Source organism: Pituophis catenifer, unplaced genomic scaffold (genome assembly GCF_029215685.1).
Source record: "Pituophis catenifer annectens isolate HBS135680 unplaced genomic scaffold, rPitCat1.0.hap2 SCAF_5, whole genome shotgun sequence".
In the NCBI taxonomy this organism is placed as follows: Eukaryota; Metazoa; Chordata; class Lepidosauria; order Squamata; family Colubridae; genus Pituophis; species Pituophis catenifer.
Window position 1 is genome coordinate 89,334,126 of NW_027256885.1, and position 72,089 is coordinate 89,406,214.

At 44.6% G+C, this 72,089-nt stretch overlaps 1 protein-coding gene across 2 annotated transcripts; it reads left to right on the forward strand.

Annotated features, from left to right (window-relative positions):
* Positions 1-24,653: 24,653 nt before the first annotated feature.
* On the forward strand, positions 24,654-40,283 carry BMI1 (BMI1 proto-oncogene, polycomb ring finger). 2 transcript variants are annotated; one of them, XM_070944447.1, is made up of 10 exons: positions 24,654-24,671; positions 35,186-35,317; positions 35,503-35,599; positions 36,234-36,289; positions 36,370-36,420; positions 36,591-36,699; positions 36,781-36,826; positions 37,425-37,523; positions 38,108-38,188; positions 38,301-40,283. In XM_070944447.1, the coding sequence occupies exons 2-10, from the start codon at positions 35,206-35,208 to the stop codon at positions 38,631-38,633; spliced, it is 984 nt and encodes a 327-aa protein (XP_070800548.1). In that variant the 5' UTR covers positions 24,654-24,671; positions 35,186-35,205; the 3' UTR covers positions 38,634-40,283. The 2 variants fall into 2 exon arrangements, with proteins under 2 accessions (XP_070800548.1, XP_070800547.1); XM_070944446.1 differs by lacking the exon at positions 24,654-24,671 and adding an exon at positions 25,013-25,554.
* The last annotated feature ends 31,806 nt before the right edge of the window (positions 40,284-72,089 follow it).

The following is a 72,089-nucleotide window of genomic DNA, read 5'->3' on the forward strand; positions in this document are numbered from 1 at the left end:
TCCCATTGGCCATCATACAGATCCATCTCTACATCCCGGCACGTTCTTTTCACAGGAATGTAGCCCCCATCCTCGTCTCCCAGGAAACACTATCTGTAACATACAAAACTAGGTAAAAGTTCATCTTGTTATGTCAGCGCTGGAAGAAAGCCTAATTTGGAACGCTGACAGTCCCTTTCTGGATCGGGACTCCTTACGCACAGTCACTCAGGCACTCGTCACTTCCCGCCTGGACTACTGCAATGCTCTTGTCAGGTATGCTTCCTTCAGTATCCAGGAAAGAAAACCCCAAACTCAAGCATTTTGAAGAATTTAGTACTTTTACTGAATATGAAATGATAGCAACCCAGGTAAAGCTGGAAGTGAGCAAAACGCGCGAAATAGCATCTACTAAGCTTCTTCCCCCCCCCCCCCCCGTGTCCATTGGTCATCAGCCAATCCAAAGGTCTCCCAAAGGTCAGGTGGCATCACGTCTGGCAGCGTCATTCATCAGGAATGTAGGGCAGTTGGTCAGCCGTTCCCTTTGAAGATCCACTTTCGATTCCTCGGAAGACACGTCCTACAGTGGAAAGAAAAAAACCACCTCTTGCATCTTCCCCCTCCCTTCGCCCCATAACTAATCCCTCCCCCGTTTCTTATGGCAGCTGAAGCAGGCAAAGCTGAGGCTGACATTCGGCCCCTCTTGCAGAAGAGACGTTATTCCTAAATAAGAGGAAAGAAAGGAGAGAGAAATAGAATATATACAATAATTAAGGTTTATCTGGGTATTTGGTATAGAATTGCTGTACTTTCTTGGGAGCTCGGACATCCCGTTTATTCACCCATTCAGCTTGAGACAAAGGGAAATGTTTCCAGGCAATCAGATATTGGACTTTACCATGGTGTTTTCTAGAGTCCAAGATTTCTTTAACTTCAAAATGTTGCTCCCCCTCTATGAGAATGGGAATGGGAGGGGTGCTTTGGTCAGCCCTTAGGGGAGACGAGTGTTCAGGTTTCAATAAACTAACATGAAATACAGGATGTATACGTCTCAATGTTTTTGGTAATTCCAATTCAACTGTTACTGGATTAATCAGTCTAATCACACGGAATGGTCCTACATACTTAGGCCCCAGCTTTTTGGACTTCTGGGTGGTCTGTAAGTATTTGGTAGACAAATAGACTTTGTCCCCCACTTTATAAATGTGAGCTGGGGACCTTTTCTTATCGGCTTGCGCCTTATGAGCCCGGTGTGCCTCATCTAATGCCTTCCGAGTCACTGCCCATGTGCTCTTTAATTGTTCAATCTAATCCATCAAGGAGGGATTTTGGGGATCATCTTGTGGTAGCTCGGGAATGGGTACAAAATCCTGGCCCGATGCAACCTTAAAAGGGGTGAATCCGGTGCTACTGTGTACAGAATTGTTATATGCCACTTCTGCAAATGGCAACAAGTCTACCCAATTGTCTTGCTGGTAATTTACGTAACACCTAAGGTATTGTTCGAGCACCCCATTGGTTCTTTCACAGGCCCCATTTGTCTGAGGGTGGTGACTGGAACTTAGCCCCTGTGCGGAGCCTATCAATTTCAAAAACTCCTTCCAGAAACTGGAAGTAAATTGCACACCCCTGTCAGAAATTATTCTTTTCGGAGACCCATGTAGTCGGTAAATCTGCCGAATAAACAGTTTTGCGAGGGTTTTTGCTGAAGGGATCTTTGAGCAAGGGATGAAATGTACTTGTTTGGAAAACAAATCAGTTACTACCCAAATGACAGTGCAGCCCTCACTGTCTGGTAAGTCCACAATAAAATCCATAGATATTTCCTTCCATGGGGCGTTCGGTCTAGCCATACTTTGCAGTAATCCAGGGGATTTTCCTGGAGGTCTTTTAGCCGAGGCACATACTGGACAGCTAGCCACATATGCTTCTATGTCCTTTTTAAGTGCAGGCCACCAAAATTGTCTCTTAACAAGATGTAGAGTCTTGACAAACGCAAAGTGTCCTGCGGCCTTGGCATCATGACCATATTTCAATACGGTTGTTCTTAATGTGGCTGGAACATACAATTTCGATCCAACCCAAGCTAGTCCGTCGCGAAGTGTGCATTCATTCAAGTGGGCCTTAAACCACTCGTCAGTTTTTAGCGCTTCTCGTAATTTTTTGAGCAAATCCCCAGAGAGTTCTGGTTCGGTTTTACTCTGCGCTCTGGTAGTGACAGGTGTTGCCAACTGCGTTAAGGGGATCATTGGTTGAACCACTTCCTTTTTTATGCTGTTGTACTGTGGCAATCTGGAAAGTGCGTCCACCATGAAATTTTTTCCACCAGGAAGGTAACGTAAAGTGAAATTGAAACGCTTGAAGTGTTGGGCCCAGCGTGCCTGTTTTGGTGATAGTTTGCGTGGTGTTTTTAATGCTTCTAGATTCTTATGATCAGTCCACACCTCAAAAGGGTGTTTTGCCCCTTCTAAAAATTGTCTCCATGTTAACAGCGCCCATCTAACTGCAAACGCTTCTTTCTCCCATATGGCCCATCTCCTTTCCGTGTCTGATAGTTTACGGGACGTGTAAGCACAGGGTTGTAATATCCCGTTCTCATTCTTTTGCAAGAGTATTGCTCCTACAGCGACGTCGCTAGCATCAGCTTGTACTACAAAAGGTTGTTCCATGTCGGGGTGTTTGAGCACAGGTTCAGCTGCAAACAGTCGTTTCAGTTTTTCGAAAGCAGCTTGACAGTCCATAGTCCATTCTAGTGGTTTCGAGGGTTTGGGTTTTACTTCCCCTTTAGTTTTTAGCAAGTCTGTAATTGGCAGCGCGATTTTCGCGAAAGAGGGGATAAATTGTCTATAAAAATTTGCGAACCCTAAGAAACTCTGTAACTGTTTACGGGTGCGTGGTGCGGCCCATTCCATCACTGCCCGGACCTTTTCCGGGTCCATCTCTATTCCCTCATGCGATATACGATATCCAAGATAGTCGATTTTGTCTTGGTGGAATTCACATTTAGAAAGTTTGGCATAGAGTTCAGCTGCTCTGAGTTTATTCAAGACCGCTCGAACCAGTCTTACATGGTCGGCCATGTTGTCAGAATAGATCAGAGTGTCATCCAAGTAGACCAACACCCCCTTATACAGGTGCTCATGCAGCACTTCGTTGATCAACTGCATGAATACAGCCGGGGCTCCCTGTAGTCTGAAAGGGAGTACTCTAAACTGGAAACATCCCAGTGGGCAATTAAATGCTGTCTTCCATTCATCTCCCTCTTTTATTCTCACTCGGTAGTATGCCTCTCTTAAATCAAGTTTGGTAAAAAAAATTTCCCTTCCCTAAATGGGCTAACATGTCCTTCATGAGTGGGAGGGGATAGACATTTTCTACGCAAATGGCGTTCATGTTTCTATAATCAACTACTAATCTGAAGGATCCATCTTTCTTTTCGCGGAACATTACTGGCGCTGCCACCTTGGGTTTGGCTCGTTCGATGAATCCCCGTTCTAAGTTTTTGTCAATAAAATTTTGCAATTCCCCCAATTCTCGAGGTGTCATGGGGTAAATTTTTGGTTTGGGAAGCTTCACCCCAGGGAGTATTTCAATGGTGCAGTCAGTGGCCCTGTGGGGAGGCAGAGCATCCGATGCTTTTTCGCTAAACACTTCCTTGAGGTCCCAATATTCCCTTGGAATTTTCTCTTCTCCCTCAATATGGTTAATGGCTACGGCCGCCCTTTCTGGTTTTATGTCGTCCCTCAGGGGGGGCCCTTCCTTTCCCGGAGTTGGTTCTGCCGTGCGGATGCGTAGGACCCCCGTTTTCCAATTTACTCGTGGGTTCCATTTGCGAAGCCAGGGCAGTCCTAGAATGAGGGGTCTTTCCATACCAGGGGCTACAATAAATCTGAGATTCTCTACATGATTCCCCAACTGCAGTTCAATGGGTTCAGTCATAAAGCTAGCTGGGCCCCCTCCTGCAATCGACCCGTCTAATTGACAAAATGCAATGGGTCTTTTTAAAGTTTTTAGTCTCAGTCCCATTTCCTCCACTACTTTGGGGCTAATTATGCACCTAGTGCACCCTGAGTCCAACAGGGCTAACAATTGCGCGTGAGCCCCTGTGGAGGGCACCCTTATTTCTACGGGGATGAGTAAGGGTTCTTCCGTGTGACTCACCCGATCGTCGGTGTCGGAGTCGGAGTCCGTCTCGCTGTCGTCATCGTTGGTCGGAGTTCCCAACTCACCCTGGTTTCGGGGAGTGAACTCAACGACTTCTCCTTTCAGGGCGGTGCCGCGGGTTTTGGCGGGTATTTTGTCGCCTTTCTTTTGGCCGGCCCCGGAACTTTTTGGCGGTGGCTTGGAGAAACATTCGGCAGCCCGGTGACCCTCTTTCCCACATTTGAAACAGGTGAAGGGCTTTGACTTGGGTTTGAATTCGGTCTTCCCGCCAGCCATCTTGGGTGCCCCCTTACAGTGGAAAGAGGATGACTGGTCCCCCATCCGCCTTCCTCGGAGTTCGCTCCGTCTCAGCTCGATCTCTACGTCCTCAGCTACTATGTACCATCTATCCAAATCATCGGGGACCCCCATGCTTCTGCAGTCTCGATATATCTCTTCATTCAATCCATCCTTGAAACTCTCCAAAAGAGCCATTTCTGACCAGCCTGTCATATAGGGTGCCAGTTCACGAAACTCTTGGATATACTCTGCTACCGGTCTCCGGCCCTGCTGAATGCTCTTCATTCTGAGTCTCGCCTTTCGTTCAGCTAAATGGTCTTCAAAACGCCTCCTAAGGGCCCTCATGAACTGGTTGTAATTTCTCAGCAAGAGGGAGTTGTTATTGTGGAGAACCACCATCCACTCAGCAGCTACTCCCTCTAGGGCATTCGCGACGCTTCTGACTTTAGCCGCCTCTGTTTCGTAGTCCTCCCCCCAATCCTGCATGTGGTTCCACACTTGGGTCAGGAAAAATCCCAAGGCTTTAGGATTCCCATCAAATTTCCCAGGAAGGGGGGGGATTTTTGGCTTTTTACGTCTGCGGGGGGGGGCTGCAAGGCTGGGGTTCTCTGGCCGGCTGCATCTCTTCCTCGAGCTGCCGAAGCCTGGGATGTTCCCTCCTCAAACTCTTCTTCTCCCCCGCAGGCTGTCTCTTCTGGCTCCCCCCTGGGGCCTGCTTCCCCCTTCTCCACAGGAATTCCAAAAGACTCACGTTTTTTTCTGCTTTCTTCTACATCACGGATAAGCTGCAAGGCTTGGTCTATCATGAGACGTTCCTTCTGCTGTTGCATCCACACTGCCTCCTTTTTACGGGGTCTGGAAGTCGTCACTCCCCGGGGGTCCTCCCCCCAGTCCGGCAGTCTCCCCACTCCTTTGGACCATCTAGCTTCCTCCGGATCCAAACGGAGTCTTTCCAACCATTCTGCAGTTTCTCTTTCCGACTGGAGGGCGGTTGAACTCGCTGCCCCCATCTTCTCTTCTCCATCACTCCCTCGATCTGACATATTTTGGATTTACAGTCCCCTCGGTTTTTGTCCGGGATGACTGGTTGTGTCTTCCAGCTTAATGTCAGGTATGCTTCCTTCAGTATCCAGGAAAGAAAACCCCAAACTCAAGCATTTTGAAGAATTTAGTACTTTTACTGAATATGAAATGATAGCAACCCAGGTAAAGCTGAAAGTGAGCAAAACACGCGAAATAGCATCTACTAAGCTTCTTCCCCCCCCCCCCCGTGTCCATTGGTCATCAGCCAATCCAAAGGTCTCCCAAAGGTCAGGTGGCATCACGTCTGGCAGCGTCATTCATCAGGAATGTAGGGCAGTTGGTCAGCCGTTCCCTTTGAAGATCCACTTTCGATTCCTCGGAAGACACGTCCTACAGTGGAAAGAAAAAAACCACCTCTTGCATCTTCCCCCTCCCTTCGCCCCATAACTAATCCCTCCCTCGTTTCTTATGGCAGCTGAAGCAGGCAAAGCTGGCTACCACCTTTAAAGCGCTCCATGGCATAGGACCTGGGTATTTGCAGGACCACCTTCTGCCGCCGATAGCCTCCCACCGACCAGTACGCGCCCACAGAGAGGGACTCCTCAGGGTGCCGTCAGCCAGGCAATGTCGGCTGGTGACCCCCAGGGGGAGGGCCTTCTCTGTGGCAGCTCCTGCCCTCTGGAACGATTTGCCCCCGGAGATACGAAGGATATCGGATCTCCGGGTCTTTCGCCGTGCCCTGAAAACTTTTCTTTTCCATCAAGCAGGGCTGGTGTGAACCCCCTCCCCCTTTTTTAGTTTTTTAGTTTTTTAGTTTTAAATTGTCATTGGGTTTTAATTGAATTGTTTTATATTGGGCCAGTTATGTAATTCTTTTAACAATTTTAAATTTTGTATTGGCATGTGTTTTAGTTCTGGCTGTTCACTGCCCTGAGTCCACTAGGAGAAGGGCGGTATACAAATTGAAATAAATAAATAAATAAATATGGATGAAACTTGCAGAGGAGGGTGTAAAAAGACCCCTTTCATTAGAGTTTATTTTGTGTGGGTTGGTGGGTGGGTGGAGAGGACACTTTTAATATCAATAAAAAGTTGATAGCAGGGAGGACTTCCGGCGGTGACGTCAGCGTGTAAGGAACGAGGGGAACGAGGCTCCGTCCCCGAAGTTCCAAATTTCTTGATTGGAAGCCGTTTTTGGCACTATCGACCACGGAGAGGTTGATAGAAAAAGGAGGATTCTCTAGGACCTCGGTGTGACAGCAATCACCCCGAAGGTTCAGAGAAAAACCCCCTAACTCCAGCCGGGAAAAAACCAGCCATCTTGGCTGGCCGGAGCACTGTCAACCGACAAGTGTGGAAGCGAAGATTATAAAGAGAAACATCGGTAATGGACTAAGTTAATCGAAATACGAAGGTATAATCATAAGGATCTAAAGACATTGGCGAGAATAGGACTCCAAAAAGCGGCGGCAAGATCGTCAGGCAAGCGGCGAGAGACAGTGATCGGAGCGAAGCTTAATATCCACAGTGACAACGCAGATTTGATTGGCGAAAGGAACGAGCGACAGAAGAAAAAGGATTACTAGTAAGCGGTGGATTACAATTTTACAATAATACATCTTGATTTAACAAAGGAAAAAAAGATTAATTAAGAGAGTGACTGTAGAAAGTGAAACTCAAAGAACTGAGACTATTTAAGACTTGTGGGCGGAAGGAAATCAGCTGAACGGTAGCGAATGGCGGATTGAGGATTCGGAGAAGGAAACTTTTACTTTGTATCCAGCGGCAACAACAAACTCAAACCACAGACACGGGATTTGTAACGAGACATTAGACACATTGACGCTGTTGGTAAAGGAGATATAACTTGCTACACAGGAAAATCGGAACAATTGACTCACGGATTTAATAGAAGCTATTGCAATAGAACTGTGAAAGCTGGGTGAAAAGAAGGCGAACTGAAGAACGAAGGAAGAAGGAGAAGGAAGTAATCCTAATTGGTCTGAAAGTGATATAGTGGAGAACTTTGAACATTAAATTATTAAAATATAGTTATTTCATTTACTTTATAAAATCCAAACTTAAAACTTACTTAACTCTGCTTAAAGAATACTAATATTAAAATTTGAAGTTATTATAATATATACCAGGTCTGTAGTAAATAAAGCCCCCCTCATCTGTGATCTTGTTTACGAGGGGGGAGCGGACCTGGCGGGTATTACGGAGACCTGGTTGGGCCCAGAGGGAGGGGTCCCTCTGGTAGAAATGTGCCCACCAGGTTTCCACGCATTCCATCAGCCAAGGTCACAGGGGAGGGGCGGGGGAGTAGCGGTTATTATTAAAGAAGGTCTTAGGCCGAGGGAGACCACTGTACCTCAGACAGCTGGTTGTGAGTCCCTCCTTGTGAAGTGGGGCCACGGGGTTCAGATGGGTTTGCTGATCACGTACCTGGCTCCCTGCCACGTGGCGGCAGCCCTGCCCGAGCTACTCAACGTTATTGCCGCGGTGGCGGTTGATACCCCCAGACTTATGGTCATGGGGGATTTCAACCTGCCATCCGTGGGTGAGGCGTCTGAGGTGGCTCGGGAGTTCATGGCTTCCATGACGGCCATGGACCTGACCCAACTAATTCATGGTCCTACGCACACTGGGGGAAACACACTGGACTTGGTTTTTGTCTCTGGACAGTGGTTGAGTGATCTCGAGATAGGGGATATAGTCATCGAGCCCTTGTCATGGTCAGATCACTCGCTCCTTCGCCTTGACCTTTGAACCGCAGCACCCCGCCGCAGGGAGGCGGAACTGGTAAGATGGTACCGCCCCAGGCGCCTGATGGAACCTGATAGGTTCCAGATGGAGCTTGGGCCAATCCCGGAGGTTCTGGCTCACGCCTCATCTGGGGACCTAGTGGCCGCCTGGGATAGGGCGGCGGCTGGAGCCCTGGATCGAGTCGTGCCTTTGCGGCCTCTGACCCGGCGCCGATCTCGTCTGGCTCCTTGGTTCACCGAGGAGCTGAGGGAGATGAAGCGCCGGAAAAGACGCCTAGAGAGCTGTTGGAGGGCTAGTCTTTCTGAATCTGACCGAACACTGGTAAGATCTCATATTAGGAGTTACCTAGTGGCGATAAAAGCAGCAAAATGTACTCATTTTACTGCTCTTATTGCGTCATCAGATAATCGCCCGGCCACCCTGTTTAGGGTGACCCGCTCCCTGCTCCACCAGGAAGCGCGGGAGGACCCCTTGGAGGGAACAGCCGAGGATTTTGTTCAGTATCTGTATGACAAAATCACTCCGTCGCACGCTTAAGACGTTTCTATTCCAGCAAGCCGGCCTGACTTAAACTTCTCCGTTTTTAAATGGGAATTTTAAATTCGGTTTTAAATTATTGGGGTTTTAAATATGGTTCAGCCAAATTTATTTAATTTGTTTTATCTCTATTTTAAATTTTGTATTTATATGTTTTATTTTTATGGCTGTTCACCGCCCTGAGTCCTTCGGGAGTAGGGCGGTATACAAATTCAATAAAAACAAAAAACAAAAACAAAACAAACTCAGATTCGGGCAGGTCTGGACTCTGACGGGATAGATCCAGCGAGGGTGACGGAGACAGGTCTTGAGACTGTTATCTGGGATGAGTTTGATCCTGTGACCCCAGATGACGTGGACAGGATTCTGGGTAGATTGAACGCGACCACATGTTTGTTGGACCCGTGTCCCTCCTGGTTAGTGCTGGCTTCCCGGGAGGTGACGCGAGGCTGGCTCCAGGGGATTATAAATGCTTCGTTGGGTGAGGGTGTCTTTCCCGCCGCCTTGAAAGAGGCGGTGGTAAGGCCTCTCCTCAAGAAGCCTTCCCTGGACCCGGCAGTATTGGCTAATTATCGTCCAGTCTCCAACCTTTGCTTCGTTGCGAAGGTTGTTGAGAGTGTGGTTGCGCGACAGCTACCCCAGTACCTGGATGAAGCGTCGTATCTAGATCCGTTCCAGTCGGGCTTCAGGCCTGGGTACAGCACGGAAACGGCATTGGTCGTGTTGGTTGATGATCTCTGGAGGGCTCGGGATAGGGGTTACTCCTCTATCCTGGTCCTGTTAGATCTCTCAGCGGCTTTTGATACCATCGACCATGGTATCATGCTGCACCAGCTGGAAGGGTTGGGGGTGGGAGGCACCGTTTTACGGTGGTTCTCCTCCTTTCTCTCTGACCGGTCGCAGTCTGTGTTGACAGGGGGGCAGAGATCGACCCCGAGGCCCCTTATATGTGGGGTGCCGCAGGGATCGGTTCTCTCGCCCCTTCTGTTCAACATTTATGTAAAGCCGCTGGGCGAGATCATCCGTGGTTTCGGGGTGAAGTACCATCTGTACGCTGATGACACCCAGCTGTACATCTCCACCCCGGACCACCCCAACGATGCCCTTGAAGTGATGTCCCAGTGCCTGGAGGCCGTACGGATCTGGATGGGGAGCTCAGGCTCAACCCATCCAAGACCGAGTGGCTGTGGTTTCCGACGTCCCGATATAGTCAGCTGGCGCCATCGCTGGCTATTGGGGGCGAATCATTGGCCCCCACGGAAAGGGTTCGTAACTTGGGCGTCCTCCTGGACTCACGGCTGTCTTTAGAAGAGCACTTGACGGCCGTGACCGGGAGGATTTTTCATCAGGTTCGCCTGATTCGCCAGTTGCGTCCCTTTCTAGATCGGGACTCGTTACGCACAGTCACTCATGCCCTCGTCACCTCTCGTCTGGACTATTGTAATGCTCTCTACATGGGGCTCCCCTTGAGGTGCACCCGGAGGCTCCAACTGGCGCAGAGTGCGGCCGCGCGGGTGGTTATGGGAGCAACATGGAGCTCCCATGTAACACCTCTCCTGCGCGAGCTGCACTGGCTCCCGGTGGTCTTCCGGCTTCAAGGTTCTGGTTACCACCTTTAAAGCGCTCCATGGCTTGGGACCTGGTTACTTACGGGACCGCCTACTACCATCATCAGCCTCCCACCGACCAGTACGCTCCCACAGAGAGGGGCTCCTCCAGGTGCCGTCGGCCAAACAATGTCAGCTGTCGGCCCCTAGGGGGAGAGCCTTCTCTGTGGGGGCACCGACGATCTGGAATGAGCTCCCCCCAGAGATACGGAGGATTCCGGATCTGCGCACCTTCCGCCGCGAGTTGAAGACGCTTTTATTTCATCAAGCTGGCCTCGCCTAAATCTTCTCCCTTTTAAGTGTAAATTCTAAATTTTAATGGATTTTAAAATATGGGTATTTTAAATTATGGGTATTAATTCAGCCAAATTTATTTAATCCATTTTATTCGATTTTAAATTTTGTATATCTATGTGTTTTATTTCATGGCTGTGCACCGCCCTGAGTCCTTCGGGAGTAGGGCGGTATAGAAATTCAATAATAAATAAATAAATAAAAAAATACCAAAGAACTGATTTAATATTATCTTTCCTTTTATTGTTTTATGGTTTCCCACCCCATTGAAATAAGTATATAGATTTTACAGTAATATATTGATTAAGGGGAATTATATTGTGTATTGATTAGAAAGTTAGAAATTAACATAGACATTGCAAAGAGACTGTTATAGATATTATTAAGGAATAATAACTGTGATAATTAATACAAGCAGCATATACTGGTAATTGTGATATAACTTAATAGAATATCTTAGATGATTTATAGAGAATCTTAAATCCCATTGATTTATTACATAAAGGTTATATAGAAATTGCTTAGTGTTAAAGTGAACTCAAGTACTGTGAAACCAGAAAAGTAAGAATATAAACGTGATTTATCATTAATATAACTTGGTATTTAAATATTAATTATATTATATTGTATAGGAACAAGAATAGAAGAATGAATTGTTAAAACACTGTATTTTCCCCCTAACCCCTCTGAATTAATTAACCTGATTCTTATATAACGATATTTCATCTACCCCCAACCAAATCAGTGTATGAAAATTTGGGAAAAAATAACACAAAAAACGATGGCAACATCCTCAATAACAATAACTAAAACAGGGAAAAAATTAACAACAAACCCAACACCTACACAATCTTCACCTGCACAACAAAAAACCATAGACACGATGCTAACTACAGACAAGGAAAAAGCTGCCACTGCACACAACATACAGAATATACAGTCTATACTAGCCATGATTCAGGAGGGGATGAACAAGACCCAAGAAACAATAGCGAATAATCATGAAGAAACAAAAAAAAACCACGAGGAACTGAAATCAGAAGTAGGACAAATAAATGATAATATTAAAAAAATGAACGACAAGATTGAGAGAATACAACAAAACATAGTTAAAAACGAAGAACGAATTCAAAACATGGAAGCTAAAATGGTCTTAACTGAGAAAAAGATGGATAACATCGAACAAAACCAAATGGAGTTAAATAGAGAACTCGAAGAGTCAAATTACCCATCTAGAATTAGAAAAGGCATCATTCTTTTTACGGTTTCAAAATATTGCAGAAACAAAAGGAGAAGATCTAAGGGACCTGATGACAGATATATTAGTAGAGGCTACCCAGAAGGAAAAAAACGATATTAGTAGGGAAACTGACGAAATTTATAGAGTTCATACGAACTACGCTCGTAGGAACAAACTACCTAAAGAAATACATGTTAGATTCGCACATAAATCTATTGTTGAGATAGTTGTTGAGAGTGTGGTGGCGCGACAGCTTCCACAGTACCTGGATGAAGCTGTCTATTTGGATCCGCTCCAGTCCGGTTTCAGACCTGGGTACAGCACGGAAACGGCATTGGTCGCGTTGGTGGATGATCTCTGGAGGGCTCGGGATAGGGGTTACTCCTCTATCCTGGTCCTGTTAGACCTCTCAGCGGCTTTTGATACCATCGACCATGGTATCATGTTGCGCCGGCTGGAGGGACTGGGAGTGGGGGGCACCGTTTTGCGGTGGTTCTCCTCCTATCTCTCCGACCGGTCGCAATCCGTGTTGACAGGGGGGCAGCGGTCGACCCCGAGGCGCCTTGTTTGTGGGGTGCCACAAGGGTCGGTCCTCTCGCCCCTCCTGTTCAACATTTATGTGAAGCCGCTGGGTGAGATCATCCGTGGTTTTGGGGTGGAGTTCCATCAGTACGCTGATGATACTCAGCTGTACATCTCCACCCCAGACCATCCCAACGATGCCTTGGAAGTGATGTCCCAGTGCCTGGAGGCCGTGCGGGTCTGGATGGGGAGAAACAGGCTTCGACTCAACCCTTCCAAGACCGAGTGGCTGTGGCTGCCGGCGTCCCGGTATAGCCAGCTGACGCCATCGCTGGTTATTGGGGGTGAATCATTGGCCCCCACGGAAAGGGCCCGCAACTTGGGCGTCCTCCTGGATGCACGGCTGTCCTTAGAAGGGCATATGACGGCCGTGGCCAGGGGGGCTTTTTATCAGGTTCGCCTGATACGCCAGTTGCGCCCCTTTCTGGATCGGGACTCCCTACGCACAGTCACTCAAGCACTCGTCACTTCTCGTCTGGACTATTGTAACGCTCTCTACATGGGGCTCCCCTTGGGGTACACCCGGAGGCTCCAACTGGTGCAGAATGCGGCCGCGCGGGGGATTATGGGAGCGACTGGGCGCTCCCATGTGACTCCTCTCCTGCGCGAGCTGCATTGGCTTCCGGTGGACTTCCGGGTGCGCTTCAAGGTGTTGGTGATCACCTTTAAAGCGCTCCATGGCTTAGGGCCAGGGTACTTACAGGACCGCCTTCTGCCACCAATAGCCTCCCACCGGCCAGTTCGCTCCCACAGAGAGGGCCTCCTCAGGGTGCCCTCGGCTAGACAATGCTGGCTGGCGACCCCCAGGAGGAGAGCCTTCTCTGTGGTGGCACCTACCCTTTGGAACAATCTACCCCCAGAGATATGAGTGATCTCCGACCTCCGGACCTTTCGTCGGGCCCTAAAATCTCATCTCTTTCAGTTAGCCGGTCTCTCTTGATTTTATGATTTTATGGTTGGTTTTAAATTTTGATATGGATTTTAAATTGATAAATTTTAAACTATGGGCCAAATTTAATTATTTTAAATCTATTTTTAATCGTATTTATGTATAAATGTTTTTATTGTGGCTGTTCACCGCCCTGAGTCCGAAAGGAGAAGGGCGGTATAGAAATTCGAATAATAAAATAAAATAAATAAAATAAATAAAACTGTAAAAAAAGAGATCTACACATTAATGAGAGGGAAAACCCTGTTATAAAGGAAAAGAAATAATAACCCTAAAACAAGTTCCAAGAAGAATAAGAGAATACAGAAAAAATTACAATTTCTTGACAACCCTACTGAATCAACATAAAATAATGTTCCGCTGGCTGGTGCCAGAGGGAATTTTAATATCTTGGGACGACAAAAAATATAAAATCGACACGATAGAGAAAGCACAAGAATTTCTTGACACTCACTTTATAATAGAAGAAGAATAGGAAACTAGACGTGATTCGGAAAATACAAACCAGGAACACTCCACGGGGGAAACAAAAAAAGAAAAGGAAGAGAAGGAGTCTAGGGAAAGGGAGAAGATGGAGAGAGAAGGGGCTAGGGGGAAAACACAAATGGTAACAAGAAACACAAGTAGACTTAGACTAACAAAGAAAAACTAAGGGACGAGAATTGAAATTAATTTCAATCAATATAAACGGCCTTAATCTACCAACCAAAAGAACACATACTTTCAAAAAACTACAAAAATTAGACATAGACATTATCAATTTACAAGAAGTACATATCAAAAAACAACATCAACAGTTACTAGAAAATAGAAGACTTGGAACATTATTTACCTCACTATCAGATCAAAAAAAAAGAGGCATTGCAATATACATTAAAAGCCATATTCAGGCAAAACAAATCTACACAGATGGAGATGGCAGGATACTAATGATAGACATTAAGATGGAGGCCCGAAATATGCTACTGATATTTATTTATTTATTTATTTATTTTTGAATTTGTATACCGCCCTTCTCCCTGAGGACTCAGGGCGGTGAACAGCCAGATAAAAACATCAGATACAAATATTAAAACACATTTAAAAATATATATAGATTTGGCCCCATTAATTAAAACGATAAGCAAAACAAAACAATTAAAAAAACCCTTAAAAAGAAATTAAGCCAGCCCGGCTTGTTGAAAAAAGAAAGTTTTAAGGGCACGGCGGAAGGCACTGAGGTCATGGATTCTCCTTATCTCAGGGGGCAACTGATTCCAGAGGGTAGGTGCCCCCACAGAGAAGGCCCTCCCCCTGGGGGTCACCAGCCTGCATTGTTTGGCTGATGGCACCCCGAGGAGGCCCTCTCTGTGGGAGCGCACGGGTCGGTGGGAGGTCGTCGGTGGCAGTAGACGGTCTCGAAGATAGCTAGGCCCTATGCCATGGAGCGCTTTAAAGGTGATAACCAACACCTTGAAGCGCACCCGGAAGACCACCGGGAGCCAGTGCAGTTCACGCAGGAGCGGTGTTACATGGGAGCGCCACGCTGCTCCCATCACTACCCGCGCTGCTGCGTTCTGGACCAGTTGGAGCCTCCGGGTGCTCCTCAAGGGGAGCCCCATGTAGAGAGCATTGCAGTAATCAAGGCGAGAGGTTACGAGGGCATGAGTGACTGTGCACAAGGAATCCCGATCAAGAAAGGGCCGCAACTGGCGAATCAGGCGAACCTGATAAAAGGTCCCCCTGGTTACAGCCGTCAGATGTTCCTCCAAGGACAGCTGCGTATCCAGGAGGACTCCCAGATTGCGAGCCCTCTCTGTGGGGGCCAAAGACTCGCCCCCAATGGTCAGTGATGGAGTCAACTGACCATATCGGGATGCCGGGAACCACAGCCACTCAGTCTTGGAAGGGTTGAGCCTGAGCCTGTTCCTCCCCATCCAGATCCGTACAGCCTCCAGGCACTGGGACATCACTTCAAGGGCATCGTTGGGGTGGCCTGGGGTGGAGATGTACAGCTGAGTATCATCAGCGTACTGATGGTATCTCACCCCAAAGCCACGGATGATCTCGCCCAGCGGCTTCACATAAATGTTGAACAGGAGGGGCGAGAGGACCGACCCCTGAGGCACTCCACATATAAGAGGCCTCGAGGTCGACCTCTGCCCCCCTGCCAACACGAACTGCGACCGGTCGGAGAGAAAGGAGGAGAACCACCGTAACACGGTGCCCCCCATCCCCAACTCTTCCAACCGGTGCAGCATGATACCATGGTCGATGGTATCAAAAGCCGCTGAGAGGTCTAACAGGACCAGAACAGAGGAGCAACCCCTGTCCCGAGCCCTCCAGAGATCATCAACCAACGCGACCAATGCCGTTTCCGTGCTGTGCCCAGGCCTGAAACCAGACTGGAACGGATCCAGATAGGATGTTTCCTCCAGGAATTGCGGGAACTGTCGCGCGACCACACTCTCAACAACCTTCGCCAGGAAGCAAAGGTTGGAGACAGGACGGTAGTTGGCCAATATTGCTGGATCCAGGGACGGCTTCTTGAGGAGAGGCCTCACCACCGCCTCCTTCAAGGCCGCGGGGAAGTAACCCTCACTCAACGAAGCGTTGATAACACCCTGGAGCCAGCCTCGTGTAACCTCCCGGGAGGCCAGTACCAACCAGGAGGGACACGGGTCCAGTAAACATGTGGCCGCACTAAGTCTCCCCAAAATCCTGTCCACATCATCGGGAGTCACAGCATCAAACTCCTCCCAGATAACATTCTCAAGACTATTCCTCGTCACCCTGCCCTGATCTACCCAGTCAGAGTCCAAGTCCCCCCGGATCTGAGCGATTTTGTCATGCAGGTATTGTCCGAAATCCTCTGCCCTGCCTTCCAAGGGATCCTCCCGCGCTCCCAGGTGGAGCAGGGAGCGGGTTACCCTGAACAGGGCGGCCGGACGATTCCCTGATGACGCAATAGAGGCGGAAAAGTAATTGAACTTTGCCGTCTTTATCGCCACTAGGTAGGTCTTAATATGCGACCTTACCAGTGTTCGGTCAGATTCAGCGCGACTGGCCCTCCAACCGCTCTCTAGGCGTCTTTTCCGGCGTTTCATCTCCCTCAGTTCCTCGGTAAACCAAGGAGCCGCGAGGGATCGACACCGGGTCAGAGGCCGCAAAGGCACGACTCGATCCAAGGCCCCACCAGCCGCCCGGTCCCAGGCAGCTACTAGGTCCTCGGCCGAGTCGTGTGCCAGATCATCAGGAATTGGCCCAAGCTCCGTCTGGAACCTATCAGGATCCATCAGGCGCCTGGGGCGGACCCATCTAATTGGGTCCGCCTCCCTGCGGCGGGGTGTAGCGGTACGAAGGTCCAGACGAAGGAGTGAGTGATCTGACCATGACAAGGGTTCCATATCTATATCCCCTATAACAAGATCACTCAACCACTGGCCAGAGACAAAAATCAAGTCTAGGGTGTGTCCCCCCCCCGTGAGTGGGGCCATGAACTAAGATTGTCTTAGTTTCAATATATAGATATCAATATATGCTCCGAACGGGAACCAAAAAGAATACTTCAAAAAAATACATAATAAAATTAAAGAATTAGATTACGAACATACATGCATAATAGGGGACTATAATGCAATCGTGGATATGGAGTATGACTACCAAAGTAATAAAAAAAATAAATCTAGGAAAAAGACACTACCCGACACCTTTAAGGATATGATTCAAGAGTTACAACTGAAAGATGCCTGGAGAGAATTGAATAAAACTAAAAAACAATATACATATTACTCAAATCCCCATCAGTCCTGGTCCAGGCTAGACATGGCCTGGATGACTGCAGAACTAAGAGAAAACATAAAAGAAATCGAAATTACACCGAATGTATGGGCAGACCATAGTCCTATAACAATAGTCTGGAAAGGCCAGCAAAAAAGAGAAGATGGATGATGGACAGAGAGATCATCAAAGATAAAGAATACATAGAGATGATAAAGAGATGGAGATATTCTTCCAAATCAACAAGAGGGAACAAACATCATTGCAAGTCCTATGGGATACCACAAAAGCATATATAAGAGGACTAACAATTTCATTCAAGGCGAAGAAAAATAGAGAGAAACAGCAAAGAAGAAACAATTTATTGATTGACCTTGCAAAACAGGAAGCAGAATTACAGAACAGACCTGACAGGAAAGAGATCAAGGAAAAAATAAACCTTATTAAACATGAAATAAATTTAATAACAACAACAGAAATAGCAAGGAAAATCAAAATGGCAAAACAAAACCAATTCGAATTCGCAAATAAAACAGGACGTTGGTTGGCCTATAAATTAAAGAAAGAAAAGGACAAAAGACTAATACATCAACTACAAGATGAACAAGGGCAATTGCAGCATACGGATGAGGAAAAAAAGCGAATCGTAAGAAACTTCTATCAGGAACTATATGCACAAGAAGAAATCCAATTGGAAAAAGTTAAAGAGTATATAAATAAAACCAATATTCAAGAAATAAAGGAAACTCAAAGAGAACTCTTGAACAGACCAATATCGGTGTCAGAATTAATTGAAGCAAAGAAGAAGCAGAACAACAATAAAACACCAGGTCCAGATGGCATCCCGGTGGAATTTTACAAAATTGAGCACCAGCCAATAGATGATGTTTTATTACAAGTCCTGAATGAAGCAATTCTAGAAGCCAAAACTACCAAATCATGGATAGAGACAATTATTACATTGATACCTAAAGAAGACTCAGATCTCACCCAAACTAAAAACTACAGACCCATATCGCTTCTAAACGCAGACTACAAATTATTTACATCAATTATGGCCCAGAGAATGAAGAAAATTATCGTGGATTATATCCATCCAGATCAAAATGGATTTATTCCAAATAGGCAAATCAATAAGAACACAAGAACAATAATCAATATCCTGGAATACTATGAGCAAAAATCGGATGAAAAAATGGCCTTACTTTTCCTTGACGCACAGAAGGCGTTCGACAACCTTAATTGGGGATTCTTAACATTACAATTAGAAAAAATGGGAACCGGCGATAAATTCCTAAATATGATCAAAACAATATACTCCGACCAAACCGCAAAGATATGGATAAACGGAGAGACAACAGACCAATTTAAAATATCCAAGGGGGTGAGACAAGGATGTCCCCTTTCTCCTATATTATATATATTAGCATTGGAACCACTGTTGAACGAAATTAGGAATGACAATGAAATAAAAGGATTAAGAACAAAAAACCAGGAGTATAAACTACAAGCATTCGCAGACGATGTAGTATTTATTTTAGAAAGACCAAAACAATCAGGAATGGAATTATTGAAGAAGATAGAACAATATGGTGAAGTGGCAGGATTGAAAATTAATAGACAAAAAACAAAACTACTAACTAAAAATTTGACAAAAAAACAGGAGAAAGAATTGGAGGAGACGCTAGGAATACAAACAACAACAAAAATAAAATACCTAGGAATTTGGCTTACCAATAAGGTATCATCTCTTAAAGAAGACAATTATAATAAATTGGCCAAACAAATCCAAAAGGACTTAGAGGCATGGAGTAAATTGAGACTATCGCTATTAGGCAAAATTGCTTCAATCAAAATGACAATTTTACCGAAATTATTATACCTATTTAGAACAATACCGATAAATCCAGGGAAATCATATTTCAAAGATCTTGATAAAATGACTTTAAAGTATATATGGCAAGGGAAAAGAGCCAGGATTAAACTGAAGCACCTACAGGACACTAGAGAAAAGGGTGGCCTGGGACTCCCAGATTGGCAATCTTACTACACTGCAACAGCTTTAACTTGGATCAAAGATTGGATGACACTCGAAGATAAACGAACGTTAGCATTAGAAGGATTTGACCTGTCGAAAGGCTGGCACGCATTCTTATGGGAGGAAAAACCCAGGCGACATGAGCACTTCAGGAGACACTATATCAGAGGAGCATTGGCAAAAATTTGGACCGAAATAAGGAGAAAACACTACGATAAAATCCCAAGATGGTTATCAACCATGGAGGCCCAAATCTATCCGAACACAATGGATATAGACAAGATGAAAACCTATGACGAATTGTTGAACACAGAGGGAGAAATGAAAACAAGAGACGAATTGAGACAACAGGGCACGGACATTGATTGGTGGCCGTATTTACAGATAAAATCAAGATATAAAATGGACATGAAAAAATTTGGAATCCAAAAAGAAAGAAATGAATTAGATAAAATTATAATGCAATCAGACAATAAATTAATAACTAAAATATATAATTATCTATTAAAATACAAATTGGAAGAAGTGGTGAAGGAAAATATGATTATTTGGGCTAAAAATTTTGGATATAATATTAACCTAGAAAATTGGGAGAAAATGTGGAAAGTAAATACTAAGCTGACAATGTCTGTGCCCTACAAAGAAAATACATACAAGATGTTTTATAGGTGGCATCTCCCCCCCGCACGTCTGGCAAGGATGTTCCCCAATGCGAATCAGAACTGTTGGAAGTGCAAAACACAGAAGGGGACCTACTACCATATGTGGTGGTCATGCCCAAAGGCCAAAAAATTTTGGAAAACAATTCAAAATCAGCTGGAAGAAATCACCACCCAAAAAGTGCCCCTCAGACCGGAAACATATCTATTAGGAATATTGACAAAGGACTATAAAAAAGAGACACAATACTTGATAATACATATCCTGACCACAGCCAGAATCACTTTCGCACAAATGTGGAAACTAGAGGACACGCCATCAGAGGAAAAAATAATACAAAAAACAATGGAATGTGCGGAAATGGACAAACTTACCAAAGAGATACAGGGAAAAGAAGATTCAGATTATTACTTAATCTGGCAGAAATGGTACAACTGGTTAGATAAAAAGAACACGAAATAAGGGAATACCACCCAATGATACAAAAATAAGGAAATAAAATGAAATATCGTTGTATAAACATTGATACATGATGAAAGATAAATATACATAGATATATGGATATATAATTACCGAAGTAGCTCTATTTTTAAAGTTCAAGCTGTAAGACTTGACCTCTCTGTATAGTTAGTTTATGTATAGTTTGTTTAAATGTCTACGTCTGTATATGTATGTTTGTTTATTAAATAAAAAATAAAAAAATAAATAAAAAAAAGTTGATAGCAGGATGGTGGTGTTTGCCATGCACAAGGAACAATGCAGGTGATTATCTTCAAAGTCAATGTGATAGCAAATCTCACAGAAAAGTATATTAAACTCAGGGTCTTTCTTTTTAAAGGGTCGTTTTCTGATGCCAGCTCCCTTCCTACAGTAACATTCCACTCTCTGTCTGCCCAGGGACCAACATATAAGCATCCCATGAAGACCTGCCAAGATGGAAGAAAATGCTAAGTCAGTCTGGCGCCTCAACCAGTTCCAATGGTGGCACCCTAGAATTGTCGAGGCAAAGGGTTGCCCGAAATGAAGGAAAGACTGTCTTCTTAGGAAAGGGAATGCCTAGCATAGGGTTGTCTGCTTCTCAAAAAGTGGTCGAGGAAAGACTCTGAGGACATTCCGAAACAAGCTAGCTAGCTAGCTTCAAGTTGACTCTTGTGGACACAAAAGGAAAAAAAAGAATAGGTAGACTATGCTGCCACTAAACACCCAGAAAACGGGTGCCTCTACTTGGGATTCTGCCATTGTGCAAATAGAGAAAAGGAAATGTAAGAGCATGAAAAAACTGGGTGATAAACGCATGTCAGACAGCGAGGGACCGGGGGGCTGGGGCTCTGTGAAGTGGGAGAATTATGTGAGATGAAGTAGAGAAGATGTGTAATGAGAGGTGAGGAATCTGGAAGACCACCCTCACTTAAGCCTACTAGAATCAGCTGTGGTGAGACGGGAGGGGGCAGAGCTCCTGTGGTGAACTGAATTTATACACCAAAGGCGGGAAGTGAGAAGGCGTGTCCAAATACAGGAAGAATTTGACCGAGAAAATTCATGGCAGGGCACCTTCGGGGGCCTGGAGAGGGCTTGTGGGAGAGGATATTGAGGGGGGGGGGTTGAGGTGTTCTGTGCGAGGGGTTTCAACACAACAAAGATAACAAAAAAAAAAAATGAGGTGGTGAAATAAAACGCAAGACCTTATAGAATTGTTCTGCCCCAGCTCCGGATCCCCAAGGAGTGTGACACACACCAAGCTCCAAAAACTCCGTTTATTATAAACAGACCCCTTTCAAAATGTAGGCTTTCAGTGCAAATGTCCTTATCAGCCTGCTATAAAGTACAAAGAATAAATAAAGTCCGACAAAGGTTGGCAACCAGCCCAGAAACCAAGATGGGATGATAAACTCACTCTCTAAAATGCTCTGTGTAGAAATTAAATTTGTTTCCAGCAGCGTGTGCTATCTGTGAGTGAACCTAAATAGGCTAAGGGAGTGGCCAATTAGCCCCAAGCCTTACTCTCAAGGAGACCTCCTCCTCCTCCTGAGTAGCCACTCCTACATTTTGGAGCATTGAGGAGAGGCTCCTTCACTTCACTCTCTGCACTTGAAGGAGCCTCTGGAGGTTCTGAAGGCCCTGGCTGAGTCTCTGCCTCTGGCACCACATCCTCTTCAGCCTCCTCGCTGTCCGACGCGAGCGCTGGCTGCACAGGCTGCTGGCGCGACACCACACCAGCCTCCTCGTCGTCGGGATCAGCCACAAGCCGCGCAGGCTGCTGGTGGGCCACAACAACAATATAATTTTTTATTGGCCAAGTTTGATTGGACACATAAGGAATTTGTCTTGGTGCATATGCTCTCAGTGTACATAAAAGAAAAGATACGTTCATCAAGAATCATAAGGTGCAACACTTAATGATAGTCATAGGGTACAAATAAGCAATCAGGAAACAATATCAATATAAATCGTAAGGATCCAAGCAACAAAGTTAGTGTTATACAGTCATAAGTGGAAGGAGATGGGTGGTGGGAACGATGAGAAGATTAATAGTAGTGCAGACTTTAGTTTGACAGTGTTGAGGGAATTATTTGTTTAGCAGAGTGATGGCATTTGGGAAAAAACTGTTCTTGTGTCTAGTTGTTCTGGTGTGCAGTGCTCTATAGCGTCGTTTTGAGGGTAGGAGTTGAAACAGTTTATGTCCAGGATGCGAGGGGTCTGTAAATATTTTCACAGCCCTCTTTTTGACTTGTGCAGTATACAGGTCCTCAATGGAAGGCAGATTGGTAACAATTGTTTTTTCTGCAATTCTAATTATCCTCTGAAGTCTGTGTCTGTCTTGTTGGGTTGCAGAACCAAACCAGACAGTTATAGAGGTGCAGATGACAGACTCAATAATTCCTCTGTAGAACTGTATCAGCAGCTCCTTGGGCAGTTTGAGCTTTCTGAGTTGGCGCAGAAAGAACATTCTTTGTTGTGCTTTTTTGATGACGTTTTTGATGTTAGCTGTCCATTTTAGATCTTGCGATATGGTAGAACCTAGAAATTTGAAGGTCTCTACTGTTGATACTGTGTTGTCTAGTATTGTGAGAGGTGGAAGTATGGAAGGGTTTCTCCTAAAGTCTACCACCATTTCTACGGTTTTGAGTGTATTGTGTTCAGTTCCAGATTGTTCTGGTCGCACCATGAGGCTAGTTGTTCAACCTCCCGTCTGTATGCGGATTCATCATTGTCTCGAATGAGACCGATCACTGTTGTGTCATCTGCGAACTTCAGTAGTTTAACAGATGGATCGTTAGAGATGCAGTCATTGGTATACAGAGAGAAGTAGGGAGAGCACACAGCCTTGGGGGGGGGGCTGTGCTAATTGTACAGGTATCTGATGTGATTCTGCTTAGCTTCACCTGCTGCTTCCTGTTTGTTAGGAAGCTTATGATCCACTTACAAGTGTGTTCAGGTACCTGTAGCTGGTTTAGCTTAGTTAGAAGAGTGTCTGGAATGATGGTATTGAATGCTGAACTAAAGTCTACAAAGAGGACCCTTGCATAGGTCTTTGGAGATTCAAGATGTTGTAGGATGTAGCGCAGAGCCATATTAACAGCATCATCTGTTGATCTATTTGCTTGGTATGCAAATTGCAAGGGGTCTAACAGAGGATCCGTGATGGTTTTCAAGTGGGACAGCACTAGCCTTTCAAAGGTTTTCATGACTACAGATGTTAGAGCAACTGGTCTGTAGTCATTCAGTTCCTTATTGGGGTGAAAAACCTGGAACAGTCATCGGGGCATTTTGAGAAAGGGCAAACAATGGGGGAGGGGAAGTAAAAGTAGGTGATGTGCAACATGTGAGGGAAGGTGAAATAGGTACCTAAGTGAAGACGAGAATGGGCTCGGACTTTGGGGGTAGGTGAGGGGGGCAGCACCAGAAGATAATTATATGGGGAAGGGATTGTTTAGTTTTGCCAGAGCAGCGCAAATCCCCTTCACATGAGAGAACTGTGATTCAGTGGGGGGGAGGGGGGGGAAGGTCTGGGACATCTTGGCCTAAGTAAAGGACGTGCTGAGCCGGGCCAGAAGGCAGTGGGATCTACGCTGGGGCTGAAGTCGCGCATGCCTGGGAAGCAGCGGGTCGGATGCCAAGGCGGGAAAATCCGCTCTAACGGAAAGGAGTGAAGGTAGAAGTGCCGAGATGATGCTCGGGGCTGATGGTTTCAGCTGCCATTTCCAGCCTCAACTTTCATAGTACCATTTGGACCGCTTTTCTAAGATTTCTGAGGTATCCTAACACTGAGGTGCCCAGGAGGACGTGAAGGAAGAATGTTAGATCTAGGTCGGTGTTGTGGGAGAAGAATCCTAGAGTCCTAGGGCGGAAGCCAACCATAGGTCTGGGGGCAAAGGAGGTCTGGGGAGAAATGCTGAGGTGGAAACTAGGGTGATGCACAACACTGCTAAAATGGTGGGCAACCTTTCTGAGTGTGTGTGGCACGCAGGGGAGGCAGGCAGTAAGAGAAAGGAGCAGAGAAGCTTCAGTACCAGAGGCTCGGAGTGGAGAGACTGAAGCCAAAGGTCTGTCTGCAGTTTCCGTCAGTTTATTGCGCCTTGAAAAGGGGGTGGGTAGCGTTTTTGTGTGAAAGGGTAGATTTTAGCCAATAAAAGGCAAGGAGCGGGGACACAGGGAGAGCTTTGTGAGTCCTTAAGCGAAAAAGGGATTGCTCGCTTGAGGTGACGCGGCGTGTAAAATCGGGAGAGGAATGGGAGCCGTGTGCAGAGCGGGGTAGGTGTGAAAGGTGGAAGGGACAAGGAAGGGAATACGGTATTGTAAGCGCGTGAGTGAGTGCGCGAGCGGGGAAGAAGAGCGGGAGGTGCCGCTGATTAAAGAACTAGCGAAGTGTGAGCGTGCAACTGAAGGGGAGAAGCGGAAGAGCAGGCGGAGGAAAGGGGAGGGCAGCGCACGAGGACGGAGGGGGGCGTCTGAGTCGCGGGATTAAGTCACAGGGAGGCTGACGCCTCTGACTACACACACGCCAATTCCCAGGCCACCCTTAAGAAATGAGAAAGTCCCACGTGATGCTGGCGGGGCGGGCGAACTCTGAGCCATTTGGGGGACGGCGTCAGTTTCCCCTGTGCGCCTTCACTGCTCCGCTCCCTCCATCTCCAGCACCACACGTCTCTCCACTACCTCCCCGCTTGCTCCTTCCACAACAGCAACTCTGATCTATTGCAAATATTTGCAATTATTTTTACAGAGAGGAAATTGGGGAAAGAAAGAGCTCTCTCGAAGGCAGGAGAGGGAAAAAGCAAGACCGGGGCTGGGGGAGCCGATAGACATAGCCGGAAGGAGAGCTTGGGACACGGAAAGACAATGGGCTGGTGGAAGAGGAAGAGTGGCATTCCAAACGGGCTGGGAAGGTTTTAGGAGCCCAACACTGGAGCTAAGTATTTTAAAGAGCGAGCGAGGTTGGGAAAGAGAAAGAAGAGAGAAAAGGAGACACCGAAAGGAAGAGGAGGGGAAAGGCAATCAGACTTGGAGTGAGCCCGAAGGAGAGTCGGCCGACTGTTTGGAGAACTAAAAGGAATTCGGCGCGGTGGCGGCAGCAATACGCTGATTGCAACTGACAGCCCCTATAGTTCGTTTCAAGATGGCCGCTTGCCTCACATTCATTTTCTGCTGAACGACTTTTAACTTTCATTCGCGGGTAGGTGTGCAGGGGCGCGATGTCTAGTTGAGGCCGAAGGACGATGGGGATTTCGCGGAGGGTTGGAAGGCTGCGAGGAAAAGCTTCGGTGTCCCCGAACTGTCCATATGGGGAAAGTGCCGACAGTCTCGGCTTCAGCCACAAGCACATTTTGCTCCTAGCGCGCGCGCCCAGAGACCGGCGGCTGCAACAGTAGCAGCCCAGGCACTTGCTTTACCTTAGTTCCACAACCAACTTTTGCAAATTTTCGTTCCTTTTCCCCCTGCCCTCGGTCGTAGAGCCCCTCCTGGATGCACGGCCCCGGAGCAGGATATTTGTATTTTCGGCTGAGACTAGCCGTCTTTGTTTATAGGCAGATTTCGATTGAAGAGGGACACTTCGTGCAATCGTGAGCTGCCTGGGTCACGGGAAGGCGATCGCTTACGAAACAAACGGGTCGTCCGGGGGTTCAAAAGCCACCGAACGCTCCCATTTTATAGGGGTGAGTTCTGCGGGGGGTTGCGATCTTGCTAGAGGGTTCGCCGAGCCTATGGGGACCCCCGGAGAAATGTTATTAACTTAAGTTCGGCCAACTTGTGTGGTGTGAAATGGCTTGGTAAGATGGCGATGGCGGTTCTCTTTTAGCGTGTCCTTTCGCATTTGTGCTTAAAATGCTGAAGTTTCTCCCGGCTTTGGAGGATAGGAGAGCGGAGTTTGACGCTGGAAATGTACCTTTGAGGAGAGAAGTTACCGCGTGTCTGATTCTTAAATAAGTAAACATGAAGAATTGGAGGAACTGCGTTGTAATAGGACATGCAGGCAGTTCGACTGCAGCTTTCTATCATTTAGCTGGGATTTCGCCTCTTCCCCACACCGTTCCAAATTGGATGAGGGAAGGTTAACTGAAGCATCTTGTTACTAGCCGAGATGTGATGGCTTTGCTCCTGACTCTTGGGGTGCTTGGGTAGGAAACTTGGTTCATGAAAAATCTTTCGGCCTTGACAGTGTAGACCCCACTACAGCTCAGCTTGTTTTGTTGTCTTAATGCCTGGCGGGAAGTAAATCAGGGGTATCTGATCCAATCTTATCTCCCTGCAAATAACCTTTCTCCCCAAATGGAAAATTAACCAGCTTCCTTTCCCACTTGCGTTTTTGTTATTCTCCCAATACTTTAGGACTTCTCTGTTTCAACTGGTCCTTCTTGGCATTCCAAAAATATAACTCTGAAGTGTAAGACTGATTTGTGTAGTTCTGTATTTTTCTGCCCTGTTCACTGTAAACTAGAACCCATTTGTTAGTACTATAGTTGGTTGGTGCGAAGCACCCCCACCCAATGTATTCAATATTTAATAGCTGGAAAGGAACGGCCACCTGTCTTTGCAGGAAGCCACCTGTTGGTTGTTCCAGGAGGTCCATTCACTGGATGCAGGAGTTTAGCTGGAGAGAATGTGGGTTGATGATACAAAACATACCCAATTTTTTTTTTTTGTTTAATGGGACTCTATCCACACTTTTTGAGGGAGTCTCTCATGGTTTGGGGAGAAATTTAAAACTGGAGCATCTAATCAAGGCATATATGACCAGGTTGCACATCTGACCCTGCAAACCTAGTTATTTTAGGTACCCTTGCTGAAATGACACCTCAGGGGATCTAGTGCCTGTTAATTTCTAATCTAAAGCGTCCATCCACCCAACTACCCATAAATTTGAGGTAACCCATGTTAGGCCTCCAAGCTTCAGCTGGCTGGCATAACAACTTTTTTCACTCCTTGTTTTCCCAGTGGAATACATGTCTGGGAGGGGGGCTGAAAATAAAATACAATATCCGGTGTTAAAGGTCAGTGTGTCTTGGCTACAGGAAAGTACATTAGTATGAAGATGGGGGACTTTGGAGAGGGAATAACAGTCCCAACTTCATCCCAGGTCGAGTTAGTGCTTTGAGTAATGAGATTTTCTTTCTTTTTTAAAAAATTTTTTTATTAAGCAGTTTTTTCCATTTTACATCACAATTTTCGTCATCTTTGCAACACTTCAATATCAGTATATATCCGGTATAAATACATTTTCCCCCTATATCTATGTAATTACATGTGGTTCCCTTATATATACTAATGCGTTCATTTATATACAGTATATAGTTATTACTCTAACATTTTACATTTTTTATCACATCATACTATAATACTGCATGTTCTTCATTTCTTTGTATTTATACTTTTTACTAATTTCTAGTTCCTTTATCCTCTTTCTTTGTTAATTTCCTAATCTGTACATCTATTCCTTTTTCACTTGTGTTTATAAATATGTGCATGGGAGTTGCTGTCACCCTTCCCTGGTGTGTAGCTTAAATTCAGGGTTGTTTAAGATACAAGATTTCAGCGATATCTCAGACGGGATCCTGGAGGAGGGGGTAACCTGGGTAATAACAAGCTTCAACCAACCAAGCTTCACGCTTGATTTGAGCCACTTAGGCAGAGGCTCTGTTTCCATGAATCGAAACGTGTTAGTAACACTTCTGAGTAACCTCCTCTGTGCCACACTGCTTGGCGAAGAATTTAAGTCCACCGAATTGCTCAACCCCTTATTCTACTTTTTGGCTTAGGCGTCCTGGATTGACTGCATCTTAGTTTGAACAAAATAGACGTGTTTTTTCATGGTGGTGGTGGTGGTGAGAGGGATTCCAATTATCTACTAAAGGTTGGGAAGGAGAAGTATATCCTTTGTTCATATCCTGAACGCTCTGGAACCAGTGGGCGAGGCTAGGCGTGGGGGCTCCTGTTTTCCTTGCCAACACCCAGCTCTAAGGCCAAGGTTATCGAATCTCTCCTTCCCCTTCTGCTCCAGACTTGTATATCTTTTGCTTTTCCACCCAAAGGATGATAAAAATAGCAATTCCCTCCATGCAGCAGTGGCATCTTTCCTTGTGTTTTTTCTTTCCTTCTCTTTTTCCACCCGGAGAAGAGGCACGTCGTAGAACAAGTGAAGTTTGGTAGTTGGCTTTGTTTTGAGGAATCCCATTTATACTCCCCGCCGCGTCTCCCACCCACCCCTTTGGGAACACTGGGCAGGAATTCAGGACTCTCTCCGAAGCGGCAGCGCATTTTCATTTCATTTCATTTTCATTTATTAAATTTTTATACCGCCCCTCTCCCGAAGGACTCGGGGCGGTGAACAGGTCTGGCGGTCCAGGATCAGTCGTATCCCTGGGGGTAACTCATTCCAGAGGGCAGGTGCCCCCACAGAGAAGGCTCTTCCCCTGGGGTTCACCAGCCGACATTGCCTGACCGACGGCACCCTGAGGAGACCCTCTCTGTGGGAGCGTATTGGCCGGTGGGAGGTTATCGGTGGCAGAAGGTGGTGTCGTAAATAACTGGGCCCTAAGACATGGGGCGCTTTGAAGATGAGAACCAATACCTTGAAGCGCACCCGGAAGACCACTGGAAGCCAATGCAGCTCGCGCAGGAGGTGTTACGTGGGAGCGCCATGTCACCCCCATAAGTACCCGCGCGTCTGCATTCTGCACCAGCTGGAGCCTCCGGGTGCTCCTCAAGGGGAGCCCCATGTAGAGAGCATTGCAGTAGTCTAGACGGGAAGTGACGAGGGCATGAGTGACCGTGCATAAGGAGTCCCGATCCAGAAAGGGGCGCAACTGGCGTATCAGGCGAACCTGATAGAAAGCCCCCCTGGCCACGGCTGTCATATGCTCTTCTAAAGACAGCCGTGCATCCAGGAGGACACCCAAGTTACGCGCCCTCTCCGTGGGGGCCAATGTCTCGCCCCCAATAGCCAGCGATGGCACCAGCTGGCTATATCGGGATGCCGGCAACCACAGCCACTCAGTCTTGGAGGGGTTGAGTCGGAGCCTGTTCCTCCCGATCCAGATCCGCACGGCCTCCAGGCACCGGGACATCACTTCAAGGGCATCGTTGGGGTGGTCTGGGGTGGAGATGTACAGTTGGGTGTCGTCAGCGTACAGATGGCACTGCACCCCAAAACCACAGATGATCTCACCCAGCGGCTTCACATAAATGTTGAACAGGAGAGGCGAGAGGACCAATCCTTGCGGCACCCCACAAACCAGGTGCCTTGAGGTCGACCTCTGCCCCCCAGCCAACACGGACTGCGACCGGTCGGAGATATAGGAGGAGAACCACCGTAAAACAGTGCCTCCCACTCCCAACCCCTCTAGCCGGTGCAGCATGATACCATGGTCGATGGTATCAAAAGCCGCTGAGAGGTCTAATAGGACCAGAACAGAGGAGCAACCCCTGTCCCGAGCCCTCTAGAGATCATCAACCAACGCGACCAATGCCGTTTCCGTGCTGTACCCGGGCCTGAAGCCGGACTGGAACGGATCTAGATAGACGGTTTCATCCAGGTACTGAGGGAGCTGTTGTGCCACCACACTCTCAACAACCTTTGCCAAAAAGCGAAGGTTGGAAACTGGACGATAGTTTGCCAAAACAGCTGGGTCCAAAGAGGGCTTCTTGAGGAGGGGCCTCACCACCGCCTCTTTCAAGGTGGGAGGCAAGAAACCCTCACTCAAGGAAGCGTTTATAATCCTCTGGAGCCAGCCTCGTGTAACCTCCCGGGTAGCCAGCACCAACCAGGAGGGACACGGGTCCAATAAACGTGGTTGCGTTCAACCTCCCCAGCATCCTGTCCACGTCCTCGGGGGTCACAGGGTCGAACTCATCCCAGATAACATTCTCAAGACACACCTCGGACAACCCGCCTGAACCCACCCAGTCAGAGTCCAAGCCTTCCCGAATTTGAGCAACTTTATCGTGCAGATAATGCGCAAAATCCTCAGCACTCCCTTGCAAGGGGTCTTCCTGCGCTCCCAGATGGAGAAGGGAGCGGGTCACCCTAAACAAGGCGGCTGGGCGATTATCTGCCGACGCGATAAGAGCAGAAAAGTAGTTACACTTCGCCGCTTTTATCGCCACTAAGTAGGTCTTGATATAAGACCTCACTAGTGTACAGTCAGATTCGGAACGACTAGCCCTCCAACTACTCTCTAGGCGACTTTTCTGGTGCTTCATCTCCCTCAGCTCCTCGGGAGAACCAAGGAGCTGGGCAGATTCGGCGCCGGGTCAGAGGCCACAAAGGCACGACCAGATCTAAAGCACCAGCAGCCGCCCTATCCCAGGCGGCCACCAGGTCTTCCCTCAAGTCGTGAGCCAGAGTCTCAGGAAATGGCCCAAGCTCCATTTGGAACCTATCAGGATCCATCAGGCGCCTGGGGCGGAACCATCTAATCCAGTGGTTCTCAACCTTCCTAATGCCGCAACCCTTTAATACAGTTCCTCATGTTGTGGTTACCCCCAACCAGGGGTGGGTTCTAAAATTTTTTACTACCGGTTCTGTGGGTGTGGCTTATTTTGTGGGCGTGGCTTGGAGGTCATGTGACTGGGTGGGCGTGGCTAGCTGGTCATGTGACCGGGTGGCCATGGCTATGTGTATAGGCACTACTCAGAGGGCTGAAAAAAGTCATTTCTGACAGGTCCTCACACTTTTGACTGGTCCTCACACTTATGACCATCCTCACATTTATGCCCGTGCAGCATTCTTAACAACCATGTCACTCATTTCACAACTGCTTCTTTTCACCATGGTGATAAGATAGGGCAAAAAAGGTAAAATGTGAGGATAGTCGTAAATTCGAGATCTGGTCAAAAGTGTAAGGACCAGTCAAAAATAACTTTTTCAGCCCTCTGAGTAGTCCATATGCACAAAAGGACTACCCAGAGGGCTGAAAAAAAGTGATTTTTGACAGGTCCTCGCACTTTTGACCAGTCTTCCCACTTATGACTGGTCATCATTTATGCCCATTGTAGCATTCTTAACAACCGTGTCACTTATTTCACAACTGCTTCTCTTCACCATGGTAACAAGATAGGGCAAAAACATAAAATGTGAGGACAGTCATAAGTTCGAGGACTGGTCAAAAGTGCGAGGACCAGTCAAAAATAACTTTTTCAGCCCTCTGAGTAGTCCATATGCATCAAAGGATACAGCAATAGAGAGGGATGAAGGAAGGGAAGGGAAATTAGAGTAGGAGTGAGGGTAAGAGAGGGAGGAAGAGAGGAGGAGGAGAGAGGAAGTAGGGAGGAGAAGAAGAGGGGGAGGAAGAGAAAGTAAGAAGGAAAGAAAAGAGAGAGGTGGTAGGTTTGAGGAGAAAGATTGCTGTACAATAAAAAAGATGAAAGGGAAGAAAGCCAACCCCAAACAAATATAAAGATATTAAGATAAAGAATGAATTGTTAAACTTTAAAGAAAAAAAGAAAACAAATATGAATAAATAACAATAATTAGAAACACACATACAAACATACAATGTATTTTCTTTGAACAGAGTATTTGGCCGGTTCACAAATTTAAACAGTGTTTAGTCATTTCAATTAAATTTACAATTTCTATATTTCCTTTTTGCCATATTTATTCCTCATCTATTTTTGTAAAAAAACCAATATTACCCTTCATCCTCATCTCTAATCTTAATCAAATTCAATTTTTCCCTTCTATTCTATATTATACCCCTTCCCATTGTCATCTATTTTTATATCCATCCTCACATTGGTTAATTATGTAATATTACAGTTGTTTAATATAAATTCAACATTTTAATATAAATCAGTTATATAACTACCTTTTTTGTATATTAATCAATATGAACATGAATATTCCAATTATTTCCATGCCATACAATTTCTTACAAATCAATTAATTATATTTACCAATAATAATAAACCAAATAATTTCCCCCATATATTCCTCCAAACCACAACTTAACCATTTCTGCTTTCAACACAATATACAATTAATAGTATCTCAATTATTACAATTCCCTAGTTAAATAGAGCTTTTTTTCTTTTGTGTTTTAAAATCTTGAACTCTCCTCTTTTTCCCTAAATTTCCCATTGTTTGCACCTACCTTTTTTGGTGAGGAAAAAGAAAAGAAATCTGCCTGCCTAATTTTCCAACATTGCAGCAACAACAAAGCCAACAGCCTGCTTTACTTTCAGTTTCGTTTTTCAGCATAGCTGGGGGAAAAAAATTGCTCCAGCAAGCAGCAGAGCCCTGAGCAAATCAGCTGAGAGTCGGGAGCCGATCTAATCAAGGGCTAATTAGCCTATGCTGAAGCTCCGCGGGCCAATAAAATTACAAAAAAACACCGAACCATTTGTTAAATTGCTGGCTCGCCTGCCCCTCGCCCACCACTATTTATTGGCAATAAATAGTGGTGCGGAGGGGCGGGGCAAGCCAGCAATTTAACAAACGGTTCGGCTGAACCCCCTAGAACCGGCAGAATCCCACCACTGGCTATAGGGCGGCCCTTTGAAGCCCCGCGGCAAGAATTGAAACAGTTTTTTTTCCTCTAGCCATCAGCTGGGACTCAGGAGGCAGCAATAGATTGGGAGTGGGCGGGGTAAGCGAACGGCCCGCGATCCAACAGAGCAGAGAGTGAGGGTGAGTGAAGGCGTGGGGGGGGGGCGAGAGAGGGCTTTGGCGACCCCTGTGAAATGGCCGTTCGACCCACAAAGGGGTCGCGACCCCCAGGTTGAGAACCGCTGATCTAATCGGTTCCGCCTCTCTGCGGTGGTGTGTAGCCGTCGGAAAGTCAAGTCTAAGGAGGGAATGGTCTGACCATAACAAGGGTTCAATGACTATATCCCCTGTATCTAGGCCATTCAACCACTGACCAGAGATGAAAACCAAGTCCAGCGTGTTTCCTCCTGTGTGAGTGGGGCCCTGAATTAACTGGGTCAGGTCCATGGCTGTCATGGAAGCCATGAACTCCCAAGCCACCTCAGACGTTTCACCGATGGACGGCAGGTTGTAATCCCCCATGACTAAAAGCCTGGGGGTATCAACCGCCACCCCGGCTATAACGTTGAGCTCGGGCAGGGCCGCTGCCACGCAGCAAGGAGCCAGGTACGCAATCAGCAGGCCCATCTGCCTCCCATGGCTCCACTTCACAAGGAGAGACTCACAACCGGCTATCTGAGGTACAGTGGCCTCCCTAGGATCAACACTGCCTCGACTGCGGTGTGTTCAGAATTTAACAATGTGCTTCGCGACTGAGGCTGAGCGTAACCTCCCGCCGTAATTTTTTCCTTGCTGGGCGGGAGCGAGGTGCCTCGGGTGAGGATTTCCTTGGATACTTGCTCTGCTCTCTTCTCTTCCCAGCTGTAGTCCGAGAGCCGCGGGTAGATTTGCAGCCCTCCCGGGACCTACGTCCGGGCAACCTTGGGCTGCCAAGAGTGGGATGCCCACGTGGGCCCGGACGTGGGTGTGCTTAGGACACTGTTGGATCCAGGCCCGGTCCGTTGCAAAGGCTGCTGCTCCTCTAAAGTCTCCACGAGCCCGAGGGGTCCAACTTTTTTTTAACTCTGTGCTTTAGCGATCCAAGAGTCAAGTTCAGATCCCGTACTTTCTTGCCCATGGCCGACGTGGGCGGAGGCCCCGAGAGAAAACGAAAGGCCTGAGAGGAGCCTCTGGCTTTCGGCCTGGCGTCAACCCCAGTGCTGGCTCTGGTCGCCCTCTAGGCCTCCTACCGCAGCCCAGCTTTTGACGTCCCCCTCCCCTCAAGTGCACTGCTCGGAAGGGGAACTTTGGCCACACCAGCAGCACCCGACCGGGGTCCTTCTACCGGGTCCCACACCTCTGGCCATGCCCCTGGTTCTTTTCCACAGCAGCACCCTGAGCCCGACCTTCTCCTTTTCCCCCGCTTGCTCCTTACCCCTGGGGCACCAACCTCTGCTCCAGAAGGGACTCGGCTCTTTTCCGCGCCGTCTCTCCAAACCAGCGCGCCTATTCCTTGCGCCCCCTTGCTCCTTGCCCCCCCCCTTCCCAGCCTGGCCCCTCCCCCCTGGTGCCTCTGAGTGGTGGCAGGATGCCAAGTAAAAGTGTAAGTTGCTATAGCAACCCCTCTCGGAAGAACGGTTCTGAAGACGTCTCGGTTTCGAGACGTCTTCAGAGAGACGCTAGCAGCAGAGCCCAGTTCCTGGGCCCGGCCTCCTCTTCTCCCACCTGTTCTGACCAGTCTCATCAATGCCTGCTAGCCCTTGTTCCGAGATGCGGGGCCCAACCTCGCGAGCCAGCCAATCCTCCCTCCCTTGCTTGCTTTTTCCTTCCTCTCCCTCGCTGCTTCAACCACGGCCACCGCACCCCCTTCCTCTTCTCGCCGGAAATGCCCAGGACAACGTCCGCGTCTGCACTGGGATCGCTTCCCACCCCCCGCTTGCCCCGTTCTCCTCTCCGCAGCCCCGATCTGCGATTTTCCGGCAGTGCTATGGGGGAAGGGAGGCCTGTCCTGGGATAAGTGCCCCGAGAAGCCGCCTCCGCCCGCCCCAGGCATCCCCTCTTGACACCTCTGCGCTGGGCTACGGGCAGGTGAGCACTGGGCAGAAGGAGACCCACTTTACGTGAGCACTGGGCAGAAGGAGACCCACTTTACGTCCTGCTTCTTTGCGCTAAGGCTCTTGGCTCTGCGGCTCTTCACCGCCTTTTTCTCGCCTGAACCGGATGGTTTCTTTTCTTTGAGGGGGAGGCCACTTTTAGCCGCGGGGAAGTGAAGGGATCGCGTTGGCTGGCACCTCCGCACTTTCCCCTGGGTGCTTAAAACGTTCCTCTTTGTCTTTTACAGTTTCCTCTAATTGAGCCAAAATGCATCGCACCACCTGCATCAAAATTACTGAGCTCAACCCCCATCTCATGTGTGTGATCTGCGGAGGGTATTTCATTGATGCTACCACGATCATCGAGTGCCTGCACTCCTGTAAGTCCTGCTTGGTTGCTTCTCATCAGGGAAAGGGGCCTGCTGCCAGCCAGCCCTCCTTGTCCCTTGGTCCTGTTGGAGCAAGGTCTCTGGGTTTAGAAATAACAGCTGAAGACCTTGCCTTGATTCTGTTTTATAATCTTATTTCTGCACAATTCTATGTCTATGATTTTTTTCCCTTGTAGTCTGTAAGACTTGTATTGTGCACTACTTGGAGAGCAGCAAGTATTGTCCCATTTGCGATGTCCAAGTTCACAAAACTAGGCCTCTTTTGAACATACGGTAGGAAAAAGACAACTAAATACTTTGTTATATTGTGACTTTTCACATTTAATATTTCTTTGGGTGCAACCTCATTGCCAACACAAATCTGAAAAAAGATGTTAGTTCAGGACACATAATTGTATTGTTTCCATAAGCATCTGTCTTACATTTCAGTCAGTCATTTTTCTTCTTTTTCTACATCAGAAGCCCATTTGTTCCTTTTATCTTTCTTCTTTTCTTTCTTACCCTGTCCAAATTGTAATTAAAATTGTTTTATTCTCATGTAAGTGTACATATTAATTTCCTGTATTTTTTGGTATTGCTCTTTATAAATATATTGATAAAGAAATGCAAAAGTTAAATGCTTTTCAAAAATCTTCCTTATTGAGTTGCATTTCATTGGCTTTTTTATGGTTACTTCTCTTTATTAAGTACCTACATTAATACAATGGTGTCAGTCTAATCAGATATCTTTCTACCAAAGCAAAACAAAAATACAGATACCTTAATAGCATAGATCTAAAATTATATAAAACAATTTAAAACTGGTTAAAGCTTTGGTTAAAAATTCTCAACCAAGCTACTTTTGGATCTGGAAAGTTGTGAATATTAACATCATTTTAAATTGAGTGTCTTGGATTTTATATTTCAGGTCTGATAAAACTCTCCAAGACATTGTGTACAAGTTAGTACCAGGTCTTTTCAAAAGTAAGTAAACAATTAGATTGAACAGTAATAAAAAGTGTTGAACTTGAAGAGAGGAGTAACAAAAACATGCTTTCTCTTAGATGAAATGAAAAGAAGAAGAGATTTTTATGCCGCTCATCCATCTGCTGATGGTAAAAAAAAAAGCCTCAGTTTATGATTTTATATAGAATTGCCTTTTAATGCAGAAGCTAAGGTTGTAAAACATTTTATATACTATTTCAGTGATCATGCAAAGCAAAGTTTTTTTACTCTTTCTGATTTGAATTTTAAAATATAACTTGCTGTGAAAATTTATGTGCAGCTGCCAATGGCTCTAATGAAGAAAGAGGAGAAGTTGCAGATGAAGACAAAAGGATTATAACAGATGATGAGTTAATAAGCTTGTCTATTGAGTTCTTTGACCAAAATAGGTAAGTTGTAAAAGTAGTATCTTACTTTGTCAGTACAATCTTTATAATAGTACATTATAATAGTATATGTCCTTTTTCTAGAGTTGAACAGAAAGGAAGCAATGAGAAAGAGAAAGCCAAAGAGGAGGTAAGTAGATTGTTAAACATCTATGGAGATTCTCAGTCATCCAGGTCATGGTTGTCCCAAAGGTGCTTTTTCAAGAGGCAAATGGACTTTCTGGTTTTTCTTTGAAGATGTTTCGCGAAATGTCTTCAAAGAAAAACTAGAAAGTCCACTTGCCTCTTGAAAAAGCACCTTTGGGATAAGTAGATTGTTGGTTCCTTGACACTTACATTCCTTATTCAGAAAATAAAATATATTAATATTTGTTTTTATTTCCTTAAGTATAGAAGTAGTTATTCTGCAGACAATGAATATGCCTTCTTAGTAATTAAAATAAGGTTGATAAAAATAAGTTGGGGTTCTTTTTGTATTGGGGGACTTCCTCCTATTTTTTCCCTTCCTTAGTATATTTAATTTTTAAGAATTAAATCCTAAAAAAAACCTAATAAGCATGTACTTTGCATCTTATCTCATTGATTTTGGATCACCAGTGAGCATTTAGATTTCATACAGCTAGTTTTAACGACAGTTCCATGTATTTCTATCTAACTGTATTAAAATGAACTTTAGTATCAGATTTTGAATGGTGTCTATTATTGTCTCAACCAAATGCCCCTCCCAGGCCAAAGATAAAAGATATTTACGCTGTCCTGCAGCAATGACTGTAATGCACTTGAGAAAGTTTCTCCGGAGCAAAATGGACATACCGAATGCTTTTCAGGTACTTCTGACCTATGGACATAGATAGGGAAGAACGTGCACAAAAGAGTTAGCAAAAGAGTTATTTAAACTTCAATTCTTTGGAAAAGAATTGGTCATAGTGTTAATACTAAAGTCCACTCTCTAAGTGGAAAAATGTGGATTCTAATTATTAAGGGAAAATATATATCTTAAGAAAAGGGGGAAATCAAAGGTCTATTTTTCATGGGCTGTCAGATTTTCTGTTGCTCTATCCCTGAAAACACTAATAAATGCTTGTTTTAGACTGGGCAAAATGTTTGAAATCTTTTTCATGTTAAAGATTGCTAAATTGAATTGCTTTTGTTAATTGTTTTTGCTTCTGGAATTAAGCTGCAGCATCTTTAGATAAAAGACCTGGATTTCAAAATGTGTTCCCCAATCATATTGTAAGCTCTTGGATGTAAAAGCAAAATTCTTCTCAACTGAGTCAACATATTTTTGAATTTCAGCTAGAATGTGTGATGTTTGGATTAGGGTAGTATAGTAGATACCACACTGCAGTTATGTAGTCTTTCCCACTTCCATGCCACGTTAAATGAAGTTTAATTTCATCTCTCTTATTAGGTTGATGTTATGTATGAAGAAGAGCCTTTGAAGGACTACTACACACTAATGGACATAGCATACATTTACACTTGGAGAAGGGTAAATACATCGAGAGGCCTTCCCTTCCAGGTTTTGGACAAGTTGGGCCAGAGGGGTGGGAAACAAAAATAAACCACCTGATGAGGGTTTCCCTTTTGGCTTTCTTTGGCAGAATGGCCCCCTCCCTTTAAAGTACCGTGTGCGTCCGACTTGCAAGAGAATGAAGATTGGTGGCCAGCAGCATGATGGCTTGCACAACAGTGGGGATTTGGAAAGTGACTCTGGCAGTGAAAAAGCCAGCAGCCCTGAAGGAGGCACTCTTTCCACTTCCTCCTGTGTGCTCAATCCCAGCACTCCTGTGCAGTCTCCCCACCCCCAGTTCCCCCACATCTCTAGCACTATGAATGGAACCTGCGGCACTCCCAGCAGTAACCACCATGCCTCCTTTACCAACAGAACCCAAAAAGTGTCAGTGAACAGTTGCTCTGTGACTTCTTCTGGTTGACCAGCATAAACTCTCCTTTCTGATTCTCAAAACTGGATGCCAAGGTTACAGGTTATGGCTCTTTTTCTGCCCTTTGGTCTCTATTGCGCCACACCATTAAGCTTTATAGTTGCAAATTCCAGGAGTGTCTATACCTGATAGTTAATAAAAGTAATAATGATTGGATATTAAATGGGTGGACAAGAGATGGACTTTGTTATATTAAACAGCCACTGCAGCGACCAATTTCTTAACGACCAGCAACATAAAAAAAAACACCAATCACAGATATTTCTGGAGTATTTTATTTTTTATTTCCAATTATTGATCTGTTTCCTGATTTGGAGTCAGAAGTGTCTGTCAATGGATGGCTATCACAAATGAAACCCAAATTTTGTAAATTCAGATTCATTTCCTACATATCTTTCAGATTATGGAACTGTGGTTCTGCTGTTTTGTGGACTCTCATTGAAAGCAAGTGCTTTTTTTTCCTTCTCCACTTTGAGATGCTGAGATGCATAAATGCCAGATTGAATATGCATAAAACAATGCATATATGTAGCCACACCACTGTGAATATCAATGCATTTGCTTTATTAGCCATTTTGATTTGTAGTTTGCACCCATGACTTTTCTGCAACGGCTGAAGCCATTGAAAGACCAGAAAGGAAGGGAAGAGGAAAGTTGTATGGAAGAAAAGAAGGAAGAGGGGCAGTCCAAGTTCAGATTTAAAGCGGGTATTGCCATTTATTTTACTGGCTGGTTTAAAGAAAAAATTGTGCAAGAAAACAAGATAAGCTCTTGTGGCATTGTGAGCGTGTGGAAAAATGCCATATTGTTATATGACAAAACAGGAAGCAGTACTGTATGACATTTATGAAGAAAAAAAATTGTTTCATGCAGTGTCATCACAGATGCTTCTTGGAGTGGGAGTAGGGGGAATCCTGCTAAAGGAGCTACAAACCCTTTGCCTTGAAAGTGGGAAAACTACTGTAGTTTCCATCTCCACTAACCTGGAAGCAATTGACAATAGCGAAAGGATTTCATGGGCCTTGTCTATTTCCCAGGATTTTTACATTTACTCAACATAGTTTTTAATGCTGGGGAGGGGAGGGCAAGGGAGGCCTTGGAGAAAAAGGAGGAACATGGGAAAGGATAGGGATATGTGGTTATTTTTCTCCCAGCAAAGGCACAAAAATGCATATAAGACGCCATAAAGTATACAGGAACCTTTTTCATTTATTCTGTCTAAAGAAACCAGTAAATTGAGATGAAGGCTTTTTATCTACATTTAATACATATGTACAGTATGCATATGATACAGTACTAACTTGGTTAAAGATTAACAGGCACATTGATATTTTCCAATGAGCTGCCTGAAAGCCTTTCTGGAAAATAGTTTTCTGAAGAGATCAGCTTTTTTGAGGTTGAGTGGGAAGGCTTGAAAATGCAAGTCTCTTGAAGAAACTTCAATACCTTTCAGTCTGTGCTTTGCTTTGGTCAAAATGAGTGTGGTGTGTATGCTCTTTCTTCACTCATAAGTTACACATTTGTGAGAGTGTTTATCCTATATGCCTATTGTTTTATGTTTGTACAGGGATATTGTAGCTAAGTATTTCGTTGTATGTGTGCAAAAAAAGAAGAAAGCACAATTCTATGCTTTGTCTTGCTTACAGTCATTAAATAATTACTTTTACATATACCTGCCTTCTTTTGATGTAAATATTTAGATCCCCCCCCCCATCTGCTAAAAGAAATTATCTAGACATAGTGCATATGACTTGGAATTTCAGAGGAAGGCTTTAGTTAACTAAACTCAGTTTATTCTTAAGTAGAAAACATTTATTTTCAGAGAAGACCAAGTGAAAGTAAAGCAGTTGATTGTGGATCATCACTATATTGCTGGAGTCAACTGGATTCAGTTTCTTAAGTACAGCATCTATTCTGAAGTTAGGTCAAAAAGTTTAATGTGGCCTAGCCCAAGATAAGGACAGAGGGTGATATACGTACTGTATTCACTTTCATGCCAAGAAATCATCCCAGGTGGTTGAGATATGAAAAAAACCAAACACAAATGGATTGAACAAAGAAAATAAAATGCTTAAGTTTTTCCCATATATCTAAGTGATTTCTACATATAGTTGTATAAATTACTGAAACCCTCTCCCAAGTGATCCAAATCCATCTAAATATGTATCTTTGTAGTTTCTGGCTATATTCCTTTCTCTGCCCCATTATTAGTGAAAATAATTTTGGTTTGTCAGAGAAAATAAGTCTCTTTCCCCAACTGTATTACTTCTGGAAAATTCTCATTTATTTTAAGGAAGAAATGATAAAAAGATTACATATAAATGAGACTAACTATGGGTCTTTGCAGTGTCCTCCTTACTATTAAAATGAAATGATGCATACAGAACCAAATACTGAATCCCAAACTAAAGTGCATATAAAGCAAGCTTTTTTTAAAAAAATGGGTCCAGCTCAATGTCGAGCCTTGCCATTAAAGAAAAACCCAGGGGTGATAGTAATATTTAAAATTTCTTTGTAAAATATAAATACAACAAACTGCATTGGTCAAAAGTGGATCCCATTTCAATTAAATGTATTTGTCACATGCATTTAGTATTGCAGCTTTAAAGTGTACTCTTGCTAACAAGTTAATGCTGCTAATCATGTCCTTGTCTATATAAATATGTGGGACCGACCATCTGGTTCCGTCCCAGCCGCCTGATGGACCCGGAGAGGTTCCAGACGGAGCTTGGGACAATACCTCTCCCCGGTCGAGGCTCTGGTGGATGCCTGGGAAAAGGCGGCCTCCGGGGCACTCGACCATGTCGTGCCTTTGCGGCCTCTGACTCGACACAGATCCCGGCTGGCTCCTTGGTTCACGGAGGAGCTCCGGGAGATGAAGCGCCATAGGAGAGGCCTAGAGAGCGGTTGGAGAGCCAGCCGTTCCAAATCCGACCGTTCCCAGTTGAGATTGTTTACATGATCCTATCTGGTGGCGATGGAGGCGGCGAAGCAGGCATACTTCTCCGCCCTCATCGCGTCCACAGATAATCGCCCGGCCGCCCTGTTCAGGGTGTCCCGCTCCCTCCTAAATCGGAGGCCGGGGGATGATCCTTTGCAGGGACACGCTGAGGAGTTTAGTCAGCATCTGCTGGATAAGATCACTCGGATTCAGGACGGTCTGGACTCTGACTGGGCAGGGTCTGACGGTGAGGAGGCAGCTGGTCTTGGGATCTGGGAAGAGTTCGATCCTGTCACCCCTGAGGAAGTGGACAGGATCATGGGAAGGTTGAGCGCCACCACGTGTGTACTGGACCGGTGTCCCTCCTGGCTTATGCGGCCCGTGAGGTGACACGGGATTGGATCCAGGCAGTAATAATGGCATCCTTGGATGAGGGGATCTTCCCTGCCACCCTGAAAGAGGCGGTGGTGAGACCCCTCCTCAAGAAACCTGCCTTGGATCCAACCATATTGGATAACTTTCGTCCGGTCTCCAACCTTCGCTTTGTAGCGAAGGTTGTTGAGAGTGTGGTGGCACGGCAGTTCCCATTGGCCCTGGAGTATACAGACTACCTGGATCCATACCAATTGGGTTTCAGGCCGGGGTACAGCATGGAGACGGTATTGGTCGCACTGGTGGATGATCTTTGGAGGGCTCGGGACAGGATATTCCTCTGTTCTGGTCCTCTTGGATCTTTCGGCGGCGTTTGATACCATCGACCATGGTATCTTGCTGCGACGGCTCGAGGGGTTGGGAGTGGGAGGCACCGTTCTACGGTGGTTCTATCTCTCGGGCCGTACGCAAGCGGTGTTGGCAGGGGGGCAGAGGTCGGCTCTGAGGCCCCTCACCTGTGGGGTGCCCCAGGGGTCGGTCCTCTCGCCTCTCCTGTTCAACATCTATATGAAGCCGCTTGGGAAGATCATCCGTGGTTTTGGGGTGCGGTATCATCAGTATGCTGATGATGCCCAGCTTTTTATATCCACCCCAAACCAGTCGAGTGATGCCCTTGACGTGATGTCCCGTTGCCTGGAAGCGGTACGGACCTGGATGGGGAGGAACAGGCTTTGACTCAACCCTGCCAAGACCGAGTGGCTGTGGGTACCGACATCTTGTTCCGATCGAGATATTCCATTGTTGACCATCGGGGGTGAGGTGTTACCCCCTGTGGATAGGGCCCGCAACTTGGGTGTCCTCCTGAATTCACGGTTGTCTCTGGAAGACCATGTGACAACCGTGACCAGGGGGACATTTGCCCAGGTTCGCCTTGTGCGACAGTTGCGCCCTTACTTGGACCAAGATGCCCTACGCACCGTTACTCATGCGCTGGTCACCTCCCGTCTTGACTACTGCAACGCGCTCTACCTAGGGCTGCCCTTGAAAACCACTCGAAGGCTTCAGCTGGTGCAGAATGCGGCCGCGCGGGTTGTGATGGGAGCGTCCCGACACTCCCATGTTACACCCCTCCTGCGCGGCTTGCATTGGTTACCGGTTGCCCTTCGGGTGAGGTTCAAGGTGCTGGTTATCACCTATAAAGCCCTTCATAGCCTAGGCCCGGGATATCTGTCAGACCATCTGCAGCCAGCGACAATCCCCAATCGCCCGGTGCATTCCCACAGACAGGGCCTCCTCAGGGTGCCGTCGGCCAGACAGTGTCGGCTGGCGACCCCCAGGGGGAGAGCTTTCTCTGTAAGCGCACCCACCCTCTGGAACCAACTTCCTTTGGAGCTCTGGATGGCCCCTGACCTTCGCTCGTTCCGCCGCCAGTTGAAGACCTGGTTGTTCCGTAACCTGGACTGATGGGGGGTTTTTAATTAATTTTAAACTGTTTTAAATTGGATTTTAATTTTATATCGTTTTAATAAGGAACTATGCATTTTACCGTTGTGAGCCACCCTGAGTCCTCGGAGATAGGGCGGCATATAAATTGCATAAAATAAATAAATACCCACTAACTCTGTAAATTACAGGATGCCATGGTTGTTTAGTCATGGGCTGTGTAATAAGTTACAATTGGCAGGATTTGTGCAAAAAGTCAAGCTATAAACATTTAGAAACCACAATGCTTTGGCTGACAGATTGCATTAAATAGAACCAGTTAAACCTCATTATGGCTTAGATTTTGAACCCAGACTTGGAGACCAGGGAAGACTGATTGATTATTGCAGTAATTAGCCTAATCAATTCAGGTAGATATAAATTACATTGATCTCAAGAATATAATTGTTACTAATGCTGAACTTTTATTTTTTTCTGCAAAGAAACAACCACAATATTCATTCCAACCTTCTCAGCTTTACAGAGGTTTTTCAAAAATTTTAACTTGCACACACATTCACAAAGGTATTTCCAGTAAAACCTGCAATGCCAATTCATCCTCATGTAATAAACCTTGGAAAACTACCCTAATCCTATGAATACTTGGCAGAAAGTAACTTTAGTGGTGTCTAGTCCCAGCAAGCTAAAGGAAGATCTAATACACTTATGTTCAACTGTTATGAAAAAACACCAGCACAGACTGGATACCTGGGAAATAAAGGCAGTTGCATTCTCCATCCTCTCCCATTTGAACCTGGCTTGCTCACCACTATAGCTCAAGTGAGTTGAGTTCTTATGCTATAGAAATCTTTGCACCAGTTCTGTGTCACTTAAAGTCAACAGGTTCTCACAATACCTGGTTGTCAGAATCAAACATAGGTTTTCAGTGAAAGGCCATCAGTCAGAGTTCCAGAGAAGAAAATGGGTGCTTTTGTACATGTGCAAAGTGCTTTTCCCAACCAGAACCGCTGACAAACCTTTGAGATTTTTTTTAAAAAAGATCTTTAGCAGAAAGTTAGTCTAAAACCCTGCAAATGATCTTATCAGGTTCGCCTTGTCAGTCTCCAGAGTATTCTTTCATCTTAGTTCTCAGTCTGTAAAATGGAAACAGTGCAGATTGTTGAGAGAGCTGTGCAGTTACACTGCAACTCCTACAACTATAAGAAAGAGAAAAAAATTTCAAATTTCGGTGGTAAATGAATGGTATATTGAAATTCTTAGGACTAGGATTCCTTGGCTAGGGAATCCATCACTTTATTCTTATCTGTAAGATTTCAACAGTGTGGGTTGGAAACTTATTTTCTTGCATTCCTAAGAGCAAACAGACTGGAGGAGTGGGGAGAGAAGACAGTCAGACTATATGGTAGTGGTGATGGGGTCCCCCTTTGTCGTCCTGGTCTTTTCCAGACAGGGCAACAGGAATAAGTCCCCTGGACATCCCACACTCCCTATGGTTTAGTACCCTAACCAAGCAGCCCTTCTCATCAACCTGTACCCCTATTTAAACAAACTCCATTCCAGGTGGACTTGACTCTCTTCTGAATGAAAAGTGAACAATACCTGTATGGAGGGGCGCATAACCCCGGCTCCCCCCAGCCTCCACCTGAGCCTGCCAAGCCGTCCATCTTTCTGGGAAGGTCATGCTGTAATCTTGGAGGTGTGACACATGCGGAAGGTTGGAGCTGCTTTCCTCCTGTGAAGGCTTTTGGTTGATAAAATATTTTTTCTGTAGATAGTATGCCTTTATTCTATGGCTTCATTCCTTCTGCTTCATTTTGTGTCTTGATTTTATTTTATCTGACTTTTCAGTTGGCACTGAGGTTATTTTTTTGGTCAGAATTAAAATCTGATTGTGCCAGAGACCCAAGAGACCCCTTGTCTCTGATCTATACTCCCCAGCGCCATTCAACAAAGTTCAGCGTGATCACATTCAGCTGACAAAAATGCCCAAGAGACAGAATAACGTGTGAAAGGAAAAGGGAGTGGAAAAAAGAAGAGGTGTCTGGCACAAGGAAAGCGACAGAACAAGAAAAGAGGACATGAAAGGGAAAACCGAACAAAGGACAAGGGAGAATAGGAGTGGAAAAAAGAAAATAATTTGTCTGTGGGACTTGTATGCATCCCTCATAAAAACACACTAAACCTCAAACTAAATGTGGGAACACGTCCCTGTGTTTATGCTCTGAGTGCCCTGCCAAGCCAGAAACTGGACTAATTGGTTAAACCATGTTTCAGCTAAAAGGCAACCTCTGAATTGGATAGGAATTATTCTCCAGTGAATATACAGCAAGCATCTTCGTACATGGGCCATGCAGTGAAGACAACCTTTGCCTTGTGGGCCGAAGAAGTTTGGGGTCCCCTTCCTTTTTTTGGCAACCTGAAACCATCGCGGATATAAACACCCTCCAGAATAGAGCACATTTTTTAGTTTCGCATCAACACATGACATTCTCTTAGCCTGTGTCCTCAGGACACACTGAATCCCAGGCTTCCATGTTTGTTTGAACTCAGCCCAGATGGTTAATGTATGGTTCGTTTTTCCAGTTTGCACAATTAGCTAAGCCGGGCTGAAATTAGGCTGAGCAATCATAATTCAATGTGTTGTGGGAATTGGCTCAGCGGGGTAGTTGAACCAGGGCATCAGGCCATCGCCTTCATCCATCAGATGGTTGATTCCTTTGCTCCTGGTTCCTTATGTGAAAGCAGGAATCGTGCTTCAATTAGCCATTGTAAGTACTGGGTGAAGCCAGCTCGCTTACCAGGCAGCGTGTCCTAGAAAGCCACCATACTGAGTTAATTCCTGGTTCTGTTCATCTTGGGTAGGCATCTGCTGCGACCTGCAGTCTCTCTCGCTGGAGGGGCTGGAGGGTCGAGGAAAGAAGGAGCAAATTGTTCTGTTTTCCTGACAGAACAATTAATCAGTGAAACAACTTGCCTCCAGAAGTTGTGAATGCTCCAACACTGGAAGTTTTAAAGAAGAGATTGGATAACCATTTGTCTGAAGTTCTGTAAGGTTTCCTACCTGAGCAGGGGGTTGGACTAGAAGAACGCCAAGGCCCCTTCCAACTCAAGTTATTCTGAGACCCGGGGACTGGAGAGGGAGTGGATTGCAGAAGCAACTCCTGGGACTGCGGAGGAGCTCCCAAACCTTGCCTTCAGGTGGATCGGGAGCACCAAGTCTGGGACTGATCGCTGGCGCCCGGCCGGCTTCTTTCCGCAGGAAAGGCAGAGCTCCCTCTCCAGCGGGACTCCCAGGCAGCTCCCCCCATCCCCCCCCCGGCTTCGCTTCACCTAGCCCTAGTCCGTCACAAAACACCCGCGGAGCCATCTTGTGCCTGCGCATTTGATCACCACCGCCTGGATGGTCGGCCCTGTCGGAGCCCTCCTGCTGTCGAACTGGAAAGTGGCCGGCGTGACTGGCCGTCGACGTGGGAGTGGCCAAACAGAGAAATGGCCGGTGGGGGGTGGCCGGATAGCAGTAAGTGTGTTATTTCCACTTTTTCGGTCGCTGTTTGACCGATGGCATTTTTTTGCCTTTTTCAAATTGTGCTCCCCTCTTTCTCTTTAATCAAGATCAAGGAAGAAGATTTTAAACCATAAAGCGAACCCAGACACTACGGCTCCGACAAAAAGCACAGCAAAATATATCAAGATACACACAGAAAAACGAAAGTGCCAGTAGTTATAGGTTGACTCTATTCCCAGGAAGGAACCGCAAAAGATACAGTACACTATCATAGCAATTAGTCCCTTCAACCTGTTGTGGATTTAATAAGACAAACACAACTTTTGGATTAATCAGAGATAAATTATATATTGCGCAATAGGTTCAAAGCTCTGTACATGAAGCGTTGAACAAAGACAGAAATTAGGTACAATGGTTTTATACCCTTCTAGACAAAGGATTCTGTAAACTCAGCAATTCATATGGTCATATACATTTGTCATTTTTAATTGACATTTCCTAATTACTGAGTTTCTTTGCAAAACAGTTATAATTCTTTTTGTAGATTACTGAAGCATAGACTCAAATCATCTTCTGACGATAGACAACTTTTAATTCATGTGGATCCCCTTGACCTAACCAACCCTTAAGCTGTATGTCATTAGAATGTTCCTTTCTTCTGACAACTTAGAGGCCTCCTAGAGGAACCAAAAGGATTTTGGCTGAGTTTGTACTTTTTCCAACCGGATGCATTGCTTTTTAGAATAGAGTGAATAGAAAGTTATCCAGTGGTCATCTATCAGAGCCCGCTTCATTTACATTAAACCTGAAGGGGGTTACTGCTAAACAGACGGGAACAAGATGGTGTCCTAAACCTCCCTTGGAAACTATTTCGGTTTGTAGTGCTGCTTGCCCTTTCAGCCATAAACCCAGCCAGTTTGCAGTGCAACGGGGCACATCTCGATGGAATGCATTCAAGGCTGCGAGCCCTTGTGATCCTGGAGGTTGTTTTTGAGAAACTGGGTTCACACCCGCGCTTCTTCTGGGGAAGATCACTTATGCTCGGGGACCATTGGAAGCGCCATTCGAAGTTAAGGCTTTTCTCACCCTGGACATGGACTTTTGTACTTTATGCCTTTGGTCCAGCAATTAGAAATGACTTTTTGCACTGCAATGTTTGACTATTGTTTCCCGTGTCCCCTTTTCAAAGGGTGATGATTGTAGGGCCAGGTAACTTTATGCTTTTTTATCCCCTATTGACTCTGGTATAATTTGAAAATGAGAATCCTTGCCTTGCGTAAATTTTAGGGGTGGGTGAAAATTTGGATGCCCAATCCTTCAATTACACTTCGATTGCTCTAAACTTAGAGGAAAACGAGTTTTTTTGTGCGTGTGTTCGATTGATCACTACTTTCATTTATAATTCCCACCCTTTATCTCTCGACTTAGTGACGTTCGGACACAATAGAATTAAAATAATTTCTACCACACCATAGGACATATCCTTCAGAAGCGAGGCGCTTTTTTTTTTTTATTTATTAATAATAAAAAAAAACAAACCAACATAAATACATTAAAACAACATACAAAACGAACAAACATCAATTCAGTCCAATGACTGACTCTTAGAAGTTACTACAACGGTGGGTTATTTTCATATTTCTATTTGTATCTATATCTACATTCACATGTTTACATGGTTATATATGTATATATATAATTGACTCCTTGTTTACTTCTATGCATTTCTATTGAATAGTCGAAAATTATCTTTATATTCCTATTTTTGCCTCCAGCCAGCTGTACCATCTTTGCCATACTAAATAGTAATCAGTATCGTCTTTCTCTTGTATTTCTTTTGTGAGCTTATCCAATTCTGCACATTCTGTAATTTTGGCTATTATTTTGTCTTCTGTGGGTAACTGTTCAGATTTCCAATGTTGGGCAAAGAGTATACGTGCTGCTGTGAGGATATGGATGATCAGATATTTTATTTCTTTGGTATATTGTGCTGTGATTATTCCCAATAAAAAGATTTCCGGCCTCATTTCCAGTTTTTGTTTCGTGATTTCTTCAATCATTGTTTTAATTTGTTGCCAGTATTGTTTTGCCCTTCGGCATGACCACCAGAGATGATAATATGTCCCTTTCTGTGATTTACATTTCCAGCACATTGGAGACGTATTTGGGAACATCTTGGCTAGGCGCGCCGGTGGGAGGTGCCATCGGTAGAACATTTTGTAAAGGTTTTCCTTATAGGGTATAGACAATGTCATCTTATAATTTATCTTCCACAAATTTTCCCAATTGTCCAGTTCAATAGTATATCCTATATTTTTGGCCCATGTTATCATATTCTCTTTGACAACCTCCTCTTCTAATTTGTATTTTAGTAGGTACTTATAAATTTTGGTAATCATTTTCTCATCTGTACTTTGTAATATTTTATCCAATTCATTTGGTTCATTTTGGAATCCGAATTGTGCCTGATCAGTTTTGTATCTTGATTCTATTTGCATGTATGGCCACCAATCAATGTCTATACCCTGATTTTGTAATTCTTGTCTTGTTTGTAATTCTCCTTCACTGTTCAGTAGTTCTTTATAAGTCCTCATTTTCTCTATATCCATGGCATTGGGATATATTAGTGCTTCCATTGTCGATAACCATCGTGGAATCTTGGTATAGTGTTTTCTAATCTCTTGCCATGTTTTGTACAATGATTCTCTGATAATATGTTTCTGGAAGTATCCATGGTGCTTGTCCTTTCCCTCCCACAAAAAGGCGTGCCATCCGCGTTGTAATTCAAAGCCCTCTAGTAATAGCATTCTTTTATTCTTGAGGTCTATCCAATCCCTTATCCAGTTTAGCGATGCTGCTTTGTAATATAACTCCCAGTCCGGTAGGCCTAAACCTTTTTCCCGAGTATCTTGCATACACTTTATTTTGATTCTGGCCCTTTTCCCATTCCAAATAAATTTTGTTATTATTTTATTAAGGTCCTTAAAAAAGTTCTTTCCTGGCCAGATTGGGGTTACTTGAAAGAGGTAGAGTAATCTAGGCAGTATATTCATTTTTATGGATGTGATTTTCCCTAGAAATGACAGTTGTGATTTGTTCCACGTTTCCAGATCTTTTCTAATTTGTTTCATTAATTTGTTATAATTGTCTTCTCTAATTGTTATTGCTTTAGCAGTAAGCCAGATTCCTAGATACTTTATTCTCTTTACAATTTGTATTCCTAATTTGTCTTCTAGTTTTGTCTCCTGTACCTTTGTCAAATTCTTTGTTAATGCTTTAGTTTTTTGTTTGTTAATTTTAAGCCCTGCGACTCTTCCATATTCCTCTATCTTCGCTAAAAGTTTGGTTCCTGTTATTTCCGGTTGCTCCATTATAAATACCACATCGTCAGCGAAGGCTTGCAATTTGTACTCTTCTTTCCGTGTTCTCAAACCTTTTATTTCCGCATCTTTCCTAACTTCATTTAGTAATATTTCCAATGAAATTATGAACACTAGTGGGGATAAAGGGCAACCCTGTCTCACACCCTTTTGTATATCCAGATTTTCAGTCATATCTCCATTAATCATAATTTTGGCCGTTTGGAGGGAGTATACTTTTCTAATCATATGTAAAAATTTGACACCGAAGTCCATGGCTTCTAGTTGCAATATGAGGAAATTCCAATTTAGATTGTCAAATGCCTTTTGTGCATCTAAAAAGATTAAGGCTACTTGTTTGTCAACTCTTTTCTCGTAATATTCCAGGACGTTGATAATTGTTCTTATGTTGTTTTTGATCTGTCTTCTTGGAACAAAACCGTTCTGATCTGTATGTATGTATTTATAAATAATTATTTTCAGTCTTTGGAAAGGCAAAGAAGCGAGGCGCTTTTCATTTGCACTCTTACCTACCGAATGAAGCTCAACGATGCAATTCTGCAGCTCTGAAGCTAACACACGAGGCTTATATATTCGCAAGGGGAAGTAAAGAGAAAGGATACTTACACTGGCCATATTCCAAACCCCATAGAATTGCTTTCAAAATGTTTCTTCAGTTGGTCCATTGGGCGCATCATGATTTATTTTGGGGAAGTGTGGCATGGGGTGGGGGGAGATGGAATTCTGGAATCCTGGTTATTACGTGAAACATGTTTTTTCTCCAACTATTGATGTTTAAAACTCTAGGACAGGAAACTCGTAATATTGCTTCCTCCCTGAAAGGGAAGGAGAGGCGTTTGAGTGAACATTCTGTGGCTTTATGGACTGACTTCTACTTAGACGTTTACAATCCGGCCAAACGATCAAAAAATCTCTTCCCTGTGTATTGGTATCTAAACCATTCTTATTTCTTTCATTCCAAGCCTCAGAATCTCTATCCCCTTCAACATGATGTACTGAGTGGCTAGCGATTATGGGACTTGGAGTTAAAGACCTGTGGAGACCACTATAACCTTGAGTAGAACGATAGGCAGAGATTTAACTGGATAACTCTTTCCGGCATTTCTGTCCGATCGGCACAGGGATCCAAGGCAAGAGCAAAAACAGTTGCATAGCAAGCCTTGAATGAGCCTGCAAGGTGTTTTTTTTTATATATATATATAAAGTTGAGGGGAGTGTCCACAGTGTTCCTACGTCTCGTGGATAGCTGGATATACTTTTCCGGTACTGGACTGTCTAGTCAGAAGACAGAGATCTTGACTCAGGTTCTGCTCAGGACATTTAAGGGATTGATGTGAAGCCAGGCAAGCAGACAGACAGACTTAAACTACCTCACAAACTGTCATGAGGATGATCCCGACAGGAATGAGGGATAAACAAATGTTATTCTCAAATAGATCACGCTGGGAAGGTCTGTTTACTGTTCAAACATGGTTAAAATATAATCTGGGCTTCTCGAGTTTGGTTTAGCCAGTCTGGTGAACTCAGGCTATTGTGGTTTACAAACCAGGGCTTATGACTTAGTATGTTGTGTGTTGTGAACTAAGCTACTGTGATTTGTAGACAATGGTTTGATTTATCTGTTGCGGGAACTGAATTATGGTTTATTAATAAATCGGGGTTCATCTGGCCATGCCTTAGCACAGTCCATCCTCCATTACCTCATAGGGGATAAAATGTGATGGGAGAGAAAAGCACGCACAAGTCTTGGGGAAAAGGCAGGTTGGCATATAAAGGACTCTAACCAGCCTTAGACACGGTTCCTAATCCCGGAGTGGGGGATTTTTTCCCCCTTTCCTGTTACTTTCCAGACCTTTGCTAAGAGAAGACCTTTTAAATTCTGCTCTGATGGTTCTGTGCTGTGCTGGGGCTGCAGCCAGTCCACAGGCGCTGGAGGATTCCTCAGGATAAATGACTTGGTCAAGCCAAAATGAAGATCGGGGCATGCAATCCTGTGCAAATTTATTGAGTACTGTAAATCCATTGGACTCTGCTTGTCTTACTTCTCAGTTTAGAAAAGGTCAGAGCCAGCATCTCTCCCTTGCCTTTTCCCGGGATTTTTATCAAATTATCTTCATGCATTGATTATTCTTAACATCTAGGGAAAAAATCCTTATTTATCGACCCCTTTGTTGTATTTTTAGCAGTGGTCCTCTACCACTTGAACAACTCTTTCAAGAAACTTCATCAAAATGAAACCAAGTTTGGTGGTATAAACCAACACACCACCTTAAGTACATCTGAAAGAAAAGTTATGTACAAAATTTGAAACAACCCCTCTCTGTATTTATATGGCACTTAATATATTCATACTGGTGATGGGTAAGGGCTAAGACTGGGGGGCTTACTTCAAGGTATGTGTAGAATAAAATGTAAATGAAACTGTTTCAGGTTGTATTTCTGGATTCTGAAATGTTGACTAGAGTGTTGTTCTGTTGATTCTTATATCTATTTAAAACCCATTTAGATCTACAGTCAGGTCCAGAAATATTGGGACATCGACACAATTCTAACATCTTTGGCTCTATACACCACCACAATGGAGTTGGAATGAAACAAACACAATGTGCGTTAACTACAGACTGTCAGCTTTAATTTGAGGGTATGTACATCCAACTCAGGTGAACGGTGTAGGATTTACAGCAGTTTGCATATGTGCCTCCCACTTGTTAAGGGACCAAAAGTAATGGGACAGAATAATAATCATAAATCAAACTTTCCCTTCTTAATACTTGGTTGCAAATCCTTTGCAGTCAATCACAGCCTGAAGTCTGGAACGCATAGACATCACCAGACGCTGGGTTTCATCCCTGGTGATGCTCTGCCAGGCCTCTACTGCAACTGTCTTCAGTTCCTGCTTGTTCTTGGGGCACTTTCCCTTCAGTTTTGTCTTCAGCAAGTGAAATGCATGCTCAATGGGATTCAGGTCAGGTGATTGACTTGGCCATTGCATAACATTCCACTTCTGTCCCTTCAAAAACTCTGGTTGCTTTTGCAGTATGCTTTGGGTCATTGTCCATCTGCACTGTGAAGCGCCGTCCAATGAGTTCTGCAGCATTTGGCTGAATGTGAGCAGATAATATTGCCCAAAACACTTCAGAATTCATCCTGCTGCTTTTGTCAGCAGTCACATCATCAATAAATACAAGAGAACCAGTTCCATTGGCAGCCATACATGCCCACTCCATGACACTACCACCACCATGCTTCACTGATGAGGTGGTATGTTTAGGATCATGAGCAATTCCTTTCCTTCTCCATACTCTTCTCTTCCCATCACTCTGGTACAAGTTGATCTTGGTCTCATCTGTCCATAGGATCTTGTTCCAGAACTGTGAAGGCTTTGTTAGATGTTGTTTGGCAAACTCTAATCTGGCCTTCCTGTTTTTGAGGCTCACCAATGGTTTACATCTTGTGGTGAACCCTCTGTATTCACTCTGGCGAAGTCTTCTCTTGATTGTTGACTTTGACACACTTACACCTACCTCCTGGAGAGTGTTCTTGATCTGGCCAACTGTTGTGAAGGGTGTTTTCTTCACCAGGGAAAGAATTCTTCAGTCATCCACCACACTTGTTTTCCGTGGTCTCCCAGGTCTTTTGGTGTTGCTGAGCTCACCAGTGCATTCCTTCTTTTTGAGAATGTTTCAAACAGTTGTTTTGGCCACGCCTAATGTTCTTGCTATCTCTCTGATGGGTTTGTTTTGTTTCTTCAGCCTAATGATGGCTTGCTTCACTGATAGTGACAGCTCTTTGGATCTCATCTTGAGAGTTGACAGCAACAGATTCCAAATGCAAATAGCACACTTGAAATGAACTCTGGGCCTTTTATCTGCACATTGTAATTGGGGTAATGAGGGAATATCACACACCTGGCCATGGAACAGCTGAGAAGCCAATTGTCCCATTACTTTTGGTCCCTTAACAAGTGGGAGGCACATATACAAACTGCTGTAAATCCTACACCGTTCACCTGAGTTGGATGTACATACCCTCAAATTAAAGCTGACAGTCTGCAGATAACGCACATTGTGTTTGTTTCATTCCAACTCCATTGTGGTGGTGTATAGAGCCAAAGATGCTAGAATTGTGTCGATGTCCCAATATTTCTGGACCTGACTGTACCAGGGGCCTTAGGGAGCTGTAAACCCTCCACTTTACATCCCGGAACTCCTGACGTACAAGAAAAAGGAGATGGGGAGGGAAGAGGAAAAAGGCAAGTGCAAGCAACAGCTGTTAAAAACATAATTCCTAAAAGGACCAAATTGCTTATGATCCACAAATCATTACAAATGCCAAGCAAATTATCACAAAGTATTAATAGTCTGATCCCATGCCCCCTTTCACTATCTGATGTGTGCAAGAGAGAAAGAAGATTGGAGATCTGGATGACAAGACATCGGAAATGAGATTTAAACACCATCAACAGCAACAAAGAAAATTCAGGGTGTCTCTTAGGCGCGATAGTGCTTATCAACCTAGCAGTTCAGTATCACCGCCTCGGCAGCTTATGCCTGCCGCTGTTGATAAACAGAAAACCGAAGGGAGCCCTGATCCACGATGCTCTCTCCCCCTCCCCACCGAAATTCTCATGTTCACCCCCGCAGGAACGAATCCAAATTCCCCATCACCGCCAGCCGGTACGAGCTCCTTAGCGGCGGCTGGATTTGCCCCCAGAGTGCCACGGTGAGGATGCAGAAGCAACGGCAACAGGCGAGCCCTTCTCCCCGCCCGGCAAGCGCCCGCCTGCCTTTCCCTCAAGGCATCTGCGCTTCCTCCTTCGGCTTGCAGTGCCATCTTGGCTGCCATTGTCTCTTCTACTAGCGCCTCTGAGGAAAGAGAGCGGCCACTTGGCGCCATGCCAGGCCCGGGAGGAAGCCCAGCCCACATCGGGAGCTCCGCCCTTTCCGGCTCTCACCCCTGTGGGTGCGGCTCACCGCTCGGTTGCCAGGAGCAACGGCACCTGAGTTTGGCGGTGGCGGCGCGCGGGGCCCGGACTCCTTGTCTCCGCAGCCAAACCTGCTCTCTCCACCCCCCCACAAGCCAGAGAGAGACTTCTGGGGGAGGGGAAGCAGGTGCCGCCCTGGGTGTGTGTGAGCTAGCGTAATGAAGGACAAACACCTCCCCCTGCCCCCCAACCACGCTAAGGGAGGGCGAGCGAGCTTGACCCTGGTTAATCGACAAGCCACAATGGGAGGAGGAGGAGTTTGACCAGGCGCAGGGGCGTTCCTGGCTGAGATTGTGGATCGATGTCCACCGCCCGTCTTCCAAATATCAATTGGTGGAAGGAACATCAGTCTTCAATATGCTAATGATACAACTCTTCTCTCAGAAACCAAAGACGGCCTGGAACAGAATTTTACCTGTGATAGTCTTAGATTCTCTGCCTCCTTGTGTTGATTAAATTCTGGAAGCTCTGGGAAAGCATTGCCAGCTTCACTGAAAGTCAGGCTTGAAAGTCTAGGTGCTCCATACCCTCAGAGGAGTCTAGACAGTGTGAACAGGGCCAAGCATGCCTTTCTTCTCTGAAATTTCCCCCAGGTTCATTTCCTGGAGCTCCCCAGAAGGCCAATGGGGGGAGGGGGACACTGGCTGCCCCGGGGTTGAGCAACTGTGGGCAGGAATTGCTCTCATCCCTCACATCAAGAAGATTCTGCTTAAAATTATACAACAACATCTAGCACCAACCATCGAAAGGGAATCACAGATGTCCAAGATGGCTTCCAAAGGGGTTGTGGCACCTGCCACCATATTGCAAATCTGTCCTGGATCATGGAAAAATCTGAATATCATAAGATAGTTTACATGTGCTTCATCAACTACAAGAAACCCTTTGATTGTGTTGATCATGAGAAGCTATGGAGAGTCCTGCAAGACCTGGGTGTTATAGGCAAAATAACGGACTAGGCCAAGCTCTTCAATGCAGGAAAGAGTTTATTGTGCACGGTTCAAACAGCCCAAAGGCAAACAAAAAGTCTGAACGCCGATGGCTTCTTCTGGCCATGTATTTATACAGTTTAAAGGCATAATTATTACAGAGAGTGATGCATTTCACATGTAGAAGCTGCCTTTTCATCTATCTCTGGGAAAGGAAATAACAATCTTCTTCTCACATACTCAGGTTCTCTGCTCCGGCACTCAAGACATAACAAAAAAAGATAAGAGGCTAGGAGACGCCTCAAGGGCAATAAGGAAGCAGCACCCCTTATCCAGGGATATGCATGACATTTGAGATGCAATAAACATTAAACAACAGAATGTTATCTGTTTAGGGTCAGTTTGCCCTTTTACAATTCTGTACCTACGTCAAATACCGTTTGTCATCTCAGCACCTTGGCACGGAAGAGGCACTTCTGTCTTGACCAAAGATTTGGATTTCTAATATTTGAGTTTTATCCCAATATCGAATCTTAGCCTGGCTCATGGGGATACCAGCACATCTGGTCAAGTTGATGCAATCACTGTACACAAATCAGGAAGCCACTGCGCAAACACCATATGGAGACACCAATTAGTTTAAGATAGAGAAAGGAGTATGATAAGGTTGTATTTGTCACTGCGTTATTTTATTTACCAGCTGAGCTCATTATTTCTGGACTATCTGACCCTCCATAGCTTGCCAAGAATTGTTATCAGTAAGCTACGTGTTTCCGCATCCACCCACATTCCTTCACTTGCTTCTCACCTCTCTTTCCTTTGTTCTCCTGCCAGCAAGGTCCGTCTTTGGACCGGCAGGAAAATTATTTTCAAAAATGTAACAATTAACTTTTCTTAGTTAGTGAGGTGTTTTATTTTCTTTATAACAAATAAATGAGTTTTATTAGAAACCTTCCTCGAGTTTCTTTTCAGATTATTGACAACTTGGATTAAGCCACGACCCATCTCCTCTAAACCAGGGTAATTAGTCCCAGAGCCAAACATGGGATTAATAAATGCCCTGACAACTGGTAGCAGAGGATGGTTTGATTTATGGCTTTTTCCTTGTTTTGTTACTTCTGATAAGAGCGCATAGGCAATTAGTTTTTAGCTACTGAGGTACGCTAATTATATTGCTAAGATGCCGAAACAGAAGAAAAAAGGCAAAGTGAAACCAAGACCACTCTTCGTAAATGATTTGATTGATCTTTCCAACGAAGAGGTGGCAGACAGGAGATTTTCAGATTTCCAGCCCCTTACTACAGCCACACGCCTGGAACAAGAAAAAGCCGTGGGAACAGAAATGGACGGAGATAAGACAGAAGCTGTTTTTGAAGATGATGATTTACGACTGAGGTCAGTAACATTTTCTTCTGATCTTCCAAGCTCTAAAAAAGTCTTCCCAGAACCTTCTGAATTTGTAATGCTCGATGCAAGGCTGAAGCACACTGCGGAGCAAAATTCCTCCCACACAGAGAGAGAAACAATTCATTATTCTCCTCAAAGCCCTGAGCTCACCCAGCGTGAGATGGCCATCAAATCCTATCGTGACCGTATAAAACTCTATGAACAGCAGCTATTCCAGGCAAAAATGGCTATATCTATGCTTGAGCAAGATATGGGAGATAACTTAAATTTTTCAAAAAGCGCCATATTGTCTTCTTGCTCAGAGCCAAAGACACTCCCCCTGGTGGATCCTGTGTCAGGCCAATTAAGGCAAAGAGCACTGCACACATCACATGAAAGTCTCCCTGATCAAGTTACATATAAACATGCCACGTCTGCAAAGCTGCCCAAAGGTGCAGCACCATCTGCTGGCGAAAGTAATTTACTACAGGAAGCTGAAAGAGAAAGGAGCTTAGATGAACATTTTAAATTACTACAGCAGACCCTGGCAAACCTGTCTCTAACTCACTCAGAGATTCAAGCTGAAATGCCACAAGTGTTTCCACAGGCCCAAACTCAAACACCCCCTGGTGGTGATGGTGCCTTTTTAGATGGAACACAGCAAAGGCAAATGACTGCATCTCCAGCAGGTCATGCCAATATTGCAGATCAAGCACAAATGGAAACTGGAACACAGCAGATTCCAGTGCATCAGCCACAGCAGCTACAAATGCCTGCATATGTGCCCCAGCCACAAGTGCAAATAGGGCCACCTCCTGGCCCACCTCCAATGGCACAACCAAGACCATTTTTAGGTCCACAACAGGCACAGCAAATACCACAGGCATTTCTGCCAGCACAGCCAGCATACCAAGTGCAGGCTCCTCACCAGGCATTTTCTGTCTCTCCACTAACTGGTGAGTCAAAACTAAAAATGTCAGGACATAATTACAAAGCCTGGGTCAGTGAGATTACACTATTGCTTCTTAGAGAAGGCACGCATTTTATGGTATTTAACCCTCCTGCACAACCATGGGACTATGCAATAAGAGATTTAGAGATAAGGGCTCGCACAACATTATTGATGTCCATGGATACTGAACTGCAGGTCACTTTTCCACCAAATACAACAGCCCGACAAATTTGGGCTGAATTGGAAAATTGCTACAGGCCTATCTCAATTGAATCTTCATGTTTACTCATGTCTGAACTCCACGGTTCGAGATTGAAACCCGGTGAACAAATTGGAGGACATTTGACCAAACTGAAAGGTCTGAGAACAGAATTGAGAGAAAGAGGCCATAACATTGAAGATATTCAAATGATCAGCATCATTATTAACTCTTTGAATTATGAATGGAAAGATGCTGTTACAAAAATTAACCAAGTCCCTATTGCTCAACGCACAGTGGACAATGTCTGTAGACTTTTAATTGAAGAAGAGGCATTCATGCTAGCCACACCACACTTGAGAGGACCACCCGCATCAAAAGCTCCAGCTAGGCGCCCCTTCCAAGGAAGGACCTACGCTCCAAGGATGCCAAGATGCAACACCTGCAATCGTGTGGGACATGCCACCCGGGATTGTCCCCAACGAGTTCCAGCTCCCGTCACATACCAGCCCAGAGGAACAGATTCCAGAGGCAGAGGCAGAGGCGGTAGACAAGGTCATCGTGGTCCCCGGCGTGATTCACAAACTCCACTCGCCACATTGGCTTTAACCAATGATCCACAACCTCAACCAGAGTACGACAGACGACTCCTGTGGACTTTGGACAGTGGTGCAGCATTGCATGTTACCTACAGAAAGGAACTTTTCACAGAAATGCACGAGCCTGAACCAGAACTACGTGAACTTTATTCTTTTTCAAATCATCCTTGTCAGGTCAAAGGAAAAGGAACTGTTTATGTTGAAGAGCTCGATGCATTCATTCCTGATGTTTATTACATACCAACAGCAACCAGTAATTTGCTTAGTCAGTATCACTTGTCTAGAATGTTAAAGTTCCAAGTTCACCACCTTGAAAAAGCAAGTTACATAGTTAAAGATGGAGATATTGTTGCTGAAACCATATTAATTGGTGGTGTTTATTACTTAAAGCCAAAGCCTAAACCGCAAACACAGGCAAGTATGCAAACTCCAAAAAGGCAGAGCACAGGCCCAGAGAGAGATGCTCCAGAGAGAGATCCTGTTGCTATTCCTAAGGCTCCTAAAGCCAACAAAAATAGAATTGGTAAACAGGTTGCTCAGAGCAAGCCTGAGGTTCCGCATAAAAATGTTAATGTTGAGAATTCACTAACAGGTAAACCTTTGCATTCCAGGTGTATCCACAAATGGCATAGAAGATTGGGGCATGCCAGTTTCCGTGTTCTTAGGAAGATGCCGGAGTTCGCAAAAGGTTTGGATCTAAAGGGGTGTAAGGTGTTTTTGGATTGTGCTGTATGCAAGAAGGCAAAATCCAAAGCAGCAGCTATTCCCAAACGCGCTACACGCCTGTCAACACGCATTTTTGATTTGGTTCACATTGACATAGTTGGTCCATTCCCGCCATCATTTGGTGGTAGAAAATATTTTCTAACAATTGTTGATAATTACTCTAGATATGGATATGTATATCCTATGAAAGAAAAATCAGAGACCTTTCAGATCTTTAAAGACTTTGCAACCCTTGTTTCTACCCAACACCAAGTTCGCATCGCCAGAATCCAGAGTGATCGTGGTGCCGAATTCATGTCTCAGCGTTTCCAGGACTGGATGCGTAAGAATAGAATTATTCATCAGACTTCACCCCCTGACACATCGGCTCACAACGGAGAGGTACTGCAAACCATGATGCGTTGTCTCCTAGAAGACGCCAACCTTGGTAAGATATACTGGGGTGAAGCTATCAAGTATGCAAATTACATTGTCAACCGTACTTGGAGCAGTGTAACAAATCAGACTCCTTTCTTCATGTTGTATGGCTACAAGCCTGATCTTAAAAACATCCATATTTTTGGTTCATATGCTATGGTGAACATTCCCTTAGCTCAAAGAAGAAAAGGAGGTCCAGCAGCAAAGAGACTGAGATTTATGGGTATTGATGATAACTCAAAATGGAGCAAATTTATTGACTCTAAACATGCAATTGTGATTTCCCAATCTGCTAATTTTGAAGAAGATATTGACTGGTCCAGGATTCATTCCAATGATCCTGGAGTTTATTTTTCCAGAGATGATACTGCTGATGCTACGCAGATTGATGATCAAGATTCCACTGATTCTTCTCAACCCGATGTTCCGTCTTCGCAAGCCGCGGATGCTGACGCTAGCGACGAAAGTGAGGACGAGGACGAAGCAGAAGAAGACTGGACAGTTGTTCCGAGACGTTCCAAGAGGGTCACAAAAGGGATCCCTCCACAACGATATTCTTGGCAACTGACAAAAGCACCCTTGCCTTTGATTTGCAATGTCACACTTCCACCCGATAATTTCACACAAATCAAGCAGCTCCCTAATTCAGAGCAAGACAAATGGTATGAAGCAATGCAGGTTGAAATGGACAGTCTAAAGAAACTTAAAGTATTTACACCTGCAAAACCTCCAGCAAACAAAAAGGTCATTGGCACTCGATGGGTCTACAGAATCAAAAAGAAACCAAATGGTGAGTCACTGTACAAAGCCAGACTCGTAGCTCAGGGTTTCGCTCAACGTTATCCTGAGGACTACACAAATACCTACTCACCGACAGTCAGAACTGAGAGTGTAAAAATTGCTTTAGCAACAGCAACTATCCTTGGTTTAGAAGTTTTCCAGTTTGATGTTGACACGGCTTATCTACATGCAGACCTAGACGAAGAGATCTACGTGAGAAATCCTCCAGGATTCCGACAGCAAGAAGGGGATACCTGGTTCCTAAACAAAAGTCTCTATGGTCTGAAACAATCTGGTTTAATGTGGTATTTATGTCTTACTGACAAACTAAATTCAATGGGCTTTATTAAGTCCGAAACTGATGAGTGCGTGTTCACAAAAAGATCTAACAATGCATATGAGATAGTTCTTGTTTATGTTGATGATGTTGTTTGTATTGGTCCAAATAAGCAAATGAGTGAAATTTTTGCCAAAGCTTTGCAGAGATACTTCACATTGAAATCATTAGGTCACATTAGCACTTATTTAGGTGTTCAGATTGAAAAAACACAGAAGGGGTTTAGTCTTTCACAAGATAAAATTGAACAAGTTTTGCATCATTGCAACATGAAAGATGCTAACACAACAAAGACACCCATGCAAACAGATTTTCATAACTTGACACAAGAAGAAACTCTCCCCTTTCTTATTCAATCTGTACAGGGGTAGGTTCTACTTACCTTTAATACTGGTTCGTAACGGGGCCTCGTGTGCTCTTTTGTGCATGCGCAGAAGCGTTCTGATGACATTGGGGTCAGTGGGTGGAGCCTCCCAGTTTTACTACCAGTTCTATAGAACTGGTCCGAACCGGGGGCAACCCACCACTGAATCTGTATGCCAAAATGATCATGAGGAAGCTAGATCTTGAAGAATCAAAAGTCGGGGTAAAAATTGGTGGAAGAAACATCAACAGTCTTCAATATGCTGATGATACAACTCTTCTCTCAGAAACCAAAGAAGGCCTGGAACATCTGATCAAGAAAATCAAAGAAGAAAGTGAGAATTTTGGTGTCTTTCTGAATATCAAAAAGACCAAGCTCATGACCACTGCAAGGAAGGAAAATATCAAAATAGATATTGATGGTGAATGTGTGAAAATTCAATTTCCTAGGATTGCAGATAGCTGAAAGCAGTGACTACAGCACAGAAATAAAATGTTGGATTGCACTGGGTTGCACAGCAATGGTGAACATGAGCTGTATATGGAAAAGCAAGGATGTTGTAAATCAGAGGTCCAGGCTTTTGCTCTGTTCCAAGATGTGTCTCTCGCTCTCTCCGAGAGCTTTATTTTTATACAGTTTTACACAGGCAGATAAAAGGTAGGACAGCAACAGGGTTCTAATTGGACAATCCTCCTCCCTCTTCCCCCACTCAGAAGAAGGTCAGATAACACAGAGCAGAGCAAGAATTAGATCATCCAGGAAGAAGATACAATGACACCAGAAACGGAAGCAGTGTGCTGCATTCTGCCCGATGTCATGTATTTTAATTCCCTACATCCCACTCTTTTTTTATCTTGTTTGCAAAGCCATCCTCTTACAAGGGACCAGAAAAAGGGGTTATTATCAGGAGAGGAATATCCTTGCAGTTGCTTATATAAGGCATAACTTTGAGACAGTGTAGGGGGGGATTTAAAGCAAAATGCAGTTATACATACAGTGGGGCAAAAAAGTATTTAGTCAGCCACCAATTTTGCAAGTTCTCCCACTTAAAAAGATGAGAGAGGCCTGTAATTGGCATCATAGGTAGACCTCAACTATGAGAGACAAAATGAGAAAACAAATCCAGACAATCACATTGTCTGATTTGGAAAGAATTTATTTGCAAATTATGGTGGAAAATAAGTATTTGGTCAATATCAAAAGTTCATCTCAATACTTTGTTATATATCCTTTGTTGGCAATGACAGAGGTCAAACGTTTTCTGTAAGTCTTCACAAGGTTGGCACACACTGTTGCTGGTATGTTGGCCCATTCCTCCATGCAGATCTCCTCTAGAGCAGTGATGTTTTGGGGCTGTTGCCGGGCAACACGGACTTTCAACTCCCTCAAAAAGTTTTCTATGGGATTGAGATCTGGAGACTGGCTAGGCCACTCCAGGACCTTGAAATGCTTCTTACAAAGCCACTCCTTCGTTGCCCGGGCGGTGTGTTTGGGATCATTGTCATGCTGAAAGACCCAGCCATGTTTCATCTTCAATGCCCTTGCTGATGGAAGGAGGTTTGCACTCAAAATCTCACGATACATGGCCCCATTCATTCTTTCCTGTACACGGATCAGTCGTCCTGGTCCCTTTGCAGAGAAACAGCCCCAAAGCATGATGTTGCCACCCCCATGCTTCACAGTAGGTATGGTGTTCTTTGGATGCAACTCAGCATTCTCTCTCCTGCAAACATGACGAGTTGTGTTTCTACCAAACAGTTCTACTTTGGTTTCATCTGACCATATGACATTCTCCCAATCCTCTTCTGGATCATCCAAATGCTCTCTAGCAAACTTCAGACGGGCCTGGACATGTACTGGCTTAAGCAGGGGGACACGTCTGGCACTGCAGGATCTGAGTCCCTGGCGGCGTAGTGTGTTACTGATGGTAGCCTTTGTTACGTTGGTCCCAGCTCTCTGCAGGTCCCCCTGTGTGGTTCTGGGATTTTTGCTCACCGTTCTTGTGATCATTTTGACCCCACGGGGTGAGATCTTGCGTGGAGCCCCAGATCAAGGGAGATTATCAGTGGTCTTGTATGTCTTCCATTTTCTAATTATTGCTCCCACAGTTGATTTCTTCACACCAAGCTGCTTGCCTATTGCAGATTCAGTCTTCCCAGCCTGGTGCAGGTCTACAATTTTGTTTCTGGTGTCCTTCGACAGCTCTTTGGTCTTCACCATAGTGGAGTTTGGAATGTGACTGTTTGAGATTGTGGACAGGTGTCTTTTATACTGATAACAAGTTCAAACAGGTGCCATTAATACAGGTAATGAATGGAGGACAGAGGAGCCTGTTGAAGAAGAAGTTACAGGTCTGTGAGAGCCAGAAATCTTGCTTGTTTGTAGGTGACCAAATACTTATTTTCCACCATAATTTGCAAATAAATTCTTTCCAAATCAGACAATGTGATTGTCTGGATTTGTTTTCTCATTTTGTCTCTCATAGTTGAGGTCTACCTATGATGTCAATTACAGGCCTCTCTCATCTTTTTAAGTGGGAGAACTTGCACAATTGGTGGCTGACTAAATACTTTTTTGCCCCACTGTATATTACAAAAGGAAGAAATACACTGAACAAAACAGCATCCTCCAATTAAAATAACACAAATGATAGGCCAAATTATACAACATGTTAAGTTGATGCTGAATGTTTCTTGACTCATCTAAAATGTTACTCAAATTAGTAAAGTTTTGAATTACTACAGCAGGGGTACATACAGGGATTAAACATGTAGAAAGCAAATTTTCCATATATAAACTTCAGACAAACAAAAGGCATCCATTTTTGTGATGTTTGCAAGCTGCACCCATAAGTTTTGTTTCATCTGTTGTACAAGCAAATGTTTGGGTGATATGACAGCTGCTGATGCCAAAGTACAATTATTAACAAACACAAACAAATTATGGTTACAGAATTGGCAGTTAAAACCGCAAAAATGGCAGCGCACAAATTCTCGGGTGTTTGTTCCACTTGTTGCTGCTGCAGTACTGCCTGCGCTTTGGTGGTCAAATTCTTCACATCTCCCCATGTCACTGGATGACTGGCATAACGGGATCGGGTTGGTCACTGCACCGTCTGTAGAGTCACCTTTGCCATCTCTGGGATAGGGTTCAGGGGTTGGTACCACAACATCCTTGGCTGGGCGTACACAACGCACTGGGATCCACAAAGGTCCTGTAGATGTAAGCACAGCAGCATAGCCACGCCCCCAAGTAATCAAAGGGACCGGTCCTAACCATGTTTTGTCTGGTAATGCTCTATAATATACCAGAGGAGGCGGCAAACTTGTTTTTTGTTGAAAATGCCTCTGATAAGCAGTCGAATTAGAAATTGAAAAATTCAATTGATTCAAAGTAAATAAAACTTTTGTAACCTGTTGTGTTACCCATGACAAATTTGGGACCCGAGAGCCCTCTTTTTATTTGTTTGTGAAGGCAGTCCTTAAAGGACCTATTAGCACGTTCCACAATGGCTTGACCTTTGGAATTATAGGGAAGACCATGAGTAACAACAATATTCCAGGTTGTACAAAATTGCAAAAAGCCTGTGAAGAATAGGCAGGCCCATTATCTGTTTTTAAAGAAGAGGGCTTGCCCAGAGCTGTAATGGCTGAAAAAAGATGAGAAATAACATGATTAGCTGTTTCCCCTCGTTGAGGGGTAGCTCAAATCTCTCCAGAATAGGTATCAATAGATAAATGAATATATTTCCAAGGAGCCAAAGAAGGAACATGGGTAACATCCATTTGCCATAATTGATTAGAGGTGAGACCACGGGGATTAACTCCCATGTCCCCTGAGGGGGATGCCCCAGAACATTGGGGACAGGATGAAACAATTTGCTTAGCTTGCTCTAGTGGAATGTGGCAAGCTTGTGCCAGCCCCCTTGCATTTTGATGGAAAAAAGAATGACTAAAAAATGGATCTGTAAACAAAGTAGGTAAAACATGAACAGCAGCATCAGCATGACTGTTGCCTTCAGAAAGAGGCCCAGGAAGGGATGAATGACTGCATATGTGAGAGACAAAATACAAATGCTTCCGGTCTTGTAGTAATTGCTGTAAAGTGAGAAATAAAGCCATAAGATGGGAGTCAATCCTGGGCGTGATATAAGCACCTGGAAGATTAAAAATAAGTTGACACACATACTGAGAGTCAGAGATCAGATTAAAAGGCTGTTGAGAAAAAGTGTGGAAAGCTAAGATAGCCGCAGACGATTCTGAGCGTTGAGGTGAAGACTGTCCTGCAGTGTAGGAAACTTTCCAGATGTCGTCATGAGGATCTTTGTAAGCAATCGCTCTTCTCGTTCGTCCTCCATCAGAAAAAACAGTAAGAGCTTGCGATAGTGGAGAAGGAGAAAGCAATGAGCGAACAGGAATGGAGGAAGTCATTAAACAAGTAAACCTAGGATCTTTAGGCAGATGATATGAAATACAACCTACATAGTCAGTCAGAGCACCCTGAAGAGATAAATTATTCTGAAAATAAAAGTGAAAGTCAGATTTTGAGATAGGAAGAACAATATTATTTAAATCAGTTCCATTTCTACAGCAAGCTCAAGTTCGCCCCAAGGTTATAAGTTCAGCAGTAGCTTGGATAAAAGGCAAAACATTTTGAATTGGTGTATTTGGCAAATAAAGCCATTCAATACAATATACGTACTTTTTGCTGTTCTAAAACAGCCAATACTCCCGTGGGTAGTTTACTAGTAGGAAATATTAACAGAGATAACTGACAATCTCTATGTGGGATTTGATCCACAAACTGAGTACTCAAGATGGTATTAATTTTCTCAACTGTAGCACATACTACAGATGGAACTATAATTAAATCTCCTGGCTTTTTTCCTTTAGTCAATAATTCAAATAATGGACTAAGTAAATGCTTAGGTAAAGAAAAATATGGGCGGACCCAATTAATAGTACCCAGCAATTGTTGCAAATTTACTAAGGAAATAACTTTGGGTAACTTTAAATGAGGAAAAGCCGGAGCAGAAAAAGACTGCAACATTTTATGTCCTAAATACAGATAAGGAGCGTGCAGCTGTATTTTTTCTGGGGCAATTTGCAATCCATACACACATAAATCATTTTGTATTTCAGAAAGCCAATTTTGTATTTTTGGTGCTCCAATTAAAATGTCATCCATACGATGATATACCAGGGTTTTGATCCCTGATGAAAGAGGGCGAGATGTTACAGACATGACCCCCCTTGGATTTTTACACTCTCTTTTAAAATAACCAGGTTTTCCACAATCGTAACACTTTCCTTGAGGTTTGCTGCCTGGTGATAAAGCAGCTGCTAACAAATTGGTTTGATAAGAGAATGTTCCTATATCCTGACATGCTTTAATCATATCTGCCAAATCAGGATCTTTTCCCAACCCAACAATTGCTCTTTGGCATTCAGAAGTGGTGTTGTCTTTTGCCAGCCTCATCAACAACTCATTTTGAGCTTCAGGATTGTCTATCTGTCGCCGTAAAGCATCCTGTAATCTGTTAATAAAATCAGGATACTGTTCATTAGCCTTCTGCCTGATGTTAGAGAAGGCTTGTTGAGGCTTGCCAGAAACAGGCACTTTTCCGAAGGCTCGATAAGCACATTCAGAAGAAACTTGTAAAGTTGCAGCCGGTGGACAAACAGAAAGCATAACCCCCCCCCTTTGTCTAACTGTTTCTCTAAAATCTGCCTAATGGGGGTGTACAGTGGCCATGGGAATGCAATATAACCAGCTCCTTCAGAAGGAGCTGATGGTTCAATTAAAGATGGTTTTGGGGGAACAATTTTAATTTTATCATAATCAGGTGGAGGGCTTGTAGTTAATTGTTGCCCTTCCAGAGCATCAGAGCCATATTTTTCTATTGCCTGACAGCATTGATACCATTGATGTAATATTTTCACAGGGGCCCGAGGTTCAAGATGTAATGTATATCCTATCCTTGTCCAGTCCCGTAAACGAAGTGACCCCCGTTCTGGGTACCAGGGACAATGTTTCCCTATCTCAACTACCAGTTGTCTTATGTCAGTCTCGCACGTAGTGACGCCAGACTTGTGCAAAAGGAATCTGAGTTCCTGCACATGCGTTTGCTGATATTGAGACAGATTGCAACCCATCACTTACCACTAGGGATCCTGTAGGATGAAAGGTGCACCAGAGGTCTATTCCAGACGATGATAAGGATGTTAAGGATGTTGCTCCCCACGGAGGGTGTCCCTGCTTTGGGTGCCAGATGTTGTAAATCAGAGGTCCAGGCTTTTGCTCTGTTCCAAGATGTGTCTCTCGCTCTCTCCGAGAGCTTTATTTTTATACAGTTTTACACAGGCAGATAAAAGGTAGGTCAGCAACAGGGTTCTAATTGGACAATCTTCCTCCCTCTTCCCCCACTCAGAAGAAGGTCAGATAACACAGAGCAGAGCAAGAATGAGATCATCCAGGAAGAAGATACAATGACACCAGAAACAGAAGCAGTGTGCTGCATTCTGCCCGACGTCATGTCTTTCAATTCCCTACACAAGGACATCAGCCTGGAAACCAAATGTAGGTTGGTCCCCTCTATTGTGTTCCCCTTAGCTACCTAAGGTTGTGAATGCTGGACCTTAAAAAAACAAGACAGGCAGAAAATGGAGTTGTGGTGCTGGAGAAGGACACCAAAGGTGACTAACAAGCAAGTACTGGAGTGCATAACACCAGACATGTCACTAGAAGGCAAAATCACAAAACTGTCTCACTTTGGCCATGTCATGCAGGGGAATTCGCTGGAGAAAGCAATTATGTTTGGAAGAGTTAGCGGTAAAAGGAAACCAGGCCAGCAAACAACATGTTGGCTGGACACCATCAAAGCTGACCCCAGCCAGAGCATAGAAAAACTCAAAGAAGTAGTGCAGGATCAGAAGATGTGGAGAGACTTGGCCCATAAAATCGCCAAGAGTCAGACAGGACTGAATGGATAACATCATCATCATCATCATCATCATGGCAGCTGTGTTCCAGGGGCACCAAGTGACTGAGATTCAAAGTCCCCGCCCCATCCACTTTCACAGTTTGAGTCCATTGGATTTATTTGGCAGAGATGATTGGGGAATTAATCTGTACTAGATTCTAACCAAAGATTTTAGCATCCAGCTATTATTCCCTTCCCCCCTCAGGTAAATTATATGCCTGGAATGAAATTTCAATTCAGGGGAAATGGAACTCCTTTGTTTCACCTTGAATGGGCTCTGATTCCAATGCTGTTAACACCCTTCAAGAGTCCACTCTACAGATTAGTTCAGTCAGATTTGTATCCAGGAGGCTGGGAATTCTGAAGTTGAAGTTCATCTGAATCAAACATTAATTATTTTCAGGAGTCACATCTAGGCCTATTAGATTTGTCATCTGAGTCTGGAATTGCATGAATATAAGTGGCTTGAGACTACTTGCTAAACACTGGTTTGCCTGACAAACTGCAATTGATGGTTTTAGAGGTTGCACTAAGACATACACCATGGTTTATGTTCACAAGTTGCATTTAGCCAAAACCAACAAACCCTGTTAAAAAATGCACAAAGACAGTTAAAAGTGTGTCTCCTCACCATTGTGACAGCCATCTTGACTGTCTTTAAATAAAACCCATACCCTGAGGACACCCTTGTTCTTATTTGTAAAAAGTCAGTGGGCCTTTTCCAGGTCCCAGTTAGACTGTTTGCCACTCAGCAAAGGACTTCTGAGTCAGTTTTAGACTACATGAGCATGAAATTAGCACTCTCTTCTGAGAACCCTTTTCCTGCCTCTCTTCCTAGCCATTGCATTTGCCAGTCACCTGACTTGTCTCCAATGGTAGCAAAATTTAACAGATTATATATATTTTTGAGACTGTCCTTGGGTAGTATTGGAATAAGGAGGAAAAAGATGCTTTCATACTAGAATGGCTAAGCATAACTTAAGGTTGCCTCCCTCATACGCTGGGGAAGGGATGAAGGGAACATCATGGGGACAGTTACATAAAACTAGAGGTTGTCAGGAGATGTTTGTGTGATCATTAGGTACTGTCAGGGGTGAAATCTAAAAATTTTTGCTACCGGTTCTGTGGGCGTGGCTTAATTAGTGGACGTGGCTTGGCGGTAAGGTGACTGGGAGGGTGTGGCTTGTTGGTCAGGTGGGCGTGGCCAAGTCAATGTCACTTCTTTGCCCTTTTTTAACCTACAAAACACAACACAACACAACTGGCTCACCCACAATATAAAAGCAGCTGTGCTAGGCCCAAAATGGCCCCTGCAACAAGCAGGAACCTCACACAGCCACAAAAAGCCCAAAAAAACAACTTTCACACTTCACACACACAAAATTCCACATACAGCTTTGTGAGATTTTGTGTGATTGTGTAGTTAGAGTGAAACACTACAGAAACACACTAAATCTCAGAAAGCTGCACAAATATTTTATTTTAATTTATTTTTATTTTTATATAAAAGTAGCTAAATTTAAAACTTCCTAAACTTTAAATGGCTAGGTCTAAAAAAAGAACAACTAAAAAAACCCCCAATTAACTATTTTTTTTAAAGCTCCCAAAGGGGGAAAAAACTTACCCAATAGAACAGGGGTCTCCAACCTTGGCAACTTTAAGACTTGTAGAGTTCAACTCCCAGAATTCCTCAGCCAGCTTTGCTTTGCTGGCTGAGGAATTCTGGGAGTTGAAGTCCACAACTCCCTGCCTGCTTGATTGCAGGCAGGGAGATTCAGTTGCTTGCTGATGCAATCGATTGCAGGGATTACAACAAGGCATTGCGACCAGCAGCTAAAGTAAGCAAGCTGAGGGGGGGAAGGGGAGGGATTTTTGCTACCAATTAGCAGGCAGAGCCATTTAAAAGGAAAAAAGTTTTTTTCTTTTATATGGCTCTGGCGATCCAAGCTGAGTTGCCTGATTAGCAGGCAACTCAGCTGGGATCGTCAGAGCTTGGCTGGTCAGAGCCATTTAAAAGAAAAAAAAAGGCTCTGATGATCGCGCAGCTCAGCTGGGCAGGGGGGGGCGGGGGCAGGGATTTTTGCTACCGGTTCTCCGAACTGCCCACCGCCATCGCTACCTATTCGCCCGAGCCAGTCCGAACCGGGAGCATTTCACCCCTGGGTACTGTAGATGCGAATGGGGAAAACACTGAGGTGAGGTCATTCCCCAAAACAAATTGAAGCCAATGTGGAGTAGTGTTTAAGGCAGAGGTCTTCAAACTTGGCAGCTTTAAGATTTAAGTCCACAAGTCTTAAAGCTGCCAGTTTGGGGACCCCTGGTTTAAGGTGTTCTACTATCCCAGGGACATACAAGTTCCAGTTCACTCTTAGCCATGGAAGCTGCCTTGGTGACTTTGAGACAGTTATTTTCCCTGGCCCACAGAATTGTGGTGGTAGGAAAAAGAGGAAAGAGTGCAGTGTATGCTGCCTGTCCTGCTCCTGGAGAAAAACAAATACTTAGGACATCATTTGCTTAATGATTTAAACAGATAACATAAATTCTGCAGTCAATTATAAAATAATTGAGAAAAATAAACTCAGTTTTGCCCATATAATCCTCCAAATCACAACTTAATCATTTCTACTTTCATCACAATATATAATTAAAAATATTTCAATCATTACAATTTCCCTAATTAAATTTTAAAATGTTCTAGCTGTTATAATTATACAGAAAAGAGACTACACCAGCTCTTTATCGAAAGGAAAGGTTTATTGTGCAAGGTTCAGCAGCGATAGCTCAGCAAAGTCTGAACCCCGAAGGGTTGTTACATATAAGTTTATATATTCTTTTCAGTCTGTATATTCATTTCCGGATGTACACATGATTACCATATATGGGTATGACATGCCCACTTCCTTGGTCCTGCTGGGGTCGCTCAGCACAGGTGAGATGTCACGTACATGATGAGCGGGGGCTTAATCCCATCAGTCCTCTCATTCTACAGTGTCACGGAGGCATTGCGAGCAAGGACTTAATCCCATCATTCTACTTTATTCCCCCCTCTGGAACTCTTCTGACTTCTCAAGAGGAGTTTCATAATTGTCAGTGTCAATAATTCTCTGATATTCCCACATAGCCATGACCTGGGTGACTGCTTCCCTTTTTG

Coding starts and splice junctions, on each gene's coding strand:
- BMI1 (XM_070944447.1), top strand. CDS start 35,206: ATGCATCGCACCACCTGCATCAAAATTACTGAGCTCAACCCCCATCTC. Junction 35,600..36,233: donor AGGCCTCTTTTGAACATACG/GTAGGAAAAAGA, acceptor TTTATATTTCAG/GTCTGATAAAACTCTCCAAG. Junction 36,290..36,369: donor AGTACCAGGTCTTTTCAAAA/GTAAGTAAACAA, acceptor GCTTTCTCTTAG/ATGAAATGAAAAGAAGAAGA.